Source organism: Papio anubis, chromosome 1, assembly GCF_008728515.1.
Source record: "Papio anubis isolate 15944 chromosome 1, Panubis1.0, whole genome shotgun sequence".
Taxonomy (NCBI): Eukaryota; Metazoa; Chordata; class Mammalia; order Primates; family Cercopithecidae; genus Papio; species Papio anubis.
Genome location: NC_044976.1, coordinates 119,740,949 through 119,813,037, shown reverse-complemented (window position 1 = coordinate 119,813,037; position 72,089 = coordinate 119,740,949). Strand labels below are relative to the sequence as shown.

The 72,089-nt window shown below is 45.3% G+C and overlaps 4 non-coding genes and 1 pseudogene across 4 annotated transcripts; 3 read left to right on the top strand and 2 right to left on the bottom strand.

The window, feature by feature from the left end:
• The first annotated feature begins 19,556 nt into the window (after nt 1-19,556).
• On the top strand, nt 19,557-19,720 carry LOC116272599. The gene has a single exon (XR_004181247.1). It is a non-coding gene; the product is annotated as a U1 spliceosomal RNA (small nuclear RNA).
• A 7,745-nt stretch (nt 19,721-27,465) lies between these two features.
• On the bottom strand, nt 27,466-27,537 carry TRNAQ-CUG. Its single transcript has one exon. It is a non-coding gene; the product is annotated as a tRNA-Gln (tRNA).
• A 13,849-nt stretch (nt 27,538-41,386) lies between these two features.
• LOC110743187 lies at nt 41,387-42,460 on the bottom strand (annotated as a pseudogene).
• Nucleotides 42,461-48,060: 5,600 nt separating this feature from the next.
• On the top strand, nt 48,061-48,132 carry TRNAE-UUC. Its single transcript has one exon. It is a non-coding gene; the product is annotated as a tRNA-Glu (tRNA).
• Nucleotides 48,133-54,305: 6,173 nt separating this feature from the next.
• TRNAH-GUG lies at nt 54,306-54,377 on the top strand. The gene has a single exon. It is a non-coding gene; the product is annotated as a tRNA-His (tRNA).
• Nucleotides 54,378-72,089: the final 17,712 nt, after the last annotated feature.

Sequence of the window (72,089 nt, the reverse complement as noted above, 5' to 3'; positions counted from 1 at the left end):
GCCTAGGATGGACCAGGACCCAAAGAACCGCTTTCTACCAATCCATTCCTCCAGAATCTCCTGGGGTAAGTGCCCTTTGTCTTTCTTTCCCACTCCTTGGCCAATAAGTCCTGCGCAGGCCCGAGGCCACCCTTAAGGTCACCAGGTGACCCACAGGAAATCTTCTGAGACAGAGACGTCTGCTCAGAAGTCTCTCCATCCACTTATGGCTCCACCAGCCGCCGGTCTCTAGTGATTCCAAAGGACGCTTTGGAGTCAGCCAGAGCCCAGTTTCCATTAGCCAAAGAAAGGCAATGGGTAATCCCCAGTCCAAAATTCTGCGAGACACCCCTTTAGGGTGTTTATTAGGCAACCTAAAAACCCTTCAATTAGAGCAGGATCTAAAGCGAAAGCGACTAATTTTCCTCTCCACTGTGGCGTGGCCGCAATATAAACTAGACAATCAGTCCCTATGGCCGCCTGAAGGCACCCTAGATCGTAATATTTTAATCGACCTCAGCAATTTTTGCCAGCGCCTAGGCAAGTGGTGTGAAATAAATTATATACAAGGATTTTGGGATTTATGCTCTCGACCAGATTTATGTAGCCAATGCTCCTTGGCCCAAGTCATGTTGGCCAGGGCTGGGGTCCCCGTGGGGTCGGACAAAGAGGAGTCATCCTTCCTGTCCCACCTGCTCGAGGATCTCGGAAACTCCCATTTCAGACCTCCAGCAGCCGCCTCCCCTTCCCTTCCACCCTACACTCCGTCCCCTTCCAATTCCACCTCTACCTTGGCTCCACCTGCCGCCCCTTCCCCCGCCCCCTCGGCACCTCCCTCTTGCCACCTTGATTCACCCATATCCTCTCACACCCGTTCCAAAGATTTTTCAAGCCCTGCTCCTACCCCCACTCCTACCCCTCATCCCCCTACAGTTCTGGCCCCACTACGCGAGGTGGCCGGTGCAGAAGGTATAGTCAGGGTCCATGTCCCTTTCTCACTAGCAGATCTTTCCGAGATTGAAAAACGCTTAGGAGACTTCTCTGCCAACCCTGCGGTTTATACCAAAGAATTCAGGTACCTGTGCCAGGCCGATGATCTAACCTGGCACGACCTCCATGTCATTCTTACCTCTACTCTAAACCCTGAGGAGCAAGAGCACATCCTAGTGGCAGCCAGGCAGCATGCAGATCAGTTACACTTAACGGATGCTGCTGTTCCAGTAGGGGAACAAGCAGTCCCATCTATTGACCCAGAATGGGACTACCAAGTAGGCCAGCCGGGTCGCCGAAGGTGAGACATCATGACCCAATGCCTCCTGGCAGGTATGCAGGCGGCCTCAAACAAAATAGTTAATTTTAATAAATTAAAAGAAATTATTCAAGGTCCAGATGAAAATCCAGCCACATTCTTAAATAGGCTAACAGAGGCTTTAACCCAGTATACCCGATTAGACCCAGCCTCCCCAGCCGGGGCCATTATCTTGGCATCTTATTTTATTTCACAATTGGTCCCAGATATTAGGAAAATACTCCAAAAAGCCGAAGATAGTCCTCAGACCCCCATCCAAGATTTAGTCAAGCTAGCTTTTAAAGTTTTTAATTCGCAAGAAGAGACAGCTGAGGCCCAGAGACAAAATAAGGCCAAACAGAAGGCAGCCCTCAATGCCCAAGCACTAGTGGCAGCCCTGCAACCTAATCTCAATCCCAGGCCAGGAGGTAAGCCTACTAAGGCAACAAAGGGGGCCTGTTATAAGTGCGGCACCCCAGGTCATTGGGCTGACAAATGCCCACAGGCCCAACCTTCAGGTCCAACACAACCGTGTTTTAAGTGTGGCAAACGCGGACATTGGGCAAGTCATTGTCCCAATCCTCGCCCGCCATCCACTACCTGCCCGGCTTGCCAAGAAGAAGGGCATTGGAAGTCAGATTGCCCCACCCTGAAAACGGGCATAGCGTGTCAACGTGATGTCCCTTCTCAGGACCCTGGGAGCTCCTTCCAGCTCTTAAACCTAGATGACGACTGAAGGCGCCTGGACTCGGGGACCCCCATCACCCTCGCCGAGCCTCGGGTAACTCTTCAGGTAGCGGGTAAGCCAGTTTCTTTTCTTGTGGATATGGAGGCTACCTACTCTGTTTTGCCATCATTTAGTGGACCTAGTCACCCGTCTCACATTTCAGTTATAGGAGTTGGAGGCACTCCGTCTAGTCCTCTTAGAACACCACCTCTTAATTGCTGCCTGGCCAATAACTATTTTGCACACTCATTCCTCATTATCCCCTCATGCCCACTCCTCTACTAGGCTGAGATATCCTAAGCCAACTGAAAGCCTGTATCTCCCTTCCTACTAGGTCCCCCCACCCCGCCTGCCATCTACTTCTAGTATTAACTAACTCAAATGACTCCAACAACCCTACTAACCCTTTCCCTAATTTCCCCATTCCTATAGACCCCGAAGTGTGGGACACCTCCACTCCTGTCGTGGCGGACCATCATTCACCAATACTCATAAAACTTAAAAACCCGGGTTTCCAACCCGCCCACAGTTCTCTCTCTCTCCACAACACTTATGAGGACTAAAACCAATCATTACTAGGTTACTCAGCCAACACATCCTCATCCCCACTCACTCCCCCTGTAACACCCCATCCTACCTGTAAAGAAGGCAGATGGGACTTTTCAGTTAGTGCAAGATCTTCGTCTTATCAATGAGGCTGTTTGCCCCACCCATCCAGTAGTTCCCAATCCCTATACCCTTCTCTCTCTTATCCCATCTAACACAACACACTTTACTGTGCTAGATCTAAAAGATGCATTTTTCTCTATTCCCTTACACCCAGATTGTCAGTTTCTCTTTGCCTTTACATGGGAAGACCCAGACACCCATGCCTCCACTCAATTGACATGGACAGTGCTTCCCCAAGGGTTCCGAGATAGCCCCCATTTCTTTGGGCAAGCCCTTGCAAAAGACTTGGCCTCCTGTCCTCTTACAAATAGTAAAATTCTCCAATATGTAGATGACCTTTTACTCTGTAGTCCCATGAGACAGGACTCTCTTTTGGACACTGCAATCCTCCTTAATCATCTAGGATCCAAAGGTTACCGAGTATCCAAATACTAAGCTCAACTCTCACAACAATGTGTCCTACATTTAGGCATTGAAATCACTCCCACAACGCGCTCGCTCACCACAGACCGTTTAACTCTAATACAAAATCTTTCTCCTCCCCAAGACGCTAAAGAAATCCAATCCTTCCTAGGCCTAGTAGAGTTTTTCAGACACTGGATTCCTAATTTCGGAATCTTGGCAAAACCTCTATATGCAGCTGTCAAGGAGACTCCCCAAGGACCTTTGTCTAACCCAAAGTTAATCTATAAACATTCACTCACCTAAAAAACTGCCTTCTCTCACATCCTACTCTCTCACTCCCAGACTTCCAACGCCCCATCCAGCTTTTCACAGATGAAAGACAAAAAGTTGCTATTGGCCTTTTAGCCAACCTATAGGCACCACATACCATCCTGTGGCATATCTATCCAAACAATTAGATCCCACTGTACAAGGGTGGCAGCCCTGCCTTCGGGCCCTAGCAGCAGCAGCCTGTCTAACCCAGGAAGCAAAGAAACTCATCAGAGGCTGCAGCCTGACAGTCTTCTCTACCCACCGCCTTCAAGACCTTATTGCCCACAAAAGTATCAGCCACCTAACCCCGTCCAGGCTCCAACTTTTCCACCTCTTGTTCATAGAAGACTCTACCATTGTCCTAGGAGTCTGCTCCTCTCTAAACCCAGCAACCTTACTCCTCAACCCTCTCAAACAACCCCATACTGAACACTCCTGTCCAGAACTTTTAGAGGCCCAACCACCTAGTCACTTGCATTTACATGACCAACCCTTGGAAAGCCCACAGTTAACCCTATTTGTGGATGGCAGTTCCTTTATAAATTCTCAAGGAAACAGGCAGGCAGGATACGCGGTAGTTACATCATCCACTGTCCTAGAAGCTAAGCCTTTACCACAAGGAACAACATCACAGCAGGCGGAGCTTATCGCACTAACTAGGGCTCTCCTCCTATCTAGAGGAAAAACAGTAAACATATACACAGATTCTAAGTATGTCTTCTTAATTGCACACACCCATTCTGTCATCTGGAAAGAAAGAGGGTTCCTAACCACCTGTGGTACCCCCATAATCAACAAAAAGCAAATACTTAAACTGCTAGACGCTTTATCAGCACCTTCCAAAGCAGCCATCATACACTGTAAAGGTCATCAGACTCCATCTAACCCGGTGGCAGCTGGCAACAATTCTGCTGACACCACTGCCAAATCGGCTGCCGGATTCTCCACCCCTACACTTCCTTCTGTTTGTTTTCTTTCTCCCCAATATACCCCTAATTACACCCAGGAAGAAAAAACCAAAGTATTACAAGACTCAACAGCCAGACTAGCCACAGACTATTGGATTTACACCAATAATAAATTAGTTATTCCTAAAACACAACTCCACACCGTCTTAAGAGACATACATAATTCCTTACACATAGGACCCAGAGCTCTATATAACCTTCTAAGCCCCCTTATCCACTGCCCTACACTCATGAAACACCTAATTATAATCAACCAACAGTGCTTCACATGCCCCAAGTCAAATCCTCAAGGCGCATTACGCAACTCCCACCCAAGTCACCAACTCAGAGGACACCAACCAGGTGAAGATTGGCAAATTGATTTTACCCACATGCCAAAACATAAAAAATTCAAATATCTCTTAACCCTCATTGATACCTTTTCAGGATGGATAGAGGTCTATCCTACCACAGGAGAGACTGCCAATATAGTTGCCTCCATACTCACTGAACACATTATTCCTAGGTTCGGCCTCCCACTCACCCTCCAGTCTGACAATGGCCCAGCCTTCATCTCCAAGGTAGTCCAACAGGTGGCAGCCCTCCTACACATCACCTGGAAACTCCACATCCCTTATAGACCCCAATCCTCTGGTAAAAGTAGAAAAAGCCAACGGACTAATCAAACAACAACTCACCAAACTCTCACTTGAGACTCAACAGTCTTGGGTAACCCTCCTGCCTCTAGCCTTAACCCGGCTGCGGGCCGCCCCTCGAAGTCCAACAGGCCTCAGTCCATTCAAACTAGTTTATGGCCGACCCCTCACCTTAGAACAGCTGCCTACCCTTTCCTCTCCGCTGGCAAATTACCTTCCATACTTAACTCTTTTGAGACAACTACTAAGACAGCATGCAGAACTAGCACACCCGCCTCCGACAGGCACTTATAATCTACACACCTTTCTCAGCCCAGGTGATCAAGTATACTTAAAGAACATCCAGGCCAAAGACCTCCAGCCCAGGTGGAAAGGCCCGTATACTGTCCTCCTATCCACACACACAGCAGCCAAGTTATTAGGCCTCACACACTGGGTCCACATATCACAACTAAAGAGGGCCCCCGCAGAAGGCGACAAGTGGGAATCAACTAAACTCACCCCCACCCGCCTCAAGCTCACCAAACTTCCCTAATTAACATATGTTTCCAGGCCTTTTATGACTGTCCCGATTTCTCACCATACTGTACACAAATCTGGCAGAGTTTCAACACATCACCCCAGATCTCTATTTGCCCCCAGACCCCGGCCCAACACAGTGGTTCTCTCGCCTACTCACCTTTGTAGAACACCTCCAGTGGCAAGGCGCATTCTACGCTTACTTAGAAGATGAAGTTTTCTTACTCACTTTTATTACTATCCTTCTTCTACATTCCAACAGCAATTACTAACCCAACCTTTATATGGAGATTCTCCATAACTGAAACTTGGTCCTCCAACAACAAGCAACATACAGTTCTGCAAGGCACTGCAGACTGCTCACCTCAAGGCTGTCAATCTGCTCTTTCCATAAATTTCTCCCTAACTTCCGTCGCTGATAGATGGGCTCAACCATCCATCTGTTTCCTACATGACCAGACAGAATACAATTGTAAAAACTATTGGCAGCAAACCAATCTGGGTTGCCCATACAAATGTTGTAAAATACACCATTCAATGCTAGATAATACACATGACAGAAAGTTAAGCAGCAAATATCTCTTCACTTACGATGGAAGAAGTGACCCCCTTAAATATCATCTAAACATAAAAGACCCCTGGGACTCCCGATGGGCGGACGGAGTAAAAGGGGGACTTTACAGAGACGGCGTTTGGGACTCATATCCCACTGCCACCCTCCTAATAAAAAGGACACTTGTCCAGCAAAAATCCCTCCCCAAAAATATACAAGTCCTACAAAATTTAACCTCAGTCATAAAGTCACAGGAACAAAACCTACAAGAGCAGTTAAATCCCCCTAATAAAAAAGACCCATTCTCATGGTTAAAACTTGTCCGTCAAGGGCTAAACCTAACACAAACAGCTAACATAACAAATCTTTCCCGCTGCTTCCTCTGTGTGGCTCTTGAAAGAGCCCCCTTAGTGGCAGTTCCCTTACCCACTGCTTTCAAGGCTACAACTGACTCTACCGGCACCCCCCAAAAACCGTCCCTACTCCAAGTCCCACTATACCAAAACCCAGAAAATCTAATCCTTCCTTTCTGCTACTCTGCCCCAAACTCCTCCTGGTGTAATTACACCCAATCGCCCAATAGGACCCAGACAGCTCCCGTTGGAGGTTACTTTTGGTGCAATCAAACCCTCTCTAAAATTCTTAACCATATCCATCAGCCAATTCCTTTGCATCCCGGCGTCTTTATTTCCTAGCCTAACCCTATATACCAAAGGAGAAGTATTCGAACTGACTTCACAACTTACCACCTCCAACAATAAAATCCAAAAGCGGGCTATTTTTCTTCCCATGGTCATTGGGGTTTCTTTAGCATCCTCCTCAGTAGCCTCCGGACTAGGGACAGGGGCCCTTGCCCACTCAGTCCAGTCCAGGCGGACCCTCTCTACCCAGGTCCAGGAAGCCATAGAGGCTTCAGCCGAAAGCCTGGCCTCCTTGCAGTGCCAAATGACATCAACAGCTCAGGTAGCAGCACAAAATAGGTGGGCATTAGATCTTCTTACAGCTGAAAAAGGAGGAACATGCCTCTTCCTAGGGGAGGAGTGTTGCTACTACATAAATGAATCAGGTCTAGTTGACACCAATGTCCAAACATTAAACAAAATCGAAAAGGAGCTCCAGAAATTTAACGCCCCCTTAACCCCCGGACCACCAGTATGGCTGCTACCTGTAGTACAGCAGATGCTTCCATTCCTAATCCCCATACTAATCCTCTGTCTTATGTTATGTCTTGCTCCTATTCTAATAAAATTTCTCTGAGCCAGGATCCAAGAAATCACCCCAGTCACCTTCAGTCAAATGCTCCTGCATCCCTACACCCAACTGCCAACCTCAGACCCTAACTACGCCCCTTAACAGCAGGAAGCAGCCAGACAGACAAGGGTGCCCCAAATTCTTATAATCAATAAGAGGTTGGACTGTCTGGGTGAAGGGGAAAAGGACAAGATGGAGGAAGATGAACAGAAAAGACGCAGCCCTTACTACTTCCGGGTTCTTCATCATCCAACTTACCCGCGGGCCTGAAAATGCAGCCCGCAGGGAACAAAGCAGACCAACTGAGCAGGCGCCATGTGACGTCAATTTGAGGAAACGGAAACTTACTACGCAGACGCCCCTGGCACGCCCTTATCCCACCCACTGCCCTCCCATTTCCAAGCCCAGGACATAAAAGTCGCCACAGGCAGGCGCCAGCACGAACTTCCCTGGCCCCATTGCTTGTGGACTTCGCCCAAGAGCCCTGACCCGTTGGTCAATAAAGTTCTTTCTTTCCTACCACTTGCCTCCAGCGCCTAACTCTTTCCTGACTAAAAGAAATTAAATCAAGTACCCTGGCAAATTCCTTAATACCCCTTCTCAAATGGCACTGTAAATTCATCTCTTTTTAACTCCCAGAAGTATCTAATTGGTTTTGTCCCTGTACTACGTGAATACTAGTATCCACTACAGAAGAAAACCCCAGGCCTAGTGATGGCGGTTCTGGGCATTGTGCCAGCCTCTCCCAGGGTATGTTTTCTGACCTCACCTACTTCTGATCAACTGAGGTCAGGAGTTCGAGACCAGACTGACCAACATGGCTAAAGTCCCTCTCTACTAAAAATACAAAAAAAAAAAAAAAAAAGCCCGGCGTGGTGGTGTGTGTGAACCCAGGAGGCGGAGGTTGCAGTGAGCCAAGATCGTGCCGTTGCACCCCAGCCTGGGCGACAGAGCGAGACTCTGTCTCAAAAAAAAAAGAAAAAATTAGTCCATCTGAGACATATTATTGGAGACAGTAGAATCCTGCATCCAACAGGCACTTGGTGCAGATCTGAACCCATTAAGCTATTGGCTCATGTTCCCTCTGTTCTATTAAGTTTCATGAGCAGAAATTGAGCATCATTATTTTTTTGCCACTCAGTGTGGGTTTTTGGTTTTGATGTTATGAAGTGAATTTCTGGGGACAATCTCTGTTGTGTCGTGTTGATAAGGATTCAGTCCCTGTCTGGACAGCTAATCTGATCTGCGAGTCTTTTTTTATTGTCTATTCATTGTCCTGAGAATAATGGTATTTCCTGGTATTTGAGACTGCAGCAATGAGAATTTGTTCATATCTTGTCTTTCCAATGTTTGGTAAAAATGTTATGGGCCCAATAGTAGTCAATATCGGCAAGAGTGGCATCACTCTTTCAAGAGTGATCTTACTACTCAATGTCCCCCCTCCCACCCAACTTCATTCCATAGGAGTTCTTGGCTTTAACAAATTTACTATATCTAAAAGACATCTTAGTCCAGGGAGAAAACTAAATCTGTAGCATGTAAGGAGAAGTTTTCTGTGATTGGTATATTCAGGTTTCTAACCAGCTGAAAAATTCAAATACATGTCCTTTAAAGGTTAAGTTTAAACCACACTACAGAAAGGAGAGAAAAGATTTATATGATCACATATAAGCAATGGAATCAGCAATATGAGCACTTTTCACATCTATACAAATCAAACGTAGTAATCTCCAGAACATTAAGGAAATTCAGCGATTAATGAAAATGAATGAAAAGAAGTTATTCGCCCACTGTTCTATGCCCTGGAAAGAGAATATCCTGCCGGACTCAAAAGGGTATCACAAAATCACTCAGATTTTCAGCGATGAAGGCCCTCCAAGGATCTAATGATGTTAATATTTTCAGTTTGCTTCCTTCACTGATGAACATTGTTAATAGATACCATTGCCTCTGTTTTCACCTTAAGTGATGATACTTAGCACAATTTGTTTCTTAAGAATGACCCTTAGTTTGGTGGAAGGAATTTTCCTTCTTTATAAATATAGGATATTTTCTCATGAAACAAACTGTCATACTCTTTCAGTGAAGTGAATAGACAAATTAGGTCTCTAAAATTTTAAAGGAGTCACTGCCCCAATTATCTTAGGAACAATGATAATCACTAATATAAAATTAAAATAAGAAAATTAAGCCAGGTATGGTGGCTCATATCTGCAATCCCAGCACTTTAGGAGGCTGAGGAGGGAGGATCAGTTGAGGTTAGGAGTTGGAGACCAGCCTGGGCAACATAGTGAAACCCCTGTCTCTACAAATGTTTAAGTATTAGCTAATATTTTAAAGTTGGCCAGGCATGATAATGCATGACTGTAATCTCAGTTACTAGGGAGACTGAGGCAGGCTGCAGTGAACTATGATTCCACCACTGCCCTCCAGCCTGGGTGACAGAGTAAGACTGCCAACTCAAAAAAAATAAAGAAAGAAATAAAGAAAAAGAAAGAAAGAAAGAAAATTAAGAATTTGTTGAAAATTGTTTTACTACAATGCTAGACTGCATGTCTTGTGCCTGTACTCCCAGAAACTCAACAGGCTGGGGCGGAAGCATTGCTTTATGCCAGCAGTTGGAGACCAGCCTGGGCAACAGGGCAAGACCTCGTCTCTAAAAAAATACAAGGCAAGCTGAGCCAGGAATATTGCCTCAGCCCAGAAGTTCCAAGTTGGTCAGCTATGATAGCCCCGCTGCACTCTAGCATGGATAACAGAGCAAGACACTGTGCCTTATTTTTTATTTTATTTTATTTTATTTTTACTACTTAATGCCTATTTATTTATTTATTTATTTATTTATTTATTTATTTATTTTTGAGACAGAGTCTTGCTCTGTAGCCCAGGCTGGAGTGCAGTGGTGCGATCTCAGCTCACTGCAAGCTCCGCCTCCCAGGTTGAAGCTATTTCCCTTCCTCAGCCTCCAGAGTAACTGGGATTACAGGTGCACGCCATCATGCCCAGCTAAATTTTATAGTTTTAGTAGAGACGGGGTTTCACCATGTTTGCCAGGCTGGGCTCAAACTCCTGACCTCAAGTGATGCACCTGTCTCAGCCTCCTGAAGTGCTGGGATTACAGGTGTGAGCCACCTCGCCCAGCCTACTTATGCTTGAAATTTGAGGTTTCATTAGGGAAAAATTTTCTTGTTGAATTTCTAACATGAAAAAATAATAGATTTAGCTGTAGATTAAATTAATGGTCTTGATAGTTTGGTACAATGAAATAAATGAAATGAAGTTGATAACTGAGAAGAATCTTTGATGCTTTTGAACAATTTAAATAATGTAAATATTTAATATATAAAGACATGAAAACGTTCATTACGTTATTATTTATTTATTTATTTATTTGAGACACAGTCTCACTCTGTTACCTAGGCTGAAGTGCAGTGGTGCAATCTCAGCTCACTGCAACCTCTGCCTCCTGGGTTCAAGCAATTCTCCTGCCTCAGCCTCCTGAGTAGCTGGGATTACAGGCTCACACCACTACACCCGGCTAATTTTTGTATCTTTAGTAGACACAGGGTTTTACACCATGTTGTCTCAAAAAAAAAAAAAAAACTATAAAAAATTAAAATTATATGTTCAAGTAAATTAAATATATAATAATGAAAAAGGAGGCCTAGCATGACTAACTGCATTTTATCCTAACCCTTCCTACCCTGTGGTGATATCTTTCAGGCTAACTGCTTTTTCTCATTTCTGCACATAGGCCAAGCTACCATGGGAGGGATTTAGCTTACAGTTTACCTTTAAAGCACAGATGACAATAATTCCTTCCCCAAACTGACTCCTGAGAAGATAAAGAGGTTGTATGCACAAGTAACAGTGTTATGCTGAAGATTTATAAAAGCATTGTGATCTGACAAAGGACAAAGAATTTTCACCATCCCCTTGGGCTCTCACTGCAGCCCATAAGTCTGTCATTGTCAGACCTCTTCACCTCAACCACCTCCTTCCTCCTTTCCCTAATGTACAAGGAGCCTGAAAATTGTATTAATTTAAGATGGTTCTTTAGGATATTAGTTCACCATCTTCAGTTTGGTGGCTCTCTGGATTAAAGTCACCTTCCCTGCCCCTATACCTTGTCCCTGGACTTACTGGCTGTCATGCAGCAAGGGGTGAGTGCAATGAGCCGAGATCACACCACTGCACTCCAGTCTGGGTGACATAGTGAGACCCTGTCTAAAAAAAAAAGAGAGAGAGAGAGAAATTTGGTTTAAGAACCAGACAAATTAAATGGGAGACTTACTTCCAATGAGATCTAGAAATTTCTAAATTTCTAAAATTTCTGAAAGAACAGAGAAAATTGCCTCCATTGAGGAAGTAAGCTGAGGGAGGTAAACTGACACGTTTTCTGAATTGAGAAATATTGAGGAGGCTTTATCTCTTTCGCCTCCAACTTCTCCTTCTCCTCCTGCCCCTGCACCTGCATAGTCTTTCTTACCTGAGCCTTCCTGTCCTGCCTTGCCTCTTCTTCCATCACCATCACCCGAGGAAAGTCCCCAGGGCTCTGGTCCCTTCCCTGAAACTTCCGTTCTGACAGCCCCTTTCAAGGTAAAACCCAAACCCACAGGAAGAGGGGAGCCTATCATTGTGTATACCGCTTCACCGAAACGTGAATTAAGAATATTATAAAGGACTTCCCTGATCTAAATTTAAATACATTTCACTCTTCTGTTTCTAAAGCAGGCTCCAAGATTCTACAGGGTTTGACAGAAAATTCGACTTAACTGTTGAAACCTTTGAGCCCAAATATTCTGACCTTTATCAATTAATTCACATGCTGGTGAAGAAGGCAAGGTCAGTAACTGGTTGCAAAAGGCAAATTGGAAGGATTTTCAAAAAGAGACTGAAGCAGAACATGAAAGGTTCACATTTTAGCCAAATATCTCCATGTTGCCATTCCCCAGGTCCTTCCTGAAAACATAGATTGGAGAATAATTCAGCAATGTACTAAAAAGCCAGACAAATCTGTCTTTGCTTACTTAAAATGGTTTGAGAGCCAGGTATGGTAGCTCATGCCTGTAATCCCAGCACTTTGGGAGGCCGAGGTGGGTGGATCACTTGAGGTCAGGAGTTCGAGACCAGCCTGCCAACATAGTGAAACCCTGTCTCTACTAAAATACAAAAATTAGCCAGGTGGCTACTCAGGAGGCTGAAGCAAAAGAATCGCTTGAACCCGGGAGGCGGAGATTGCAGTGAGCTGAGATCCTGCCACTGCAATACAGCCTGGGTGACAGAGCAAGACTCCATCTCCAAAAGAAAAAAAAAAAAAGAAAAAGAAAATTAGTAAGGTAGTAGAAATATAATGCACACGAGAATGATAATCATGAAGACAATCTCTATTCCAGAATAGTAAGGAAACCTATTCCATTAGGGAGCCAACTGAAAACATCAAATCCCAGTTCACACCCCAGGGTGTGGTGTCACCTGCCTGTAGTCCCAGCTACTTGGGAGGATTAGTAAGGAGGTTTGTTTGACTTCGTGAGGCCAAGGCAGAAGTAAACCCTGATCATGCCACCGCACTCCAGCCTGGGCGACAGTGAGACCTTGTCTCAAAAACAAACAAACAGCCCCACAAAACCAAACAACAACAACAACAAATTGTCACATCACTCTGAAATGACAGTGGCAAACATAACTTTGTTATTGGAAAATTAAAAGAAAAATACTCCCTCTTGCTATCAACCTGCCCTCTTGCTCTAACATGTCTGACCCATGGTTTAAAATGCCCAAAACTTGATGTACTCAAATTATAGTACACTTACCTGTTCTGCACCAGCATTTATCTTTCTCTGGAGGACATCACCATCCATGGTCCTATAATGTCTAACAGCATGGAATGATGAAGGGCAGTGTCTTTTAGGATATTTGGATGGGGACACACACACACACACACACACACACACACACACACCCCTCTCTGAAGAAATCCAGCATTGGGCGAGTTCCCTCAAACTTTTCACTAGGCATGACCACTGCTCTATTTTAGACAGAGATTCTACGGGGCAAAACCTGAGAATTATCTGCCTGGCTATCAAGAAGATAGCTCCTTTCATTTTTGGGGGAGAACACTTTTGCTTCAAGGGACTGTTTCCTCCCAGGATTATAAATATTTCTGTAACCTCAGAAAACATTGCTGATGAAAACCAGGCATGGTGGCTCTGGCCTGTAATCCCAGTGACTCCGCGGCTGAGGCAGGAGGATCACTTAAGCCCAGGAGTTCCAGGTTGCAGTGAGCTATGATAGCACCACTGCTCTCCAGCCTGGGCCACAGAGCCAGACACTGTCTCTGAAAGAAAAAGAAAAAGAAAGAAAAACATTGCTGATGAAACTGTGGCCTCTTTTGCAACTCAATAAAAAGCTATTTATTCACTGGCTAAGGTTGTAGTAGATAATCACATCACTTTAGATGATATATTTAGCTGAGCAGGGAAATGTATGTGTGGTGGCAAATACCTTTTGTTATATATACATAAATATTTCCCATGCCGTAGAACCTTCTCTAGAAGAAATCAGAAAAGAAGCCACTTGGCTACAAGAAATCATTAAAGAAGAAATGGGATTTGAAGTTTTCCCTGATGTTTTCAGTTGGCTGCCTAATGGAATAGTTTTCCTTACTGTTCCAGGATACAGATTCTCTTTGTGATTATCATTCTTGTGTGCATTATATTTCTACTACTCAAATCAATGTTACGTATTTTTCATTGTTTTACTTCTTTTGAGAAACTGAATTCATGGTACTCTAAAGACTAGAGATGATTCAACAAGTGACAGCAACTATCGAATTGGCCGAGATGGTTCTCTCTCTCTCTCTCTCTCTCTCTCTCTCTCTCTCTCCTTTTCCGCCACCTCACTCCCGCTTTTGGGCACCATTAAAAATTCCTCAGTAAGAGGGCTCCTTTCCTCCCCTGCCCCCAGTGTGGGACAGGACTATCTGGGAATGAGCCTTTCTGGCAAGGAGGGACACAACTTTTGATCGACAATGCTTTCAAGAAAACCTTTTTATCTAAAGGGAGAATGAGAAAAGAAGACAATTTTTTTTTTTTTTTTTTTTGAGACGGAGTCTCGCTCTGTTGCCCAGGCTGGAGTGCAGAGGTACAATCTCGGCTCACTGCAACCTCTGCCTCCCAGGTTCAAGTGATTCTCCAGTCTCAGCCTCCGAAGTAGCTGGGATTATTGGTGCCCACCACTACACCCGGCTAATTTTTTTATATTTTTCGTAGAGACGGGGTTTCACCATGTTAGTCAGGCCTTGAAATCCTGACCTCAGGGGATCCAACCGCCTCAGCCTCCCAAAGTGCTGGGATTACAGGCGTGAGCCACCGCGCCCAGCGAAGAAGAGAACTTTTATGAGAAGTGTGAGCCTTTTCAAATTCTCAGGCCCAGAGAGGCATTACATTGAGACAGCAACCACATTCCGCTTCCTTTTTGTACAATACTGTATTTGAAAAACAAAAAACCAAAACGGCAAGATTCATGAAATTGGACAACTTTCTTTAAAACACTACTGGTAAAACCAATAAGGATGACTGGTTTCCAGTCATCTAAGCAGCCTCTCTAGTTTCATAGATATGATTTCTCCCTGAGATTGAAGGGCTTCCAATTTTAAGTGGAATGCTACTTCACAAAGATAACCAGGTTTGAAAGGAACAGGTTTTCCTTGTAATCCTAAACGTTGCAGTCCGCGAATTAAAAGCCATTTTTTGAAGACGGGAGCACAGGCTTCCAGCTCTCCTCCAGAAGCGTCCACCGCAGGACACAGGTTAAGTAGTCCCTTCTCTGGGAGAGACTAGATGCCGGGTCTCGGCGCACCTCTGCAAAGGACAAGGCGGGAAGGAAAGGAGGGACAGGCAGACGTCACTTCCCTCGCCGGCTCCAGCAGCGGGTTGGTCGGCTGAGTGGCGGAGGGTGGGGCGGAAGAGCAGAAGGGGACTGGGAAAGGCACTGTTGGTGACATCACCGATAGGGCGTTCCTATGTAGATGAGGCAGCGCAGGGTTGCTGCTTCGCCACGGAGGAGTTCCCGTGCTGTAGGAGCAAGTCCAGGAGCTGGCTGGACGTGAGAGTCCCAGCTGTGTGTTAGGGCTAGGAGGGCTCGGAATGGTTGGGGATTGGCGGGGGTGGCTCTCGGGGCAAGTGACCGTGTAAAGGGTAAGGCGTATGGAGCTGTGGCGGGCGGAGGTACGTAAAAGCCCTTTGCCCGGCAGGGGAAATGCCATGGTCAGCCAAGTGGTTCATCTTTAAGAGTGAGGCTCATCCATTGCACCCCAGATATGCTGTTCTCTGTTATTTCTCCTAATGTGTAAAGCTCAGCTGCGTAACTTGCAGTAATGAAGCAGAAGTTAAGGGGAAAAATAGGTTTTACCATACTTGACTGACTCCAAGGCCAGCAATAGATAGAGCCCTAGCAGATCCTTGGTAACACCGTCTGAAAAGCCAGAGCCCCAAGGAATGAGTTCCAGAGACGGTCTCTACACAGTCCGCCCCTAGCAAGGATAAGAAGAAATAACAACAAATGCCTTTACTACCTTCTCTTTCCCCCTTACCACTTCTCATTACTCAAGTTGTGTAAGTTCCTGATTTTCCTTCAGTGCAGCTGCAAGGTCACCAGCTATGCTTGCGTTGCAAGACCTGTCACAGTTGAATTAACTGCGTTCTTTCTGCTTCTGTAAGCCCTCTTGCCTGCCCCGCGAATTTCGCACCATCCCGCGGCGCCATCCAAACTAGCCAACCCCATTGGGAAGAGTGTATAAAAGTCAAGCCCTGTCTTTGTTCCAGGCTCAAACTTTGGATGTTAGTCTGCTGGGCCTGAGTGCACTCAAAATCCTCCTGTTCCACCCGTTGGCCTCTCCGGTCTCCTGATTTGTGCAACAATAGCGGGGGGACTGCGTTCGCACTTTCCCCTGGTCTTTCATGGTATGAATGATAGACAACATTTTTATTCTCCTACAGTCGCAGACTCGGTCTCAGTGATTCTATGGTGTGGTCAGCTGTTTTTGTTTTCGTGAGACCTTGTTTTTTTGTTTACTGTCCTGGGACAGATGTCTGTAGTCACTTGTTTCCTCAGGAGGCAAATTTCAGTCTCTGTGGGGGAGGCCTCTCATGTTAGCTGCGGGGGTACTTGGCAGGTGGAGCTCAGGGATCTAGGCTTCCCTGCTTTGTAGACTGCTCAATGGTTCCCAGGGCCTACTGGCTTTCAACACCACTTGAAAACCTCAGGGTTTTTCTGCTGTCCCCAGAATCACCTCTTTCACAGCCTCAAGCAATCCACCCACCTTGGCCTCCTGAAATTCTGGGATTACAGGTGTGAGCCACCGTGTCTGGTTATAATGCCCTTTCAACTGGACTTTTGAGTGTTCTTAAAAATTCCTCAGTGAGGTGGCTCCTTTTCTCCCTGTCCCCTGCCTGAGATAGGACTATCTGGGAATGAGCCTTTCTGGCAAAGAGGGACACCTTGACTGAGCTTTTGATCATCAATGCTTTCAAGAAGAAAGATTTTTTTTTTTTTTTTTTTTTGAGACAGAGTCTCGCTCTGCCGCCCAGGCTGGAGTGCAGTGGCCGGATCTCAGCTCACTGCAAGCTCCGCCTCCTGGGTTTAGGCCATTCTCCTGCCTCAGCCTCCCGAGTAGCTGGGACTACAGGCGCCCGCCACCTCGCCCAGCTAGTTTTTTGTATTTTTTAGTAGAGACGGGGTTTCACCGTGTTAGCTAGGATGGTCTCGATCTCCTGACCTCGTGATCCGCCCGTCTCGGCCTCCCAAAGTGCTGGGATTACAGGCTTGAGCCACCGCGCCCGGCCTCAAGAAGAAAGATTTTTAAAAAAAATTTTATCTGAGGAATATGAGCCCTTTCAAATGATCAGGCCCAGAGAGATGTTAAATCGAGACAGCAACCCCTTTCTGTTCCTTCCTTTTGAGCTATGTATTCATCTGTTGGAACTGCTTGCTATCACCTCAAGTAGCTATAAATTATCCTAATAATCCCACACCAAACACTGTACCCCATACCCTATAACTTAACAACGTATAGCCAATCACCAATCAATGTAATTTCTGTAAACCAATGAGAATTCCTGACAGGCACCTTTCTATCAGCCCACTGTCTGTCCCCGCTTTTGACCTTTAAAAACCTGTTTGTGACAAAGGCCAAAGGGAGCTCAGATCCAAGGTTCTTTGGGTGTGAGTCTTCCAGGCAGCTGTCTTCATGTTGGCTCAAGTAAACTCTAAATTATATTTTGGGCCTCAGCCTCTTTCTTTTAGGTCAACATGTTCAACAACAGTCGAATGAATAAATAAGTTAATGTATATTCATACAAAGTAATACACACAGAAACACCCAATGAATAAGGTGAAAACTTCATAGACATAAGACTGAGTGAAAGAAGTCAAACCTATGCCTCTGCTTCTGAAACTGCCTTTGCAAAAATTATAACTGGGACAATTTTCATGGTGAAAGAGATCTGACCTGATTCCATCTTATTTCTAATGTCCAAGTTGTCCTTGCTCATTCCGGGGTTCAGACCGAAATAACTTTGGGAGGAACTCAGTTTACGGTTTATCTGTAAAACAAAGATGATAATATCCCCCTTCCTGCCTGGGAACTAGACTGCCTTTGCAGGACTAACAAATTAGCCATGAGATTAGAAATTATGGTTTAGGAGTCATGCAGCCTCTGGCTGCAAGACTCTAAACCTCCCCAAATTGTTCCTGGAGATCACGTCATTATTGGAAAACCTCAGATCAGTGCTTGAGGTATTTTGCTGACCCTGCACTCAGTGGATCAGCTGGCACCAGCTAGACTGATAACCTGGCTCATCTGGTCTTGTGGCCCCCACGCGGGAAATAACCCAGCAGAAGACAACAACTTCAGCTCCCTCTGATTTCATCTCCAACCTGACCAATCACAACTCCCAATTCACTGGCCCCCATCCACCAAATTATCCTTAAAAACTGGTCCCAGAATTCTTGAGGAGACTGATTTGAGTAAAAATAAAAGTCTGGTCTCCCACACAGTCAGCTCTGTTTAAATAAATCTTTATTGCAATTCCCCTGTGTCGAAAAATTGGCTCTGTCTAGGCAGCAGGCAAAGTGAACCTGTTGGGCAGTAACACTCCTGCCGCCAAAACCCACTACACACTGTATGACTCAGTTTATATGAAAGTAAAGGGCAGGAAAAACTTGCCTGATAAATTTGCAGAGACGGGGGTGGAAACCATTAATAAGTCTGTGGAGTATTGTCAGAGTTTGGTGTTGTAGTCTACATATTAAAAGTAATCAGTTAAACACTTGAAATAAAATTTCCCCCAAATATGTTTGCCAAATTTGGATGACTTTGTTCCTGTCTTTGCAGAATATAAAGTGTTAACATGAGGTAAGCGCTAAGGTCTAGAGAAGGCAGTGGAAGAGATGACAAAACGACTCCAGCACCATGCCTGAGTCCAGTGTGCTCTGCTGGGGCTGCACATTTTTGTACATTGCTGTATTTGAAAAACCCTACAAGATTCATGAAACTGGACAACCGTCTTTGTAACACTCCTAGTGATAAAACAAGTAAGGATGGCTGGTTTGCAGTCATCTGAGCAGCATCTCTAGTTTCACAGATACGGTTTCTCTCTGATATTGAACGACTTCTAATTTCAAGCAGAAAGCTACATCACAAGGATAACCGTATGTGAAAAGAACCGGTTTTCTGTGTAATCCTAAACTTTCTAGTTTGCGCATTAAAAGCCATTATTTGAAGAAGAGCGCACAGGTTCCAGCTGGCCACCAAAGGGGTCCTTGGCATCACAGGCTAAGAACCTACTTCTTTGGGAGAGACCAGGGGCGGGGAAAGGAGGAAAAGGAGATAGAGGCAGGCGTCATTTCCTCCGCCGGCTGCCGTAGCGGGTTGGTCGGCTGAGTGGCGGAGGGTGGGGCGGAAGAGCAAAGGGGGACCGGGAAAGGCGCTGTCGGTGACATCACGGATAGGGCGATTCCTATGTAGATGAGGCAGCTCAGGGGCCGCTGCTTCGCCACGAAGGATTTCTCCTGCTTTGGGAACAAGTCCAGGACCTCCGGTTGGACATGAGAGTCCCAGCTGTGTGTCAGGGCTAGGAGAGCTGGGAGTGGCATGGGGGGTGTGAGGGTTGGGGTGCGGGGGGCAAGTGACCGTGTGTGTAAAGGTTGAGGCGTATGGAGCTGTGGCAGGGCGGAGGTGGGTGAACTCATACTTACCTGGCAGGGGAGATACCATGATCACGAAGGTGGTTTTCCCAGGGCGAGGCTTATCCATTGCACTCCGGATGTGCTGACCCCTGCGATTTCCCCAAATGTGGGAAACTCGACTGCATAATTTGTGGTAGTGGGGGACTGCGTTCGCGCTTTCCCCTGAATTTTGTAGTGCTAAGAGCAGGTTGCAAATACGGATCTATTTCTTGTTTTCATTGGCGTGTAATTTCCGTGGTGTTGTGTTATTTTTGTATCCGGATGGCAGGGAAACAAGAAGTAACATGTCGCCGCTGTTCCAGTCGACCGCACGGCTTCTTCCTTTCTACTTGAGGCTAATTGTTGGTCCATGGTCTCCAGTTTCTTGGGGTCTCACGCTCTGCAAAAATCTTAGTATTTCTCCCTAGCTCCCAGTCACCTTTTACACAGCCTCCGCTTCTAACCGCAGCCCCTACAGGAGTTTGTAGGATTTCTGTGCTAGCGGGAAATGTGTTCTCATAACACTCTTACTTTGTGGAGGGGAACAGGTCTCCCGGCGCCCAGGTGTCCTAACTCAATTCATCCCGAGGCTCGCTGGTCAGAACCGCAGTCTCACCTGTCTTGGCAAAATGCGCTGCGATCCTCCCTGAAATATAAGGCGGAAAATTTTATGCGGAGCCGTGTCCGCTGTCTCCTGCGGTTTACATATCTAGTCTTTTTTCAGACCTCATTTAAGCCACAGCTTCTTATTTGATGTCTCGCTTCCACATCCAATATCCATTGCCAGGCAACTTTCTAGATAGCATCCCGACCCATCCTTCCCACCTCCAAGCAGCCCTTTCCTATCTCTGGCGCCAGTGTCCTTCCCCGTCCCTCTTTTCTTCAGGCCCTCGCTTATCTCCTTCATGGGTAGAGAATACTTAGCTCTCTCTCAACCTGCGTTTTGCGCTTGACATGCATCAGTACCCTGGCAAATTCGGACGTTTCCTTAATACTCCTTCTCAAATGGCATTGTAAATTCATCTAACTCCCAGTCCCTGCACTACATGAGCACGAGAATTGCACTACAGAAGAAAACCGCAGGCCTAGTGAAAAAAACCCAGGCTGGCGGTTCTGGGCATTTTGCCAGCCTCTCCCAGGTTGTGTTTTCTGACCCCACCCACTTCTGATCTGTAATGTCCTGGTCAATAGAAACTACCTGGCCCAAACGGAAAAGGCAAGGAGGACCACGGCAGGAAGGCCTATGGTGTCCTCTGTTGGCTACCCTGGGGACGGCACGCATAGATCCGCTTGTCCCGAGAAGCCTCTGCCATCCCGACCCGGGTGCGGTACAGAAATCCGCCGCTCCTAAGAAAACCGGCAAGAACGCACAGGACACCCGGCAAGTGTTCTGGACACTGCGAGTGGAAGCCGTACGTCCTACGGACTGATCTAGTTTGAGGAAGACGAGCCATTTACTTCTAACCCCAGCAGCGACATTGCCTTGCTCAAATATAAAATATATGAACCAAGACTGAAAACAACTTTCATTACGTTACTGATGAGCAAATGGGTTCTTAGAATGTTTAAGAAATGTCCTTTGTTTCGGGACCGTCATCAATAATGTATGCTTGGGATTCCTGATCGAGGAGTTTCTGAGCAAAAGCAGCCCACCAATCCAGTGGCTGAGAACTGCTTGGATATTGGCTTCCAGGCGCATCAGAAATACCGAGGTTCTGACAAAGACGTGAGCTTCTGTCTGCCTTTGGAAAGGCCTTCTTCCTGTCCTGGCGCTGCCACTTGCCTTCTGTTTGACCTTGGGCCAGGTCCTTCAATTTGCTAGGCCTCCAGTTGTAAAGTGTTACATGAAAATAATAATAATGTGCTATTAGAGTTATTGCACAGTTACAGAAGACAGTGTAATAGTACAGCTAGCATCGTGTGTGGCTTACATTAAGGGTTTGCTGATAGGAAACAATATCCCAGATAAGGTTTTTCCCCCTTAATTATGAAATATAGTAAAGAAAATTGTGTGGACTTCTGCTTCAGGCCTCAACATTTTTCAAAACACATTTGAATGAATTTTGCACTTGTGAAGGTGACATCCTTCTACAAAATCAGTTAAAACTAAAGAATGACAAATGGAATTTACAGAACATATATTCACAACAAGAACTTGTTCCTAGCAGCTTTGTTTACAATAGTCCCCAAACTGGAAACGGTTCATATGCATCAAGAGGTGAATGGACCTATTGTGATATATTCATCCAACGGAAGATGGGACAAATCATGGAAACATGAAATAGCATGGGTGAATCTCAAAAACCTCATGCTGAGTGATGAAAAGAGTGCATTCTGTATGGCACCATCAGGCTGAATTTCTAGAACAGGTGAAACTAACCCATATAGTGACAGAAACTACATCATTGATTGCTGGAGTCAGAGAGTAGAGGGGACTGACTGCAAAGGGCACAGGAGGACCTTTTGGAGTAATAGACATGTCATCAAATTTGAAATGAATGCATTGTATCATATTCAACCAATGCCTTAATCAATTTGATTATAAAAAGTAATAAGAAAACCACTGCAGGTTGGGAGTGGTGGCTCACGCCTTTATCCTAGTACTCTGGGAGACTGAGGCAGGCAGATCACCTGAGGTCAGGAGTTTGAAACCAGCGGGGTCAACATGGTGAAACCTTATGTCTACTAAAAATACAAAAAATAAAAATAAAAAATTAGCTGGGCGTGGTTGCAGGCGCCTGTAATCCCAGCTACTCGGGAGGCTGAGGCAGGAGAATCTCTTGAACCTGGGAGGTGGAAGTTGCAGTGAGCCTAGCTCACACCACTACACTCCAGTCTGGGTGACAGAGTGAGCGATGACACGCAAAAAAAAAAAAAAAAAAAGATAAAAAAAAAGGCCAGGTGCAGTGGCTCATGCCTGTAATCCCAGCACATTGGGAGGCCTAGGCGGACGGATCACGAGGTCAAGACATCGAAACCATCCTGGCCAGCATAGTGAAACCCCATCTCTACTAAAAATACAAAAATTAGCTGGGTGTGGTGGCGAGAACCTGTAGTCCCAGCTACTTGGGAGGCCGAGGCAGAAGAATCGCTTGAACCTGGGAGGTGGAGGTTGCAGTGAGCCAAGATCACGCCATTGCACTTCAGCCTGGGTGACAGAGCAAGACTCCATCTCAAAAAACAAACAAACAAACACACAACAATAACAACAACAAAAACAAAACCACTGCAAACCATAATGCATTCTACTTAATTTCATGTGCGTTTAGCTTTAGAAGATTCCTTTAGAAAACTGTCTCTTGAAATGTGATTGAGAGTTCAGGAATTCCTTCATTTGTATTTCTGCCTCTTTGTCTTCAGCTAAATTCATGCACTATTAAATGGAATATTTGTAAAATGAAAATACAGTCTAAGCTCAATTTTACAAAAACATATATATATTAAAAATACATATAACTCATATATATATATATAGTTTTCTTTATTCTATTTTTTCTTTTGTGGGGGCGTGGGGAGGGACAGTCTAGCTAAAATATACATTCTTCTCTCTGTAGATATACCAGAAGAACATGACTCGATCAGTGTTGCCCTAATGTTAACAAAAGTTATTTTGAACTTAAGGTGATCAGAAATTTTACGTATCTGCACTTTTTCTGTATTGGTGGTATGGTCTATACTAAGCATGTATAATTTTGTTTATAAAAAATGAGAGTAACTTTAAAATTGTTTGGAAGAAAAATATGTACATATGTGAACAGTACTTAATTCCAGGTGATGGGAATATGGATGACTGGTTATCTTTTTCTGTCTGAATCTTTTATATTTTTAAATGGAAAAACTCAATGGCCTAGAAGTGAAAGAACAGATTAGATATGGAAGGGGTGTGGGGCAGGTGAGAGGAAAATGTAAAGGGAAGGACAAACCCAGTTCTGGCAGGATCATGTTTAAATTGAAGGTTTCTGGGGATCAGTTGTTGGGATAAGAAGGATATGGGGGAGGCAGGAAAATCATGAAAATATTTAGGACAGTGTATTGCCTGTCTCATCATTTCTCCTCCTTTTGTGTTTCTTCAAAAGAAATACACAGACCTACATTTCTTTTCAAGCTTGCTTACCATTTGTGTTTCTCTTTTATTAGTGTAACTGGCCTGTAGATTTATCTTGCTGGTTGCCCAGAAAAGCCAATGGAGCTGAGAACAGCAGGCTTTCTACAATAGAGAAAGAATTTAATAAAAGCAGAGGCAGCTGAGGGACCAGGACAGGGGTTTATTATTACTCCAATCTGCCTCCCCCCAAATTCAGAGACTAGGGTTTTGTTGTTGTTGTTGTTTTGTTTTTCGGATAGTCTGGCAGGCAGGGGGCTAGGGAATGGGCAAAGCTGATTGGTTGGTTTGGGGAATGAAATCACAGTGTCAGAGCTTGTTTACTGCACTGAGTCAGTCCCTGGGTGAGGGCCACAGGACCAGATGAGCCAGTTTACCGGTCTGGGTGTGCCAGCTAGTCCATCATAAGGCAGGGTCTGAAAAATACCTTGAACACCCTGTCAAATCTTAGGTTTGATACTAATAATGTTATATATAGGCACAGTTGGGGAGCTTAGGAATCGTGTGGCTTCTGGCTGCATGGCTCCTGAGCCATAATTTCCAATCTCGTGCCTAATTTGTTAGCTTTGCTAAGGAGGTCTGATCCCCAAGATAGGAAGGAGTTTGTCTCAGGAAGGGGCAATCACCTTTGCTTCAGACTTAGACTTGGAACTAAACTCCTCTCATAGTTAGCCTGGCCTATGCCCAGGAATGGACAAGGGCAGCTCAGAGGTTAGAAGTAAGATGCGGTCAGTCAGGTCAGATTTCTTTCACAGTCATAGTTTTCCTATGCCAGGTTTTTCTCACTGTCATAATTTTTGCAAGAGTGGTTTTGTTAGGAGCAGTAAAAACGCAGTGGTTCTGAGAATGTCCTCTGGAGCCAGGCTGCCTTCACTTCAAATTCCTGCTTTCAAATCCTCCTTTGCTGGCTGAGTGACTCTGGGCAGGTCACTTGACGTCTTTGTGCATCTCAGTTTTCTCATACGGAATATGAAGGTGATGGTGTGACCTCTGCCTGAGGTAAGGACTAAATGAGTAAACATAAGCACTCATCAACTGTGTGTGACATGTGGCACTTTGTGTTTCAGGCACAGTTGATGATGTGCATATGTTACTCATGTGCATGTTAGCTCTTGTATTTTGCTTGCAACACTGCACAAAGAGCATATGTGATGAAAACCGGTTGCACAGAAGTTATAGCCGTGATACTTTCCAGTGACCCTGCACCCTCCCAGGGAGATTGCAGCAATCCTCTCACCAGCAGTAACCTCCTGGGCTGGGAGATCCCAGGAAGGCCCCTCAATCTCCAGCAGGTTTGATCCTCAAGGAGCTTCAGGGAAGGAGCTAGAGAAGTATTTCTATCTGGGAGGAGCTGGGAGTTTATTAGCTCATCCAAAGGGGAATAATGATTCAAATTCTTGCTTCAAATCTGCCCCAATAAAATGTTTATAGTTTTACAGTGGAAGACATTTGTACATGTAGGGGAGGAAATATGACTCTTCCTCACCCAGCCTAGCTTCACTGCTGAGACCCTTACAGCAAAACACAGACCAACAAGAGAAGAGCATATGTATTTATTGAATGTAAGTTTTACATGACAGGAGTGCCTTCCAAAGGAAACGAAGGCCCATGGAAACAGCTAAACCTCAGGGGGCTTTTTTGTTGTTGTTTGTTTGTTTGTTTTTGGTTTGTTTTTTAACAGTAGTTTTATTGAAGAATGGATAGTCACGGAGAAGTATGATAAGACAACAAAAGTATGATCTAACAGTAACAAACTGAGGAAAACATAGCCAGGTCTCTGTGTTCAGGCTCTTTGTGTCCCTGGGTCTTCACACTCCAGGATGCACCTTTCCTCTGGGTACAGAGAGGGCACCTCTCACATAAGGGTCTTACAATTGACTTCAGGGACGAAGGGCAGGGGGAGGGTGACAGTGACCTTCCTGCTTCTGTTGTTTACTCAAATTTCTTTAGCATAAAATATTCAATACCCTAAGATGTTATATTTTGGAGTAGCATGTCCTGAACCCCATCATGCTCATGCAACAAAACCCAGTCATTGAAGAGCGATGACTACAAAATATTTAAATTCAAAATACAAATGATGGCCAAGTGGGGTGGCTCATGCCTGTAATCCCAGCAGGGAGGTGCAGGGAGGCCCAGGCAGGAGGATCACTTGAGTTCTGGAGTTCCAGACCCGCCTGGCCAAAATGGCGAAACCTCTCTGTACTAAAAATACAAAAATTAGTCCAGCACGTGGTGCACACCTGTTGTTCCAACTACTTTCAGGGGGTGGGGAACCAGTGGGCTGAGGATCAACGGAAATAATATCATATTTACAAGTTTTTTTTTTTCCTATAAGGCTAGTTAATGAAGCAGTGGAAATGGAGATGGAACAAAGAAACCTGTAACTGGTTGTGATCAATTCTTTGTAAACAGGAATGAATTTTTTATGCATTATGCTCTGTTATCAAAGTTACATATGCTGCAAAGCTGGAGGTGAACAGCAGTGCCCGGGTCCCTTCCTACACTTATCTCTAGGGATAACAATTTTTAATGTGTGCAACCAACCTGTACATAAATATTGTTACTCTTCGACTGTCCAATTTTCCATCCCAGGCCCTGCAGTCCAGCCTGCAAGAGGAAACAGAGTTTGTGTGTTTCCTTACCTGCCAGTCCACTCTAAGGAGCCAAGAAGGCGTCATCTCACCCCCCACTCCCGGCTTGTCCTCCAAACTCGTCCTCAAAGACTGCGGTGTTTTTCAGTCCTTCGTAAGCGCTCTCAGCCGCAAAATATGAAAATCAGAGCTATGTTCTTGAGTGCCTGGAGTGACATCTTAGTTCCCAAGACCGACCCATCAGGAACCTCATCCCAAGTGCTCTGAAGAGCAGGAGAGAACATTTTTAACTCTGGTAGCGTCCTAAGGCGTCTTCTCCTTGGGGCAGGGTTCTGATGGGACGAGGGGGAGCCCCACCGTCAGGGACTCGCCCCTCAGAGCTGCTCAGGCTCCTCTTCCCCGTGGTGCCGCGGGAGCTCGGCTGGGGCGGAGGAGGATCAGAACCCGCGCTCCCAGGCCGTGTGCTTGAAGAGGCCGCCGTGCGAATTTCTCTTTCCGGCTGAGATCTTGGGACGGAAGAATGAAATTTCCCGGAGTCAGGTCCCAAAGCTTAAGTGAAACAGCGACTTTTAGGGCCCGCAATGGAGACGTAGGAGCTAGAAATTCGGCATAAAAATCTGAATATGAAGAACAGAGTAAATTAACATTCAGAATCAGATGGACCATGTGAATAAAGCAGTGCTACTCCCAAGTTAGGTCTCCAACCATCGATCCTAAGCTGAGACACAATCTCCAATGACTGAGCTAACCCCATCAAAATTTCTCACGCCACCGTTTACTTACCAAAATGACAATGGGTGCCATTACGAGATTTCCTGGGTGAAAGGAATCTCCGGGTCTAGGATTGAGGGGCGGCAGCCTTTTTAGTGGAGGAGACCTCTCACTCCGAGGCCCAGGGTCGCCCTGAGACGGGTGAGCACTTGCTGGGTCGCTGGATCCCTGGCGGGGGTGTCCGGGCCAACGGTTGCTGGGTGCCAGGAGGCTGGCCCTGGAAGGGGACCCTCCAGGCTCGGTGACCCCGACTGGATGATTCGCCGATTTCCCTGTGGTCCGGGTCACTGTTAGAACCCGGTTTCTGGGATCCCGAATGCGGAAGAGGGAGACGAAGGGAGGACAAGGCGCCGGGTACACAGCGAGGCTCAGACAGCGGGAGCAGAAGGGACACGGAGGCCCGCAGCTCGGAGTTTCTGAACGTCAGCAGTAAAACACGGCGTTACGGTCCTAATTAAACAGAAAGGTTCCACCGAGACTCGAACTCGGATCGCTGGATTCAGAGTCCAGAGTGCTCACCATTACACCATGGAACCTCACCGTGCAGAGTGGCCGGAGGTGTCTGAATTCCTAATAAATAGCAATAGTTCCCACCCACCCATGTCAAGGCATTTCTATTATGCCACAAGCAACACTCAAGGAGGAGCAGGAAGGAGCCATCCTTCTTGCTTTCTCTCTGCTCTCTCCTTTGATCGACTTCTATCATTTCATTTGCACCTCGGAAAATGAGGCAAAAATCCGCTGTGGGTTTGGGGCCAGAGAAGAGACCCTGAAGCCTTGTTCACAGAGTTTCCTGTGCCGAGGTGAAATTTCTTTCTTCCTTTCTTCGTTTCTTTCTCTTTCTTTCATTCTCTCTCACTTTTCTTTCTTTCTTTCTTTCTTTCTTTCTTTCTTTCTTTCTTTCTTTCTTTCTTTCTTTCTTTCTTTTTCTTTCTTTCCTTCCTTCCTTCTTTCTTTCTTTTCTTTCTTTCTTTCTCTCTTCTTTCCCTTCCTCCTTTCCTTTCCTTCTTTCCTTGCTTCCTTCCTTCCGCTTTCCTTCTCCCTCCCTTCCTCCCTTCTTTCTTTCTTCTTTCTTTCTTTCTTTTTCTTTTCTTTTCTTTTCTTTCTTTCCATTGAGACAGCGTCTCCTTCTGTTGTTCAGGCTGGAGTGCAGTGCAGTGGCAGTGGGCCATCTCCCCTCACTGCAACCTCCGTCTGCGGGGTTCAAGTGATTGTAATCCCCAGTAGCTGGGATTATAAGTGTGGGCCATCATGCCTGGTTAAAGGTTGTATATTTAGTAGAGATGAGGTTTTGCCATGTTGGCCAGGCTAGTCTTGAACTCTTGACTTCAAGTGATTTGCCCACCTTGGCCTCCCAAAGTGCTGGGATTACAGGTGTGAGCCACCACACCCAGACAGGAGATGAAATTTCTGCAAAATTTCTGTCCTTTTCTTTTTGCTTTCCCTCTTTTCTGTTTGCCCAAGGAGGCCAGATGGTTGTCAAAACAGGACATGGGACGTCCTGGGCGCCTTGCCTCCTTCCTCCCTGTAGTATATAACAGAAGACAGCAATCAAATGAGATTGGGAAGCAGGGAATCCTTCACTGTCTTGTTCATATACTTCTATGTTTGTTTGGTTGGTTGGTTTTAATAAAATTTTCTCACCAGAAATGGAAACTTTTTGGATTTAAAATAAATGCAGTCAGCCACATTTTACATTTCTATAAAACACTCAAACCAGGCCATACTCACCTGCTATGACTCAAAATCAACCATATACTGTCAAGGTCAGGAGGCAGGGCCCTGACATTTAAGCACAGTGTGTTTTCTCAGAATTGGCCAAGTTGATGCCATTCCAATTTCTCAATATCTCATGACCCATTAATTGTGGTCTTTAAAAGTGTACGTGTGTTGTTACTGAAAGGCCAAGCGTTTGGTCTAGGCCCTGCTGCTCAGCTCACAGAAAGCCAATCATTCAGACGTTGAGTATTGCCAAGGAAGAAGGCTTTAATTGGGTGCTGCAGCTGAGGAGATGGGAGATCAGTCTCAAATCAATCTTCCTGATCAACTAAAGTGAGGGGTTTATGTATCAGGGAAGAAACATAACTGTGTGTGGGAAAAGAGGAACTAGGGAAGGGTGAGGAAGCATTCATGATGAGTGAGGGGGCTGACATCTTATTGTCTGGAGGCTGTGATCTGCTGAGGTTCGGGTCTATGATGCTTTTTGAGAGGCCTGAGGGTCCTTTCCTGAGGCAGGAACTCAGATAAAACAGTGTAACTTTCAAGCTACAAGACTTGCAGGGTGCATTTCTACGTCTATCCAAAAACACTGTCTGTGGGACTATTGAAAATAGTGGGACTATTGAAAACTGAATTCTATTCAGTACCCATTTTCTATTTGTCAATTCCTCAATCATGGGGAATCTGGTCGTCCATCTTTCAGGCTGCATCATGTGGAGAAAGGGCATCCTGAGCAACTCCACACCATGGGTGACTGCATGGCCACCAAGGAATCAAACGTTCATCTAATACTGTAGTTTCTCCTGAAACACAATATTCCTCTCTCCAGTTCCCCATTTCCACTAAAGACAAAACACAGCAGGACCAACCTACCTACAAAAGAAGCTTCAGTCCCATATACTTGGCCTGATTACCCACAGAAAGTGCAGCAAGAATGTTCATATAGGCGCTCCTAAAGAGGCTTTGCTGGAACATTTCACAATGCCATTTCAGGTAAAGCCCTGGGAAAATTACCAATTCATCCACCTGTGTCAGATTATAAAAGAAAACAGAATCATATTGAACTTATGCAAACAAACACATTGTCATGAGTTAAGAATATTCAATTTACAAATTCTGGAGAAATTCAGCAGAGAGAGAAAAATATGCCTCAAATTCTGTTTAGAAGACTAATGTACTCAATTGTTGCAGGCTATAAATAGCTCAAAAGAAAAAAAAGTTCTCCAGACTCTGAAGAATAAACAACGTTTCAAACAAACAAACAAACAAACAAAGGCCGTAAAAACTTATTTCAGTCCTCTATTAGTTTAATCCATGCAATCAACTCCTGCTCTGCTTCATACTGGGCTAGCAATCTCTATGAACACATCAGCCTTTCTATTAGTGCCTTGGAAATCTTCTCTTTAGTTCAATGGCACGATCTCCAAAGTTATCAGAAGCCTGCATCCAAGAGTCTTTTTCATGGACTTCCCCCAAAAAACAAGGCCTGGACTGTAACTGATTATAAGTCACTTTTTGAGAAGAATCAAAGCAAAACAACAATTGTGGATGACAAAAGCCTTAAGACAGCCATAGTCATAGAAACAGTTGACAAGGGAATTCGGTTGCTTCTGTGGCACACAATATAACATAATAATCATAATTATTACTGACAGCATATCAGAACTCTAGGAATCTCACACAATCCTGGAACACACATTAACAACACATCTGTGTCAACAGAATCCAAAGGAAGTGAAACACCACTTCAGATTTGACAATGCTTCTTGCATAATTCTAGCATAACAAATAAGCCTAAGAAGCCTAATATATCTATCTTGGACTTCAAGAACCTAATATCCAAAAAGTTAATTTGAGGTCCAAAAGGCTTAATATGGAAATTTTACTCTTAGAAAGTTTGCCAAATATCCAAGTTTTGAGAGACTTGATATCACAAAATAGGACCACAGGTCACCTTAAAATAGTCAATCATTTAGCCAAAAGGTAAGCAAAAATTTTACATCTATTATTAATATTACAGAAACATTTTGACCAAAAGAGAAAACTAAATTTTACCTTTGTGTGGTATATTAAAATGTTAAAGATAATTTTAATAAAACCTTATACACAAATTTAACTATAATCAGTTTAACCATAAGTTAAGTGTTTCATAAACTTCTCATGACCTTTTATACTTTTCTATGAAAAAGCAGATGAATGCTCTAGAAAATCCTGTTATTCCAATACATGGGCGCAGTTGCTGGCCTTGCATCAGTGTGCTTCTGAGTGTAACATCTAATTTGTAGAAAATCTCTGAATTTGAGAGGCCAGGGTGGGTGGATCGCTTGAACTCAGGAATTTGAGACTAGCCTGGGCAATATGGTGAAACATTGTGTCTACCAAAAATGTAAAAAAGAAAAAACAAAAGAAATAGAGAAAGAAAAAAGGAAGGAAGGAAAAGAAAAGAGAAAAGAAAAGAAAAGAGAAAAGAGAATGACAAGAAAGTCTCTAAACTAAACTAATCCCTTAAACTCTGGCCTTAAAATTCTCATGTGCCCACCTCTTCTGTCTAGAAGAAGAGGGGGCATGAGGTAGAAAAGGGGGCAGGTGGGATTGTTGGGCCTAGAGGGATTAAATGGTTTCAATTTCTGGTTCCGTTTCTCATGAAAGCAGTTCATTTTGATTGTCATCTTCCCCAGGGTCTGAAGATGAGGCATTCATTGGTGTCAATATTCAAGATTTAGCAGGAGTAGGTGTCTTTTTCAGACCCAAGAGTCAAAGCCCTGTAAGCTAATAGCACAAGGATTAGTTAATAGGACATTTGTACTGCAGAAACTTCTATTTCTCTCTAACATGTCACCAATAAAAACACTGTGATTTGGTGTCCAGTAGTTACTGCCTGCAGAACTTCGAACCACTGTATTAAAGTGGTTAGGATACTCCTTGCATGTAACTAGTTGCCAGCATTCTAATGACAGAACTGTGATTGAAAGCATCAAAAATGTGACAGAACCTATGCCAAACTTTTCAAAGTAAGACAATTAAATTTTCTCTCCATCATTTAACAAAATGTTAACTGCAAATGTCACTTTTGGAAATTCCGTATGAGGATAAATAATCTTTTGTTTAAATACTATACAACAAAACAAAAACAAAGTGAGAATAAACAAACAGTCATTTCTTTTCAGCTATTTTATGTATTTATTTATTTTGAGACAGAATTTCCCTGTGTCACCCAGGTTGGGGTACAGTCACAGGATCTCAGCTGACTGCAACCTTCACTTTCGTGTCCCATGTTTAAGGGATTCTCCTGCCTCAGCCTCCTGAGTAACTGGAATCATTTAGCCAAAAGGTAAGCAAAAATTTTATATCTATTAACATTACACAAACATTTTGACCAAAAGAGAAAACTAAATTTTACCTTTGTGTGGTGCATTAAAATGTTAAAGATAATTTTAATAAAACCTTATCCTCAAATTTAATTATAATCAGTTTTGGAATTACAGTTTTGGAATCAGTTCTGGAATAACAGGTGTGCACCACCACGCCCAGCTGATTTTTGTGTTTTTAGTAAAGACAGGGTTTCATCATGTTGGCCAGGCTTCTGGCCTTGAACTCCTGGCCTTCACTGATCTGCCCACCTCGGCCTCTCAAAGTGTTGGTATTATAGGAATGAGCCAGAACACCTAGCCTTCTTTTCAGCTATTTTAAAAGAGCATAATCACATATTTCCAAGACTGGTTTCTAGGTAGAGTACTGATTACTGATTAGGTTGCTTTCACCATTAAAATCTTCAAACCAGTGCAACAATTGTACGTGTTTTGTTTTCAAGTATACATACATGAAGTTCCAACAGTGATACAAAGTTTGGGATCAAAAATCACTAGAAATTCTCACAACCTGTTTTTATTACCACGTCATCCAAGTGAAAGTCACTTAATTTTAATAATGGTAAACATAACTAAAGGAGGTTGAGAGAAATCCAATCAATATAATATCCTTAAGGTCAAGGCCAATTTTTCCTGAACAGGGGAAATTTGTACCCACGTCACAGTTTTTCCTCATTAAAGGAAAGGGTCTGCAATCAACTCAAATTGAAACCAACTCATATTACTGATTGCATTGAAAGTGTACCAAGTCTCAGGCCATGGATGCCTGAGTCCTAGTGTTCCTGTGACATCCCCTTGGGGTAGTGGAACTCTACCTTTCAATGATGGGGAGTCTTGGGCAAGAGCAAGTCTCCTCCCCTTGTCTAATATAGACAGCTTTTGTGTCTAACTCTACCTCAGCAGTTGGCTTATCACTGGGGCCAATGGTTGGACAGGTTCCTAGCTCCAACATCAGTGGTAGATGCCTTTTGGTTTATGTGAGAGAAGCAACCAGGTTTTGTGCCTGTACTCTGGTGGTGGTCGATCATACGATCATGACTTATATGCCTACGCCACTGTGGCAAGCTCAAGAAATTCCCTTTCCCTGCTACATATGTCTTATCAGCACTAAGGATGTGGGAGGAAAGACCTAGCAAATGGGCAAAAACATGCTATGTGTCTGGGACTCTCAGAGATTCTAAGTTGTCACAATAGTTCACACTTGGCCTTTAAGAAATGATGAAAACTTCAGTGATTTTTCTCCAACCAACATTTATGGCTGCTATCTTTTTCTTCTATTATCTGTCAAAGATGAACTGCTTCATGTATTTGTCCTTCTATAGGGGGGTGTCTCATGCTTTGGACTTCAGCTGACTCAGGGGCCTTGCAACTTCAGCTCTCTGGTGGGATCAAAACACATATGACTTTGCAGACCATACAGCTTTTTCTTGTCATTAGAGTGGGAACAACTGTCTCTTGCAGCTTTCTACATCTTAAACAACTGTTGATTCACATGGCCGTTTTATAAAATTCTTATCTTTTCCTCTATTTCTGGACTAATTTCCCTTCAGGATACCACACAAATTCTTTTAGTCAATCACTTCTTTTGAGGCTATGAGGTAGACATAGTGAGCACCTTGACGATCCCTGCAAATGAGCCTTTCTTTAGGTGCTCGTGGGAAACCTGGGCCCAGACCAGTACTGAAACACGCAACTCTCACTCACAGCTCTAGCTGAATTTTTGTCATGAGGCTCTTTCTCCTCAATCAGTATACTAGTCTTAGAACAAATTTGAGATTGGGACTATCTTAAAATACGCTTCCTGAGTGGTTACTAAGATTTGCTGGAATTTCTCAGAGTAGTAGGTCTTTTGTATGGAACTCTTATGAGGAAAACAGGGAATAAACAGCCTGAGGGGTGGAAAGGGAAGGCTGTACCAGGAATCCTAGGAAAGCTGAGCCTGGGCTCTCAATGCAGAGAACATTCACCACCCGAGAAGTTCTACTCAGTTGCTATTGTTAGTTTAGAATCTCATCAATGAAAATGGTATAGAAGTTTGTTTTCTTCCTGGTTATATGTGCACCTACACAATATCCTTAACTGTGCCTCTTGGCTCACAAGCCTACAATACTTCCTATCTCCCTGGCCCTTTACAGAAAACGTTTGCTGAACTCTATAGACAACAATGCCCCACGCTTTACAGCAAAAGACACCCAGGAGTCTCTTTTACTAATTTTCATTTGTTGGACATTTTTCCTGGTCACCATAAGTTTCCTTTCTTGACTTGTAATGACTAGTCTCTGGTTGACTGTCATTTGCAATGACACAATATATACCGGGACCTCAAAGCAGAAAAAACGTAGAAGAAAATCTAGGAAATATTCTCAACATCAGAATGTTGGCAAAGAATTTATGGCCAAGTCCACAAAACCAATTGTAGCAAAAACAAAAATTCACAAGTAGGACCTAATTCAATGAAAGAACTTCTGCACAGCAAAAGAAACCATCAACGGAGTCAATAAACCAGCTACAGAATGGGAGAAAATACTCACAAACTGTGAATCTGACAAAGGTCTAATGTCCAAAATCTATAAGGAACTTAAAAGAAATCAACAAGAAAAAAAATCCCATTAAAAAGTGGGCAAAAAGACATGAACAGACACTTCTTAAAAGAAGACATACAAGCAGTCAGCAAACACAGGAATAAATGCTCGTCACCACTAATAATCAGAGAAATGCAAATCAAAGCTACAATGAGATACCATCTCACATCACTCAGAATAGTCATTATTAAAAAGTCAGAAACCAACAGATGCTGATAAGGCTGTGGAGAGAAAGCTTATAAACCCTTGGAGTGAGAGTAAATTAGTTCAGTCACTGTGGAAAGCAGTTTAGAGATTTCTCAAAGAACCTACAACAGAGCTGCTATTCAACCAGTAATCTGATTACTGGGTGTATACCCAAAGAAATGTAAATCTTTAAAAGAAAAAGACACGTGCACTCCTATGACTATCACCAGGCTATTCACAATAGCGAAGACATGGAATCAAACTAGGTGCCCATCAGTGGTGGATTAAATAAAGAAAATGTGATACATACACAACATGGAATACTACACACCCATAAAAAAGAATGAAATTATGTCTTTTGCAATAACATGGATAGAGGAGGAGGCTATAATCTGGAGGAAACTAATACAGAATCAGAAAACGAAATACCGAATGTTCTCACTTAGGAGCAGGACCTAAATATTGAGCACACAAAGACATAAACATGGGAACCTTAGACACTGTGGACTACCATGAGGTAAGGAGGGAGGGAGAGTGGGTTGAAAAACTGGCTATTGGGTACCATGCAAAGTACCTGGGTCCAATATACCCATGTAACAATCCTATACATGTACACTTGGTACATAATATAAAACTGAAATTTTAACAAGAACAAAATTATATTACACTAAAAAAGTTACTGCACAGAAAGTAAAATAATAATGGATTCAATAAAATTAAATATTATAAATAAAGATCTAAAATCAATAATCGAAACTTACACTTTAGGAAACTCAAAGAAAACAAGAGCAAATCAAGTCCAAAGTGAGTGGAAGACAAGAAACAATAAACACTAGGGCAGAAATCAAGGAAATTGAAAACCAGAAATCAATAGAGAAAAAAGTCAACAAAACCTAAAGAGTGTTCTTTGAAAGGACCAATAAAATTGAAAAACCTTTAGCTGGTGAACCAAGAAACAATGAGAAAAGATACACATTACTAATATGAAAAAGAAAACAATGACCCTCACTACTGATTGCGTGGACATTAAAAGGATAGTAGAGGACCATTATGCACAATTCTCTGCTCACAAATTTGATAACTTCGATGAATTGGACCAAGTCCTTGAAAGATAGTTGACCAAAACTCATACAAGGAGAAATAGATAACCTAGATAGGTCTCTATGTATTAATGACATTGAAGCAACAATTAACAACTTTCCAGGACAAAGCACCAGGTCTAGATGGTTTCACTACCAAACATTTAAGGAAGAAACTGTACCAATTCTCTTCAGAAATAGAAGCCCAGGGAACACGTCTTAACTCCGGTCTAGGAGGCCAGCTTCACCCTAGTAGCAAAACCAGACAAATGGTTTTGAACCAGGATGTTGAACTAGTCTGGACTGCTGACCAGCTCCTGAAACTCAACCCTAGAAGAACTGTAGAAGCGAGAAGAAAACATGGCTTATGGGAACTGTAAAAATTGGTAAACCTCCTGTAGAGACCGAGGCAGTATTGAACTGGTGTGTGTGGAAGGTTGATATTCACCGATAGCAGAGAGAGAACAAGAGGGAGGAAAGTATTTTCGGTTCTGCTCTTGCGTCTCTTTCCATGGTTCTGGGCCAATTGCGCTTTTACCCCTTCGCGAAAGAGATTTTCAGCGGCTCTTAATCCACCAATGCAGCAGCTGTGATGTGACATCGGGACCCATACAAGCTTCGCTGAGGAAAAGAGTAGATGAAAACGGGGTGAAACTGGATAATCGCGGGGCTTTCCTCTTCAGAGTGTCCTCCCCAGGCCTCCAGAGCTAACGACTGCCATGGCCTCCCCACCACGCTGCTTCAAGAGAAGCATTAAAAAGAAACCCTTGGACAGAAGACTTGCCTGGTGGAGTGTAAAACAAACAGGGGTGATAGAAATGAGTTTTGGGGGCATGCTGTTCTCCACTCGGGGCCCATCCTTCATTTTGCCGAGACCACCAAAGACTGGGCCTTCCTCGACAGGAAGGTCCGAGACCCCTCTCCGCAGCTCCCCTCATCTGCACTCGGGTTCCTCCCTACACGCCTCCCCTTTCCCTGGGTTCCAGTTCCCCATCACTGCGTGTGTCCGCCCAACCCCACTGCTTCTCTCCTTTCGGGAATGTCATTTCTCGAGCCGCACTCCATCGCGAGATGTGCTCCAATGGTCTATCGAAGGTACAGGCAGAGAATCAGTGACCAGCTGACTCTTTGTACTGCAGGGATCCAGCAGCAGAGACGATAAAAGTCAGTTTTAGGGCCAAATATGTAGAAACGCAGAGACCAACCAGACTCACTTGCAGCTTCAAAGAGAGTCTCTGCAAAGTCTCTGCTTAGATAAATTCCGCTCTGGGGCCAGCTCACGCCTGTAATCCCAGCACTTTGGGAGGCCAAGACTGGTGGATCATGTGAGGTCAGTAGTTCAACATCAGCCTAGCCAACATGGTGAAACCCCGTTTCTACTGAAAATACGAAAATTAGCAGGAAATGATGGCACGTGCCTCTAATCCCAGCTACTTGGGAGGCTGAGGTGTGAGAATCACTTGAGCTGGGAAGGTGGAGGTTGCAGTGAGCCTGGATCGTGCACTCCAATCTGGGTGACAGACTGAGGCTGTCTCTAACAAACAAACAAAAATAAATAAATAAAAGAAAAATAAATTCTGCTACGGAAAGAACCGGAGGACTATACAGTGGTTCCCCCATCAACCCTCCCCTCCTTTTTTTTTTCCTTTATTAGCGGGGCACAGTAAGTAAATGTAAAAACCACAGGGCACATAGACAGGACACTGCATTTGCCGGAAATGGAATCTAGGACTCCCATGTGGGAGGCGAGAATTCTACCACTGAACTGCCAATGCCTCCTGACCCCGAACTCTGCAGCCTTGGAAACAGTTAAGATACAGACTTGGGGAAAGGAGTCAAGATTTTCACCATATTCTCTTTGGAAGATGTGACTAACAAAAAAGACACCCAGAGCAAAGGCTCACAGTGGAGATTTGCATCGGGCAACACCACAAGGTTATGGCTTCACATTAAAAGAGTTGACTTGAAAAAGCCTTATTCTGAGTAGACTCTGTGCAACTGGGTAACAAACCTCTGTAGGAAAACATCAGAAATTCACCCAGCTTTTTGTCTCTGGTCCTGTATCCAGTGTGAGCCTGTGGAAAGTTCTTGCCTTGCTTGTTGATGTCTTCTCTTTGCCTCCCCATTGCTTGGTGCCTCTCAAGCCTCCCAACCTTGACATAAACATCAGTACTTTCCTCAAAAAAGACAGTCAGAACCCAGGAACTCGAGTTTGAAAAGCTGAACTCTTGGGACTCTGCCTGGGATACTCCAGAAGACCAGGGTGATAACTGAACTTCCCTCCTCCTCCACCTCTTTTGAGTTCCTGGAAAACGCCATGGATCAGATCTTGCTTTTAACTTCTTATGCCTTACAGAGACCTAAACAAGAGGGAAGAACTGGACATTTCATGCCAAGATTTCTTCCCTTCACCTCGCCCTGGTCAGTCACCCAAGTAGGCCAGTTCAGGGAAAAACAGTTCCATTTGATTCTAGGTAGATGCTAGGATATTATTCCTCTAGCTAGCATAAAGTGTTTTTTTGCTGTTTTCTTTTGTCAGATATTCATGTTTTCACTCTCATTCTTTTGTTTATAATGAGCGTGGTACAGATTTGCACCACTCTTTTTGTTGTTGTTGTTGTTGTTGTTGTTTTTCTTGTCTTTAAAAATTTTTTTATTTCCAACTTTTACTAAGTTCAGGGGTACATATGCAAGAGGTGCAGGTTTGTCTCATAGGTAAACCTGTGCCATGGTGGTTTGCTGCACAGATCATCCCATCACCCAGGTACTAAGCCCAACATCCATTAGCTACTCTTTCTGATGCTCTCCCTCCTTTCAACCCCCACCCTCCAACAGGCTCCCGTGTGTGTTGTCCTTGCCTCCCAACCCCATGTATCCACGCGTGCTAATTTTCAGCCCACTTATAAGTGAGAACACATGGTGTTTGGTTTTCTGTTTCTGCGTTAGCTTGCTAAAGATAATGTGCACTGCTTTTGACCTGGTGTGGTGGTTCACATCTGTAATCTCAGCACTTTGGGAGGTTGAGGCGGGTGGGTCACGAGGTCAGGAGTTCAAGACCAACCTAGCTCATATGAAACCCCGTCTCTACTAAAAATAGAAAAATTAACTGGGCATGGTGGCACGTAACCTATAGTCCCAGCTACTTGGGAGGCTGAGGCAGAAGAATCCCTTGAACCTGGGAGGTAGAGGTTGCAGTGAGCCGAGATCGAGCCACTGCACTCCAGCCTGGCGACAGAGCAAGACTCCATCTCAAGATAATAATAATAATAATAATAATAATAATAATAATATGCACTACTTTGAATATTTAACCCTTTTCTGCCATTAAACCATGAAAGCCGGCATTTCCTTTTCTATCCAATCTGAGAGACTTGAATGCATTATAATGAGCAGTAATTAGTGTTATGTTGGAGATGATGGGCATAGTTAGTCTCATTCCCACCACCTCATTGTATGATTTCTGTGTTTTTGCTTTATTTATAAAATCTTTTCCTGCCTTTCTTAACTAGGCTGTTCTGTTTGGGTAAGTTTTTTGTTTTCCTGTAGTGTTTTTGAAATTCCATATCCCGGATTAGTCAATATATTCTGTTAGATCTCAGGTGCACAGGAAGAAGGTAATCATGCGCCTTAGCTCAGGGCACATTATGGTAGCTGCTCTCAGCAAGGCCCTTACTGTCTTTCCTTCTTTTCTCTGTTCATCCCACTCCCATTCCCCTGTCCACTTCCAGACACACGTTCTGAGAAGTTTAGTATATGCCCTTTTATCCCACACTTTCTCTGCATATTTTAATAAAGGGATATCTTTGGAGAATATACATTTTTCTTTGGGGGTTAGGGGTGTTAAAATAACTTTAAAGTGTGAATTGGTTACTGAAAACCCATTCCATCCTCTTTACTCCATTCTGTGTACTATCTTTTCAACTTTTCTATTCTAATACAAAAGTTTGTGTATAGGCCAGGTGCGATGGCTCATGTCTGTAATCCCAGCACTTTGGTAGGCTGAGGTGGGCAGATCATGAGGGCAGGAGTTCAAGACCAGCCTAGCCAACATGGTGAAACCCTGTCTGTACCAAAAATACAAAAATTAGCCAGGCATGGTGGCGCATTCCTGTAATCCCAAATACTAAGGAGGCCGAGGCAGGAGAATTGCTTGAACCCAGAAGGCGAAGGTTGTAGTGAGTGGAGAGCCTGCAATTGCACTCCAGCCTGGGTGACAAAGTGAGACTCTGTCTCAAGAAAAGAAAAAAAATAAAATAAAAAGAGAGAGAGAGACAGAGAGAAAGAATAGTGCCACCATTCTAAAATACTGTCTGATAGTTTCTAATACAGTTAAAAATACACCTACTTCATGACCCAGCCATTACATTACTATGTTTATACTCAACAGAAATGAAGGCACAGGTCCATAAAAAGGCCCATATTACAATATTTGTAAACACCTTATTCACAATAGCCAAAACTAGAAATATCCCAATTGTCCATCAACTGTAGTATATTCACATGTTGAAATAACACTCATCAATAACACCAAAGAACTGAGATACATGCCATAAAATGGAAGCATCTCATACCATTGTTGCATTAAAAAAAAAAAAAAAAAAAAAAAAAAACAGTTAAAATCAGTATGGTCCTTTATGTGATTTCTACAAGAAGCACAAGTAAGTCACGGAGACAGAAGTCAGAATGGTGGTTGCCTAAATGGGGATTGGGTGAGGATTGACTGGAAAGGGACTCTAATGACTTCTTGGTTTGTTGAAAATGTCCCATAACTTGACCTAGGTGATGGTTTCTTTTGTCAAAATGCACTGGGCTGCACACTTAAGATTGGTGCACTTTGGCCTCTGTAGATTATACTTCAGTCTTTTACTGATAGCAAAAATAAATAAATAAATAAAAACAAAATTAAAAATTGGGGTTGGAGAATGTCATTAACTTTAGATTTTATTGTATTCTTTAGGTTTTACTTAAAATACCCAGTTGGAGTGTGAACTTGTCTTCTCTTGTCCATTTCTGATTCGGCCTGAAAAGGCCCCACGGATTTTTGAAATATCTGAGCCAGAAAAATGGGTAAGGCCACATCATGTCAACAGTAGAAGATTCCAGTAAGGCTGACTGAGGGGCGGCACCTCTCCTTTTGGGTGTTGTACTTGCTCAGAGAGGGGGCAAAAATCTTTCAAGATAACCGGACCCTTAGGCGTGCAGGGTAGGAGTTCCTTCTATTCGCAACACTAGGGAGAGTTCCAAAGTCACAGGGAAGTTGTGACCTCTCTAGCCGCAGGTCAAGGCGCAGCCTAGGCTCAGGTTGGAGGCGAAAGGGAAAGAAGAGCGCTACACCCTAGAATGGACGTTGCCATGACTCACATTGGAGCCTGGGCTGCTGCGGCCACAGCATAGAGCACTAACCACAATATGATCACGGCGAGCCACAGGAGCTGCTTCCGTTTTGGAGACCTAAGGGTCCGCGTAGATTTCGTTCTTTCTTGGTGTCTCTCCGTTTTTCCTCCCTTTCTTCCCCATTCTGCTACAATAAAAACAAACAAACAAAAAACAGCAAACAAACAACAACAACAACAAAAACACTTCTCATCTTTCCCCTGTGCAGTCCTTACCGCTGCATAAAGCTACTGGGAAGTTTCCTCTCCCTGGTCCAGGCCTCTACTGACTTCTTGCCCTCCTCCTCCCCATTCCCTGTTGGATTCACCCCTTGCTTGCCTCCGGCCTCCTGCCCCAGACACGCACCCAAAACAACACAACTGAGTCCTCGCAGCTCACTGGCTCAGAGTGGCAAGAGAGGCCACGGGAGGCCTAGCCCCTTGCGTGCCCCACAGAATGCCGAGAAACCAATCGGAATAAATGCTTTTTAAAAAGAACTTACTTCCCCTTCGTGACGAGCCTCGGTAACATGTCGAAATTTTGTCTCTACAAGAAATACAAAAATTAGCCGGGCGTGCTGGTGAGCCCCTGTCGTCTCAGCTACTTGGGGGCTCAGGCAAGATCATCAATTGGCCCCGGGAGGTCGAGGCTGCAGTGAGCCTTGTTTGCACCACGGCACTCCAGCCTGGGCGACCAAGTGAGACCCTGTCGCAAACAAACAAACAAACAAACAAAAACTTCCCCATAGAAAAATAGTTCATGATTTACATTCTCAGGACTCTTCAAAGGACTAAAAGCTAAAGGCGACCATGCATTCACTAGACAAGCCCTAGTCGTGAGTCTTGGTGAGTGGCAGACCCTGCTCCCCGCGAGGGGACCACGAAAGACTCTCACCACCATCCCTGCCCTGGTGGAGCCCCGCTAGGGACACAGGATCCGAAGACGGCAGCGGAAGCTCGCAGCGGCCCCCGAAAGTGACTGGGCAGGATGGGCACAGGCTCCCTCACTGGGTGAAGGCGGCGCAAAGAACGGGAAGAGCCATCCTGGGAGCCCACCTGGCGTTCAGCTTCCCTTGGGCCCCCAGGCGGCTCGGGCCCTGGGCGTTTCCGGGGGCTTCTGTAACAGGGGAGGGGCAGGGCAGACGAAGGCCATTCAGCTGTCCTTCCCGCTTCAGAATCTCCAAACCCGCGGGTGTGCAACGTGATCAGCGCGACTCACCGCTCTAATCTCTCCGGTTTTCCGTCCTGCCGGGCAGGCCCTCAGGACAGAAGGGATGGGGAGAGTTTGGTGAGTGTGCCCTGCATATAGTGCCAGGCAGAATCAGTAGTAGCGGTCTCTGTGGCACAATCAATTAGCGCGTTTGGCTGTTAACAGAAAGGCTGGTGGTCTGAGCCCAACCAGGGACTCCTGGCTTTGTTGTTGTTGTTTCTGTTGATGCACAATCAACTCCAGCCTAATCCGGAGACACACATGTCCTCTTCCCCACCTTCTTAGGTCTGAGGCTTGGCAAGGGCCATGGTGCCTTGTACCTGTCAAACTCAGGAATCCCAGAGACTTCAGACAGGAACTCACTTCTAGTGCGATAAAAATGTTCTTTGCTCCCATGGAAGACTTGGAGGAGTAAAATGTCTCGAGATTTTCTTGTTTAATAATAGGAGACCTATTACAGTAGTATCCTATCCCCAGGATGTGCCTGGGTTTGCTGATTGCTCTATCGATAATGTGACCAGTAGAATCAGTAGAATCTGCCTCACGGTGATCCTCACCACTGTTTGTGAAAACAGCGTTTCTTCTGTTTGTGCATGATTTAACCCTTTTCGAGATGTTTTTGAAATGAGGTGGGTTTCATGACTTTCATGCTGCAGTCTCCACTATTCTTGTACAAATATCTTTGGTCACTTGTGCAGATATTTCTATAGTGTAGAGAAGAGGATGTGCCAGTTTTACATTACAGCATTTATTTAATGCTTCTAATTTGAGTACATTCTGCAAATTTATCTTCCATAGGAGCAGTAGCAAATCATATTCCAATGTGTTTCCCAATTCTATCAATGTCCCTTTTGTCATTACTTGCCGGCACAACAAACTTTCTACACATCGATGTATGATATTCCACTGAGGGAAGAGGTGTCCTCCTGGTCAACTGAGGGGGTGAACAACTGAAGGACATGGTGGACATTACACACAGATATTCTGTGGCATAGGATGAGCTGCTAAACTTCTAGGATGTTTTAAAGTCTTCCAACATCTGTAATTCTTTTCTGTGACCAAGTAACGTGGGTCTGGAGAAGATGGGCCACAGTGACCTCTTTGACAGCTTTCTGTCAAGTCGTTTATCCAAGGGGAGCAAAATCACAAAGCTCCCAGATGATTTTTTTCTTCTCCCCTTTCCTCTTTTCTTCATAAATCTTCGTTTTGCTTTTATTTGACCAAACCAATCTAATGCCTGTTCTCCCTCCTATACAATGGTAAATGAACATGCAAATCGCTATCCCTTTATTTTTCTTCGATAGATTTCTGCAGCGGTTATGTCCATAAAAATTAGCCCATTTGAGATACATCATTGGAGTCAACAGAACCCTGCACCTTGTGCAGACCTGGACCCTTAGGGCTATTGGCTCATGTTCCTTTGGTTCTTCTATCAAATATCATTAGTAGAAACTGAACTCTTTGGCTTTTACCCACTATTATGGCTATAGTACATTTTCTGTCTCTCATCTCTCTCATTTTTATATCACGATTTTTTGCCATCAGTGGCACCAGTGTGGGTTCCTGGTTTTGATGTTATCGCGTGAACTTCTGGGATCGTTTTATGACTATATAGCAGTCAGTATTATATTCTTCTATTGGTGAAGATTTGTGTTGTTCCCAGTTTTTCCTTAGTATAAATATGAGATTAATAAGAACATTTTTGATAGAAGCCTTGTTGGATGCATTGTTCATTTAATGTGAGTAATCAGTACAAGTAAGTGTGCTTCCTTTTCAGGTAGGCTTAACTTAGTGAGAAACTGCCAATTATTAGAAAACGTGTTGTGCTAAATTGCAGTCCAACTAACATCACACAGCAATATCACACAAACTCTGTATGAGGAAGTGATAGAGGCAATATCTTTCAAAATCAGTTTTTCTATGTTTCCTTTCATTTTCTTGTGAACCCTTAATGGCATCTTTGAAGGTGGCTGTGGTCACACCAAATGTCACCACCAGCCTATTCAAGTCCCGCCGCAGAGCCATGGAGTGATATACCAGGGCAGACCAGCCCCGTCTCAGGCTCATAAACACCAAGCAGGAATAGATGCCTATGAAATGAGAAGGGTCAGATGATTCCTCGCTCTCTTGCCATGTTTGTGCCTCTCTTTGCAGGTGCCGTGTCGCTAAAATCAATTGCTTGCATTTATTTTGTCAAAGATAAAGTCAGACATTAGTCAAAGCTGTGAAAACAGATTTTATTCTGTAACTACTGACCAAAGCAGAAGGGGCTGAGCTCCATCGCATTTGGGCAGAGGTGATGGCATTCTAATCGGAGTGAGGCAGGGGATAGGGCAGGGGTCAGGGCACAAGTGAAACATTACAAAATATTGGTCATTGTAAGCTTCTGCCTCATCCCGACAGCTGTATCTGCCGGTTGGCAATATTAGACGTTAGAATTCTAACCTCCCACAGAGACCGGGAGACAGAGATTCAGTCCTTCCTGAGGACAACACCTCAAAGGAATGTCTTTCAAATCCTGTGGAAAGACACACTGGAGTCCCTAGGAGATACACACATACCTCAAAGGGATGGAGGAAGGATTCCCTTCTTAGTAAGTGTTATAAGAAAGAACCTACCATCATCAGCAGGTACTGGCTAAAATTAAAGTAAGTTCCCCTGGCAGTCTTGAGCTTTTCTAGGTAGGCTTTGTCATGGGAGCCTAGGGTCATCCACGGGACATGGTCATATGCTATTAGAAGCCATGATAGAGTCTGATCATCTCTTAGCGCAGAGGTTTAAACTGAGTGTTTGTTTGCTGAGTTTGGTGGTTCTCACTTTCCATCCCCCCATTCCATGGCCAGGATTTTACTGGACTCTGACAAATGGACACGGCTATGGGCCATTTTCAGTGACGTTCAAGCAGCCTGTGCATTTCTATTGTGATCTGAATGAAAATAAAGAAAACCATGAGATTGAGAGTGGGCCCCACAATAGGTATGTGTTACCAATATTCGGGAGATAAACAAAAATATTTCTAGGCTTTGTCAAAATGGAAAGTGACTTACGCAGCCAGGATGAAATTCAAACCTACATTAGCAAAGTATACAGCTTATTAATATTATGTATAAGAAAGCCATGGCAAAATGACAATCCACAAGTGGCAATGGTAGGTACGGGTAGGGAGAGACTCCATAGGTCAAAATTATCCTCACGTTAAATGAAACTCCTACGTGTTGCTACAGTAAGGGAACGGAAGCCAATGTAATGCTGGAATATATTAATTGTCATGGGATAAACAGGCAGGACATGATGCTACATTTATTAGTCACTTCTATTGAGAGTATTTGTGAAGGTTAATTTTTGTGTCAATTTGACTGGGCCACGGGGTGCCCAGATATTTGGTTAGACATGATTTCTCACTGTGTCTCTGAGGGTGTTTCTGGAGGAGACTGACATTTGAATCAGTAAACCAAGTGAAGCAGATTGCCTTCCTGAGTGTGAGTGGGCCTCATCCAACCCATGGACGGCTTGAATAGGATGAAGGGTTAAGAAAGATGTTTTTCTGCTCCACTGTCTTTGAGCTGGGAAGTCAGTCTTCTGCCTTTAGCCTTGGACTTGGTCTATTTTCATTCAGAATAAAATTTTCCTGGTTCTTGGTGTAATGAATGATTTTCAATTGAAACTTGGACTTTTGGATATTATGTTATCAGACTCTCGATTTTATTGAAACCTTCTGTTTTAACTACCTTTTTCTGAGTCTGCTTCTGTAGGGGAAGGGGAGTGGCGCCATCTCATTGTAGCCAGGTGTGTGTAGAAATCCAGGTTTCTCACCTGACCTACCTCTGTTGATACCCTGAGTGGGAGGCCCGCGAGAACTGAGCGCGGGGATGAGGCCCCTTGGCTCGGTTGAACGGTTGGCAGGGAGGGTCCTACGGCTCCTGGGAGGACCAGAAAGGTCGGTACCCCGTCAAAGCCAAGAGCCCTGAAGGCCGGCGCCAGGGATGAGGCCCCGAGGCGGGGTCCACACTCCTGCGCGCCCGGGACTCGGAAGATCAAACTGCTGCAGCTTCTGGGACCCGGAGAGGGTCAGCCTGGCGAATCCCGCATACCGGCGCTTAGTTCTGGAACTGGACACCCCGCGGAAAGAATCGGGATCCCAGAGCCTGGATATAGGTCTCCAGGGTCTTCATTTCTGGAGCAGGCGGGGGACCCTCAGCCCGGCGCTATCGCAATCTGCAGTCTTCTTGCCTGAGGGATCGCAAGTGCTTCCCTTTTGCCAGTAATTTGCTGGAGGCGCGGAAATGTGGAGATGCAGTCGAATTTCATTTGTCATAGGCAGCAATATGCAGATGCCCGAAGCGGCGCCCAAGATTTTCGTGGATGTGTCCTCAAGGGGCGGTGCTCGGCTCGTTTAGCTAGAGTAGGGTCAGCAGGTTCGCCTCGCACACGAAAGGTGGCTTTCATAATGATTCTTTTCTTTCTTTTCTTTTCTTTTCTTTTCTTTTCTTTTCTTTTCTTTTCTTTTCTTTTCTTTCTTTCTTTCTTTCTTTCTTTCTCTTTCTTTCTTTCTTTCTTTTTCTCTTTCTTTCTTCTTTCTTTCTTTTCCTTCTTTCCTTTCTTTCTTTCTTTCTTTCTTTCTTTCTTTCTTTTTTTTCTCTCTCTCTCTCTCTCTTTCTTTTCTTTTCTTTTCTTTCGGAGGGGAGGGGAACGGAGGGTTGGGATGGGGGAACTTGGCTGCATCTTTGACCAGAAGCAGCACGGGAGGAGTTCCATTACTACCTGAAACCCTGCCGAGTACTAGGAACCAGGCCCGGTTTGCCCGCCGTGAGCTGGATCGGAGACGAGGGCGCCGAATCAGGTGGACGTCATGTTGGCTTTAGATCCAGAAAATTCCCGTCTTCTCATCTATCGCCGAAATCTTCTTTCTGAAGATTTCAAGGTGACAGCTACAATGTCTCTGAAACCAAGGAGGTCTTTCCTGTGAAGCCCACTTGGCTTCCTTGCGCCCTGACCTCAGTTGCGGAACCGGTTGAATTGCGTGGCGGAACAAAAGAAAACGAACCTAAATCTGCACCTGGAGCTCGAGCCAAAGACCGCTCAATTCAGAGTTTCATGCTCTACTAATAGAGCTAGTTGGGGGCAAAAGGGGACCCCTACACATGTCTTTATGGGTAGAGCCCCTTGAGCCAGCTCAGAGATCAGGAACCAGAAGGACTCGGCTCATCACTCACTGAGAGCCAAGTCTGCACTCTGGTGGCAAGGAAACTGAGGCTCGGAAAGAGAGCAAGTGCTTGGCTCTGCCTCACACCGTGCTACAGCTAGGCTAGAATGGAACACCGCTCAGTGTCCTTGTGGCCTGGCCTCAATACAGCCCAAAGCAGCGGCCAGGCTGGCAGAGGTGAGAGGTGTTGAGCAGCTGCGCAGTGACTGCTTGGAGCCCTGCAGTCCTGCAGCCCCGCTTGGTTCACAGACACTTTCAGTTGGGCTCTCCTCCTCTTAGAAAGTTAATCTTTACCTTCTCTTTTAATCCTCTGACAGGGAGATTCAGGTGGCTGTCTTCTTCCCTGGTGGTTTAGTGGCTAGGATTCGGCGCTTTCACCAGCGCGGCCCGGGTTCAATTCCCGGTCAGGGAACACGTTTTGCAACATCCCCAAATTGTGTGGGAAGATTTGATAGAGGAATCACACAGGTGATGATTAAAATGCAGAAATATGTTCCCAGCAGCAATATTTGTAACAATAAATGTTCACCACTTACAAAACATTGTATGTTGCAATCCCTCCATATCCTAAAAGAATATGCAATTATTTCAAAGATGGATGTAGATAATGATAATAGCCACGATGAGGCCACCAGTGATGATGATAGTAATAATGGCTAATGCTCTTGGAGTGTTTACTATGCATCAGGGCAGGGGTTCAATGTTTTACTGCCGTGTCTTATTTAAACTTGGAACAACCCATTCAGAAACCCATTCCTATTGGGACCATTTTACAATGCGGAAATGGAGGCATAGTAAACCTGAGTGACTTCAGAGTCACACCGCCACGGAATGAGGCTATCTGCTCGCGTCTACTTCTTCATGGAGAGAAGAGTCTAAGGTTCTCTTGTTCTTCTGCTAGGGATTGTCATCTTCTCAGAGATGTGCAGCCTGAAGAATCAGCTGAGGCAGGTGTGAGGAGGAGGGAGGGAGAGGAAGGAGGTGTGTATTGGGCTTGGTATAGGCAGGTTCTGGAGCTCCAGAACTGAGCTTTTGCCTAAAATGCACCTTTTGTAAACAGCATTTATTTTTCTAACAAATCCTTAAGCCTTCAGGCAGGATTTTCCTCATCTCACTTGAAGCAGATGGGCAACAAAGACCCCATATATCTGGACATGGAAGAATGAAGGTCCGAAAAGAATAGTTACAAGGTTAACTAGGCCTCTGCATGGAACAGGATGAGTCTTTAGTTTTTTGCCGATGACTGCCCTGATTGCTCCACAAAGAGGTATGTAGCACCTGGAAATCTGAGGACATCTGCCTCAGACACCTGTCCATTATTAAATGCCCTCATCCCCAGGGTGCGCACCCTCACTTCTTTTTTTTTTTTGAGACGGAGTCTCGCCTGTCGCCTAGGGCTGGAGTGCAGTGGCTGGGATCTCTCAGCTCTCTCACTTAAGCTCACCCGGTTCATGCCATATTCTCCTGCCTCAGCCCTCACAAGTAGCTGGGACTACAGGTGCCCGCCACCACGCCCGGCTAGTTTTTTGTATTTTTTAGTAGAGATGGGGTTGCACCGTGTTAGCCAGGATGGTCTCGATCTCCTGACCTCGTGATCCACCCGTCTCGGCCTCCCAAAGTGTTGGGATTACAGGCTTGAGCCACCGCGCCCGGCCGCACCCTCACTTCTTTGTGCCATTGCACAGGTTCTAGATGCCTGAGGGCGTGATGACATGGAGGCCAGAAGTCGTGTGGTTGGGCACATTTCTGAGTTGACACCAGGCTGCGAGAGTGGGGGCAAGATGCAGGAATGCCAGATTCTCAACATTCTCCCAGGCCCACACCTCCTTTTGCACTTCCCCTATCAGAAACGGCCCCACTGCACGTGACCACCATAGCCTCCTGGTCTGAAGTCACCCACTTCCCCATTCTTCGCTATGCTTAATTTGTCATGCTCACCGCTTGCATTCCCTGTGCCCGAATGAGGAAACGCTCGTGAGGAGGACACGAGCCGGTTGTGTTCCCACTGCCCAGTCCCTTCTTGATGCCTCCAGATGTGGGCTCAGTGGGGCAGGACTTGCTAACCATGCAGCTACTCACCTAGAGCAAGGCTTCACACCTCGTGAGCACCCAATGCTTGGTGAATGAAGGCGTTCCAATGCAGGTTTCTGAGAGACATCAAGAATTCTACTGGACTTCCCACTTTTAGTCCTTTGAATAATTCGGGTAATGGGAAGAGAGAAAAAGCTTTTCAAACCTGGGTGTTCTTTGTAAGGTTTATTCCAAGTCTAGAGGCACCTTCTGGAATGGGCTCCCCTCTCTGTAAGGGGACACTCCCCCAGCCTGTGGGACTCTGTAGGCAGAGAGGAAGGTAAACCCTGAACATTGAAAAGGAGGAGAAGAAATTGGGTAATACTAGGGGCAGCCTGGAGTATGAGAGACAGACAGACAGACACAGGCACACAGACACAGATGGACAGGTTGGAACAGCTGGGCTGGGTCGAGGAGGAGTCAGGAAGCAAAAGCACCTATATGTCCAAGAGCCAGATTTAGGATGTAGAAGTCAGAGTTCAGTTTTGCTGAAGAGAGTCAACAAAAGAACCAAGGCAAAGGGAGCCAATAACTCCAAGGATCCAGGTCTGCATAAGAAGCATGGTCAGGTGCAGGATCCTATGGCTCCAGAGATTTGTCTCCAGTGAGATCTGAGTTTTATAGAAAAACAAAACAAACACCATCAAGGAAGGAATAACACAGAGGTAGTTATTAGTGTGCTAATGCACCCTTGTCTAGGAGGGAGAACAGTCTGTAGATCGTTTGCATTTAACAAAAGCAGAATGCAATTCATAAAGAAAAGAGAAGAGGAACAAATGTCTAGAAGGAGCCATTCTTTCCTCTCCTATTTGATTAGCCTCTTGACAAGAAGCAGTTCAGGGTCCCTCCAGCCAGCTTTCTCTGGATTCAGTTAGGTAAATCACCAGAGAAAACAATTACAATTTTTGGAAGACTTTCTAAACATCTTGGAGGTTTAGCTGTGGAACATGTGCCAGAGATCATCTCTGGGCAGTGTCCACCATGTCTTTCTGCTGCGTCTCCTGCTTAGGTAAGTCAGGCGGGCACCACCCCCTCACTGGTACATCAGACTGATGTATGGAAACTTTGCTGTGCTGGCAAGAGCACAAAGGAAAAGGCTCTCTCACTGAGTTGGAAAAATGTATTGGAAGATAAATTGGCACACCTGTTGGAGTCAAACTAAGAACGTGTAAAGTGATGCCTTTGGCTCCCGGCAAAATTGAGTAACAGATGCCTGAATTACTCTCCTGCATGAAGTCTGCCCACTACTCCTCTCTGCAAACAAATGTGCCTGTAATCCCAGCAGTTTGGGAGGTCTAGATGGGTTGATCTCTTGAGCTCAGGAGTTTCAGACAAGACTGGGCAACATGACGAAACCTCATCTTTACCAAAAAAATTCAAATTATTATCCAGGCATGGTGGTGTGTGCCTGTAGTCCCAGCTACTCAGGAGGTTGCAGTGGGAAGATCGTTTGAACCTGGGAGGCAGAGATTGCAGTGAGCCAAGATTACACCACTGAAGTCCAGCTTGGGCTACAGGATGAGACCCTGTCTCATGAAAGGAAGGAAGGAAGGAAGGAAGGAAGGAAGGAAGGAAGGAAGGAAGGACGGACGGACGGAAGGAAGGAAGGAAGGAGTCCGGTGCGGTGGCTCACGACTGTAATCCCAGCAATTTGGGACCCTGAGTCAGGTGGATCACAAAATCAGGAGATGAAGACGATCCTGGGTAACACAGTGAAACCCCCGTCTCTACTCAAAATACAAAAAATTAGCCGGGTATCATGGCACATGCCTGTAGTCCTAGGTACTTGGGAGGCTGAAGCAGGAGAATCACTTAAACCTGGGAGGCAGAGGTTGCAGTGAGCTGATGTCATGCCAAAACCACGATATCAGAGATGATAAATTCGCTGGATAGGATTAACAGCAGATTAGACATTGCAGAAGAAATGATCAGGGCACATGGAACCATGAATAATTGAAAATATGCAAAATGAAACTCACAGACAAAAGAGATTTTTTTTTTTTAATGAAATGATTATCAGTGAACTGTAGGGCAGACTTTAGAGGTCTAAATTATGAGTAATGGGAGTCCCTGAGAAGGAGCAGGGAGGAAAGGAAACATTTATTTTCTTTCTTTGTTATTTTTATTAGGGATGGGGTCTCAATATGTTGACCAGGCTGGTCTTGAATTTCATTCCTCACTCAACACTTCCCGACTTGGTCTCCCAAAGGTGTGAGCCACTGTGCCCGGCCAATGTCCGAAGAAACAATAGCTGAAAACTTCTCAATCATAACAAAAATTACAAATCCAGTGACCCAAGGAGCTGAGGAAACCGAAGCACAAGAAACATGAAGAAAACCACTCCTGGATCCATCAAAATAACATTGCTCAAATCCGGCCAGAAAAAAAGACATTGTACATACACAGGAACAAAGACGAGGATTGCGTCAGTTTCCTTTCTGCTCTTGCCGGCCTCTACCAGGAGCAGCAATGCAGGCGAGCAGAGAAGCAACATCTTTAAGGTACTGAGGGCAGGGGAAGTTAGCCTACAATACTATGCCAGAAAAAATAAATTCCCAAAACTGGAAGTGAAATAAGGACATTTAGAGATGTACAAAAGCTGACCAAATTCACTACCAGCCCGCCCACACTACAAGAAACGTCAAAGGAGTCCTCCAGGCAGAAGGAATCCAATACCAGATGAAAATCCAGATCTACACGAGGAAATGAAGAACACCAGAAATGGGTAACTGTCCTAGGTATTCTTTTATTTTGTAAATTTCTTTTGTAAAAATTTGACCATTTAAACAAAAGCGATAACAATGTGTTGTGGGGTTTATAACATGCATAAAAGCAAAGTGCATGGCAGCAATAGCGTCAAGGCCAGCAGGCGAGGTTTAATATCACTTGAAGGTTGACTGTGATCAGTTAAAAAGGTTTGCTCTAAGCCCTAAGGCAATTACTAAAATAACAAAAGAAAGAGTTATAGCTAATAAGCCAACAGACGAGAGAGAATGGAATTATATAAAAACCATGTGAACACTATGATAGAGCAATTGCTCTTCCTATAGTAATTGCACCTCTTTCTATAGAAATACTTACACCAGTGACTGAAAATGCCTGTACAAGAATGACTAGAACATTATATGTAATAGTAAAATCACAGAACCAATTTAACCTCAAAAGCGTATGGAAAGGGCTAAATAAATGACAGTGAGAGAGAGGGAGAGGGAGAGGGGGAGACAGAGAGAGAGAGAGAAAGCGAGCGCGAGCGCCAGGCGCAGTGGTTCACGCCTGTAATTACAGCATTTTGGGAGGCTGAGGCGGGCGAATCACGAGGTCAGGAGATGGAGACCACCCTGGCCAACATGGTGAAACCCGTCTCTACTTAAAACAGAAAAATTAGCTGGGCGTGGTGGCGCGTGCCTATAAGCCCAGCTACTTCGGAGGCTGAGGCAGGAGAATTGCTTGAACAAGAGAGTCAGAGCCAACATCTGACATCTGGCAACTGCACTCCAGCCTGGAAACAGAGCGAGACTCCGTCCAGAGAGAGAGAGAGAGAGAGAGAGAGAGAGAGAGAGAGAGAGAGATCCCAGAATCCTAGCGGACCTTGATTTACGTCCTCATGTCGTACTCGAGACACGGAGGAGAGGAGGGTAAAGTTGGTCTCGCTCTGCCTTTCCATGAGATCATGTGCTGGATAGAAGAAAGTTGCCAGCGGTTTAAGCATTTTTAAAATGCAGGAAACGTTCCACAGAACAGGCTCGAACCACCCACCTCCAGACTTGGAAGCAAGTGCACCACCCAACTGCGACACAGGAACAGTTGGCTGTCGCTCTGGTATCACCACGCAGAGCAAGCGCCCATCCAATGTCAGGTGGAGCCATCGCCTTTTGTAGAACAATTGTGCAGGCTCCAAAGCCTCGGAAAACCGGAGAGGCGCATCTTGCCGGCTACGGCTGAAACCCGTACATTGGGTGATTCTGAAACTGGAAGGGCAGCGGAATGGCCTTCGCCCCGCCCTGCCCCTTGCAGGCGTCAGACCCGGCATCCCAACAAACGCCCAGCTCGGCGACTCCCTGGGCCTGAGCGCGTCGGTCCCAAGGGAAGCAAGCAGAACGCCCCATGGGCTCTAGTGATGGCTCTTCCCGTTCTTGGCTCCGCCTTCACCTGACTCTCTACGCTGCTTGCGCTCCCCTCTCTCACCTTGGCTTCCGTCGGTGGGGCGGGAGAGAGGAAGGGTGAAAAGTAGAAATACGGAGAGGCGGGAGAGAAGCAGAGGAGGTGCGGACGAGGACAGGGAGACACCCCGAGAGAGGCTGGTGCAGGGAGGCCCAGGTTGGAGTGGAAGAGATGACAATTGTTCTCATCACGTATGAGGATTGGGAGGAAGGGAGAGAAAAGCAGAGCGGCAAGAAAGAAAGAAAAGCGCGAGCCCCCTGTGGCTGTCTGGGAAGAAATCTACCTAATAATCAAAATCTATTGACTTCAAAGACACTAGAGCAAGATCAGACATCACCACTTGGCCTGTGGCTCGCCGTGATCGTATAGTGGTTAGTACTCTGCGTTGTGGCCGCAGCAACCTCGGTTCGAATCCGAGTCACGGCAGTGTCCTTTGGCCAGGTAGTCAGCTGTACCCTTTTGCTGGAAGCCCTGGACATGCTCTGTCCTGTTTCTGAGACTCACGCAGCAAATAACACACTCAGCCCTGTTGGTGGCTTACAAGGAGGCAATGGTGTGCTCAGAACCGTTTTTCCGGTTACTGGGAGCAGGTCAGGGGAAGGAAAAGAGACCTCACCTGACAGCTTCATCAACCTGGGGAGGAGTCCAAGGGAAACCCTGGACTTGCACCGTCCTGTCTCTGAGCCTCACAGAGCAAATAACCCAGTCAGCCTTGTTGGTGGTGGCTTACATGAAGGTAATGGTGTGATCAGAACCTGTTTTCCAGTCACTGGGGCTGTTACACATGAAATGACAAGCTTTTAATGACTTTAAACTCGAAACTGTTTGTTGTGGCCTACAGTGGCTTGTCTCCGAGCCCATGGCCAAGTTTGTATGCCAACAGAAAAGTGTGGGGAAAGACAATCTCATGCCAGGAGTCTTTCCACCTCCACTCTGCCTGGTGGAAATGGGCCTTGGGCCTGGAGCACTTCCTTCCCAAGAGACAAGGAGTCTTCACAGCCTGTGCTGGACTCACCTCCTTGTGTGGGAGTATCTTTCCTGGATCAGACTTAGTGTGTACCCCTTTGTTCCACTTAAACATGTGCATCAACTGGCACCTGGTCAGCTGTTGTATCTGCTCCCACCCCCCCCGCCCCCCGCTGAGGGAAGGGGGCAGGACCCTTTCTTCTGCTTCTCAAGAGGCTGTGTGTGCAGGCCAAATGGAGGGACCTGCTGGCCATGGGGAACCAACGCCCACAACTGAAGCGGAGCCCATACCTGCTCTGTCTCCTCTCTGTGTGAATAATGCGTTGTTCTTCCGTCAAGTGCTTGATTACATTGTATTTTCCTTGGTGACTCTGATACCAAAAGACTGTGACCAGAAGTGTTCCAACTTCTACTCCTGCTAAGAAACACATTCCACTTGCTGGACAAGATGAACGAAGATTCTTCTTGCATGAGTCTTTTTGTGGACACGTGCGTTCATTTCCCTTGAGGAATACCAAGTACTGGAATTGTTGGGTCATAGGGTAGGTGTAATGTTTACTTTATTAGAAATGGCCAAATGGTTTCTTCCAGAATGGTTTCTCACCAGCTAGGAGAGTTCCACTGGCTGCACACCCTTGACAGCATGTGGTGTTTACTGTCTTTTAAATACACCCGTTCTGGTGGATGTAAAATGGTACCACGTCGTGGCTTCAGTTTGTGTTTCCTTTAATGAGTAACGCTGTTGAGCATATTTACTAATGTCTTTCACCATTTAGCAATCCTTCTTTGCAAAGAGAGGCTATCGAAGCAATTTCCCTAATTCAATTGGGTTGGCTTTTTATTACTGATTTCTAAAAAGTACTCTCTACATTCAAGATTTGAGGTTTTTTGTTTTGTTTTGTTTTGTTTTTCAGGTAAACATAGTGCAATTATCTTCTCCCAGTCTCTGGCTCACCTTCTCACTTTCTCATGGTGATTCTTGATGAGCAGAGGTTGATAACTTTGGTGAAATTCTACTTTGCTTTATTTTTTCCTGTTGTCTCTTAAGGCAGAAATGTATTCTGCTACATTCTCTTCCAATAACTTTCTGGTTTTGTTTTAATTTCTAAATCTATGGCATATCAAATTCATCTCCTGACCACAGCAAGCTTAGCATCTGCTAATGTCCTGATCACCAGAAAACTTCTTAATATTGTAAATACACTATTTCCTTTGCCCCATTGAATGGCTTGTATTGAAAACCAGTGACCAGTCATGGTGGCTCATGTCTATAATCCCAGCACTGTGAGAGACTGAGGCCAGTGGATCTCTTGAGTCCAGGAGTTGAAGACCAGTCTGGGCAACATGGGAAAACCTCATGAGTACTTAAATGCACCTGTAGTATGAGCTACTTAGGAGGCTGAGGCAGGAGGATCACTTTAGTGTGGGAAGCAGAGCTTGCAGTGAGCTGAGATCTGGCCACTGCACTCCAGCCTGGATGACAGAGTGAGATCCTTTCTCAGAAAACAAAAAGAAATTTAAAAACAAATGAAAAACCTATGAACCTTATAGCTGTGGGTCAGTTTCAGGTCTCCCAAGTCAGTCTGTTGAAGTATTTGTGTCTCCCAATGCCGCTTGCACACTGCCTTGTTTATAACAGCTTAGAGTGAGTCTGAATGTCAGGTTGTGCAAGTCCTCTGGTTTTGTTCTTTTTCACACAGCATAATAAGCTTTGAAATAGGTCATAACTCATGTAACCATCACATAGATCAAGATATGCTGTCACTTCATCCCTTTCATTTCAGTGTGGGATGCAAGTCTTCACTCATCTATGCTGATTGCTCCCTTGGGGCCAAGGATCCTTGTTACCAGAACTCAGGGACCCGAAACAGAGGGACTGGCTGGAGCTGCAGCAGAGGAACATAAGTTGTGAAGATTTTATCTTAATATGGACATTTATCAGTTCTCAAATAATACTTTTATAATTTCTTGTGCCTGTCTTTAATCTCTTAATCCTGTTATCTTCATAAGCTTAGGATGTGCGTCACCTCAGGACCACTGTGATAACTGTGTTAATTGTACAAATTGATTGTAAGATGTGTGTGTTTGAACACTATGAAATCAATGCATCTTGAAAAAGAACAGAATAATAGTGATTTTTGTGGAACAAGGGAAGACAACCATAAGGTCTGACTGCCTGTGGGATCGGGCAAAAAGAGCCATATTTTCCTTCTTGCAGTGGGCCTATAAACGGACATGCAAGTAGGCAACTTATCGCTAAATTCTTTTCCTAACAAGGAGTATTAACATTAATACCCTGGGAAAAGGATGCGTCCCTGGGGGGAGGTCTTTGAATGGCCACTCTGGGAATGTCTGTCTTGTGCAGTTGAGATAAGGACTGAGATAAGCCCTGGTCTCCTGCAGAACCCTCAGGCTTACTAGGGTGGGGGAAAACTCAGCCCTGGTAAATTTGTGGTCAGACCGATTCTCTGCTCTGGAACCCTTTTTTCTGTTGGTTAAGATGTTTATCAAGACAATACATGCACCACTGAACATAGACCCCTATCAGTGGTTCTGCTTTTGCCCTTTGCCCTGTGATCTTTGTTGGACCCTTATCAGTGGTTCTGCTTTTGCCCTTTGCCCTGTTCCCTCAGAAGCATGTGAACTTTGTTATACCCTTATCAGTGGTTCTGCTCTTTGCCCTTTGAAGCATGTGATCTTTGTAGCTACTCTCCATTCTTATACCCCCTCCCCTTTTGAAACCCTTGATTAAAAACTTGCTGGTCTGAGACTCAGGCAGGGATCACGGTCCTACCAATATGTGATGTCACTCCTGGTGGCCCAGCTGTAAAATTCCTCTCTTCATACTGTCTCTCTTTATTTCTTAGTCAGCTGACACTTATGGAAAATAGAAAGAACCTACATTGAAATATTGGGGGTGGGTTCTCCCAATAGATCTTCTCTTCTACCCTCTGGAGAGAATAAATCTTCAGTTGCCTGCAGGGAGGATGAACACACAAAAAGTCCACAACACTCAGCACAGAGTCCAGATTTTAGTGATTGGGTGGGTTGGGAGGAAGCTCATGTTTCAGGCCTTTCAAAATCTTAGAAAAAGTTTTCTTTATTTTGAAGCTTTGGGTCAGTTTTAATTTATTCTTCTTCTAGAAAGATCACAGGAGACCTAATGTTTGTGTCCCCCCAAAATGCCTTGGTTGAAACCCTGACCTTCCCCCACCCACTCCAGGAAATGTGTTAAAATTAGTACGAGGGGCCTTTGGGAGATAATTTGATACAGAGGGTGGAGTCCTCCTGAGTGGGATTAGTGCCCCTATAAAAGGGACACTAGAGAGCTCTCTCCCCCTCTTTCAGCCACCTGAAGATACAGTGGGAAGATGGCAGTCTACGACCAGGAAGAGGTTCCTCACCCTAACCCTACCATGCTGGCACCTTGATCTTAGACTTCCAAACTCCAGAACTGTGAGAAATGTCTGTTGTGGATGAGCCACCTAATTTATGGTACATTGTTATAGAAGCTCCAACTAAGACAGAGAAGGAGTCCCATGGAGGGTGTCTAATTTTTGATGCTGGTCATTGCATTCTTTGAGTGGGATATTGCAAATTAGAAAGTGAGGGAGAGCTCACCTTTCCTGCATATGAAAGAAGAGAGTGGAGGGGCAGCGAGACAGAATGGGGAAGAACAAGCTGGAACCAGAAAACTGATTTCAGGGTCTGGCACTTGAATGTCTGATTTGGAGAAAGAGAAGACACTGGTAGGTGTATCCAGAGAAGAAGACCTTCAGTGGAAACAGCAGATATTTAAAAGCCATTCGATTACAGCTTTCACTTGTTTGTATGTAGTCCTTCTTTTCCCATCTTTGTAAGTCTGGCACAGGTGAACTGGATGTGTTTGTCCAATGTGTTTTTGGAATGCACGTGTGAATAAACATGACTGTGTTATACTTCAAATATTCATCCCAGAGACTCCTAGAATTCCCTTAGGTTCTGCCAACTGTGCATTGAAAGCACAACCGGCCCATCGTGGGGATTAATTTTCATTGCACATTTCTAGGAAGAGGGAGGAGGAGGAGGGGGAATGTGACAGTCTCAGCAACAGTTGCTATACTGTTACTGAAATGGTTTTCCTATGTGCTTCTCAACAGATCGGCCCTTTCTTCAAATAAGAGCAGATGGAACAACAAAAGCTGTTTAGTGGTACCCTAGAAATCCCTTGAAATCCTGGATAGGGAAGCTCCAGTACCACCAACTGGTAAGACTGGGGATGCCTAGTAGCTGGTACTGGCCATTGTCGTTGGCTTTGTCCACTTTGACAAACTGAAGATAGGGACTGGACTCACCACGCCAGCCTCCAGAGGAGGTTATGTCGACTTCATGTTAATTTTAGATCCTGAAACCTCACAGGATTTTTCTTCTCTTCCCTTTGATCTCTCTTCCACTTACTCAACAGGACAGAACTCGCCGCCTTTCTTTCTCATCAGAAAGGGATCCCTTCTGGACAGGACCAAAGTGAGTAGCTGGTTTCCCCTACCTGTCCTGCCAGGCCTGGGTGTCTGGGGACACCGGAAGGCCCCTCCCTCACCCCACAGTAGCCATTCCACGGTGGAGAATCTCGCCTATAGATCAATGCCCACGCACTTGGCCGACGGGAAATCACGAACTGGCGCCCAGTTGGATCTTGGATCTGAGGAAAAAACTCCAGCGTCAGAGGGAACTCTGTTTCTCCACCTGCTGCCGCTTCGCAAAGGCACATCTCTAGGTCAGTGGTCAGGTGCAGCCGGGATGCTGCAACTCGCTCCAGGACTCGGGATTCGTGGCCTTGGCGGGCCTCGCGGAGTGCTGGGTGCGTCGCCTGCGGGCTTCTCTTTTGGAGAAAGGAAGGAGGGAAAAGCCTTGTGAGACGACTGCAGGAGCGACCAACGACCCCCACAAATCCCAAGTCCTCCCAGCGCACAGGGAAACAATCACTAATATGGCAAGAAGTTTGAGAAAGTCCCTTCCGTGCGCCCCTGCTTGTCTAGTGGTTAGGATTCAGCTCTTCCACCACCGCACCCCCGGTGCGATTACTGGTCAGGGAATTGTTTTGCACTGACCACCCACCCACAGGAATCTTTCTTTACTCCGCTGTCAGCCGGCTTGCTCCAAGGGCCAGAGGCAGAACAGTCTGGCTGCGAGGTGCAAACCCTGGTGAAGGAGGGCAAGTCCTGGTGGACGGCCTCTCATGACACACCGCTCTTATTTATCTCCGTGTCCGTCATCCGCAGAAGGGGCTTTAGAGAGCGTCTCCCTCGGGTGTACACCGCCGTGCAGGGATGCCTGCCCTCCTGGAGCTGCACCCAAGAAGCCCACCGTCTTTGCCGCCTCCGCCGTCCTGGAGGCGCCGATTGGGCTGAGCTGCAAATAACTAAGAGAGAGGCTAAGCCAAGCTGTGGCGTTTTTGCGTGCCACACATTGTCAGCTGACACAATCGGTCAGCTGAGCCTCCTCACCTCCGTTAGTAGTTGTGCTTCTTAGGCCTTAGGAAGAGGCGACCGGAGATGTCCGCGAGGTTGGGAGGGGCGTGAGCGGCGGGTGAGGTCCTCCAGGACCGCCAGTTTGTTGATTTAGCTGTAGAGGGGAGCGATGTTCCAACAAAGACAGCAGGTGGAGTCGACACAAATGGAAAAGTGTGGCTGGTGCCCTAAGCAGAAGGCAGGTGTAAAAATCACTACGACGTCAAAGCGATGGTACCACAGTCAAATCCCGCAGTGTCTGTCACACTCTACCAAGCAACTGAGCACGCTCCCCCTTTTCCATTCAGTACTCCCAAGAAGGGTTGGGACGAACCCCGTGTTCACTGTAAGCTCAGAGGAGAGCGGGAGCCAGGGAGGTGCAGAGGCCGCCCGCAGAACCGCGGGGGTGAGAGGGCGCGGTGGCTGCGAGTCCGAGTCGGGAGCCGCTGCTGAAAGGAGGCCTGGGTTGTCCTGTGGGTGACTGCCGGTGGAATCTTTGGCAGAGAGGGGTTTGGAAGAATGGTGACGGGCAAGCAGAGGGGAAGGTGGTGACTCTGAGCGTCCGGCTAGGGGAGAGGAGGCTGTGCTGTCTCTCCTCTCCCCTTACCTGGTGGGGGACCGACCATAATCAGGAAGGGGGTTCTCCCTGAACAAGGCTAGTCCACCGCACTCCGGCTGCGCTGACCCCTGCAATTTCCCCACACGCCGAGCCCTAGTCTGCGGTGGTGTTCATGCTACCCGGGGGCTGGGTTCACACTCTCTTCTGACATGCCTTGGCTCACCGCCAACGCGGATGTCGCAGCCAGAGACCCTTCGCTGCCCTCCTAGGGATCTGGAGGGCCGTCCTTGTTGTTCTCACTGAAGCTCACGAACAGTCAGATGTGAGCTCTCTGTGTTTTACACCCTGAATTTGGCTATTGGCAAAAAAAAAAAAAAAAAAAAAAAAGCCTGACCCAGAGCTTGGGTCTCCTTCAGGCCTGCACACGACTTCCCGACTCCGGCCTCCCAGCGCGGCTCTTGGCTTGCGAGCAGGCAGCCTCCACCTAGTGTGGAACTGCTGCAACCCCAGGGTCCCTCAGGCTGGCGGTCAGACACTTGCAGGAAAAGGGACACAAGGCATCCGCGGTAGGAAAGCATGGGAGACGTGTCTTTCCCACCGGGTAAGAAGGTCTCCCTACAGTCTTTGGAGACAAGATGGAGGGAGGCACCCCTTCCAGGAATAAGGCGGCTGCTCCTGAGGCCTGGCTCCGCATGGAGGCTCCTGGGTCCCGCGCTCCCTCTCCCTACCGCTGTGGCCAAGAGCTGCTTCACACATCTCAGCTGGCTTCCTCTTCCGCCTCTGCCTTCTCTTCCTCCCCAGTCTTCCGTGGGACAGCAAGGCCCCCAGCCCGTGGGAAAGACCTAGCCTCCTCTCCAGCACTTGTAGAGAGAGTCGGATGCACCTCTCTTAACCCCAGGAGGACAGAGACCCTGAGGCAGGAGGGGACCCCTTCCCTTGCCAGGAGAGGGTAAGGACATAATTTTCTTCAGCAAACAGTATAAGGGGAAATCTGGGGACGCTAAGAATTTTTAAAACCTTTGCGCCATCACGGAAGTAATGTATGATTTTCCGTTCCACAAATCAGCACTCCTACTCCTTCCTCCTTCCCCACCCCCAATCCTGATTCCTGTTTACAAAGAATGCTCAAAAACACAGAATTATGTATAACAGTTCCCAGTTTACTCAGGAAATTCTGAGATTACAAAGAGACTTTACATATAAACAAGTGAAGAGAAGAACCTTGGTGGGTCCAACATAGTATGACCATGAATTTATACTCAAAATATAGAAAGACAACCTCAGAATAAGGAAATTTTTGGAATTGAATAAGTCAAGTTTATCTTTAGAACGCAGAGAAAAACAACTCTTCAAATGTTGATCTTCTGTTTTAAACTACTGTTGGACTGGGGAGTGGGAGAGCAAGGGAATCCGCCAAAGATTTTTGGATGAGAATTAACCACCCCTTGTCTACCATAGTCACACCCCAGTGTTCCTCAGATCGGAATCCTTTGGAAGGAGCATCCCAGAGGTATAAAGCAAAACCAGAAAAAAAGCAAAACGCACCAATTCTGTAGTTTGTTTTCTCTCATTAAAAATACAAATATCAGGCTAACACCTGTTGACACACAATATCAGGAACACAGAATCCCTCCCGGAAGACCGATGGACCCACGGAAGGCACTGATGACAAGGTGGTTGATGAGGTTAAGTAGGTGTTTGGGCACACCTCTGCCTGAGACTGTCTCCGCCGCGCCCTTCAACTCTACATGGATACCCCTCCACAGGCTTCCCTTTTCCTTGGTTTGCATAGGAAATTCACCCAGGCCTTTGTCTCTGGTCCCAGATCTGGCGAAAATTTCTGGAAATTTCATTTCCTCACTGATGAGGTAATCTTCTTGCCAACTCCTGCCTTGGTGCTTTCCAAACCCTTTCTTCCCAACCTTGAGACAAACTGGCTTTTCAAGGACCCAGGAGCTGGAGATTCAGGGATGTGTCCAGGTTACTCCAGATCTGTGGGATGAGCGAGCTTCTCTTCATCTACACCTCTTTTGAGTCATTTAAAAAAGCCAAGTATCTTGTTTCTAAACTCATGTTTTTAAGAAAACTACAAAAGTGGGAGTGAGTGAAAGTTCACTCCAATATTTCTTTTCTTAACCACACTCTCTTTGGCCACTCCAGGAGTGGCACAGTCATCCCAGGGACCCAGAGCTTTTCTCCTCAGATGCGTCTTTGGAGTATCTAGTAAAGTCCAAGAATCAAAATGACTGTCATCCAAACTTTTGTGCCTTACAGAGATCTACACAAGAGAGAAAGTGAAAATTTCACTCCAAAATTTATTCCCTTGGCACACAGTGGAAGGTTTAGGGCAGGCCTTTGCTTCAAGTGCCTGTTGCTTTGTTAGCTCTGTTTTCCAAGACATCTGTGTAAGCCTATTACAGAACTTTCCCACCTCCACCCTCCCTGTCCCCTCATGCCTGCCTATAGCACTAGAGATTCTCTTTAAAACAAAACAAAACAAAACAAACAAACAAACAAAAATGAGAGGTTATACCACATGGAACATTGCTGGTTCAGTAATAGAATTGTCAACTCCCACACTGGAGACCAGGGTTCACCTCATAGGGTGAATGCATCTCATGTCTGAATCTCCGCTTGCTCCCTTCTTTCTTTCCTCCCTCCCAAGCTTACATATCTTTGTTACTGGCTGGTGTTGTGAAGTCCCAGGTTCTTGGTGTCTGGAACAAAGAATTGGACGTGACACGCACACACATAGCAAAGCGGCAAGAGACTTATTGAGCACAGTAACAGTCTCAGAGAGGGGAGAACGGGATAACTTCTGCAAAATGAGATCAGCGTCAGTTTGGTGAACTTTGGGCTTTGGGTATTTTATATGGTTTTTTTTGTTTGTTTGTTTGTTTTGTTTTGTTTTTCTCCTCTTCCTGGAGCTGCCTAATCTCTACCCAGCATGTGCCTTCTGATTGATAGGTGGGTTGCTTAGTTATTTGGCCCCTGTGTGCTTCCGGGTCACCTCCATCCCATAATTTTAGGTACACCCGTGATATGTGGTCCATATGCATTAGCTTTAATGAGCTGATTATCATATGGGGTCATTTTAAGGCTACTTTTTCTCTCATACCCATGCCTGTCTCTGAGGAGCTGCCCCTTACTGGTTTGCTCTGGATCCTGCCAGCCATAAGCTGTTACTCACTACTCCATCTCACTTTGTTTTCACTGCTCAACTTCTGCTTATCTTGCTTCTTGCTCACTCATCTCTTTTTTATTTTATACTTTAAGTTCTAGGGTACATGTGCACGACGTGCAGGCTTGTTACATATGTATACATGTGCCATGCTGATGTGCGGCACCCATTAACTCGTCATTTACATTAGGTATATCTCCTAATGCTATCCCTCCCCCCTCCCCCCACCCCACGACAGGCCCCAGTGTGTGATGTTCCCCTTCCTGTGTCCAAGTGTTCTCATTGTTCAATTCCCACCTATGAATGAGAACATGCAATGTTTGGTTTTTTGTCCTTGTGATAGTTTGCTGAGAATGATGGTTTCCAGCTTCATCTGTGTCGCTACAAAGGACATGAACTCATCCTTTTTTATGACTGCATAGTATTCCATGGTGTGTATGTGCCACATTTTCTTAATCCAGTCTATCATTGATGGACATTTGGGTTGGTTCCAAGTCTTTGCTATTGTGAATAGTGCCACAATAAACATACATGTGCGTGTGTCTTTATAGCAGCATGATTTATAATCCTTTGGGTATCTACCCAGTAATGGGATGGCTGGGTCAAATGGTATTTCTAGTTCTAGATCGTTGAGGAATTGTCACACTGTCTTCCACAATGGTTGAACTAGTTTACAGTCCCACCAACAGTGTAAAAGTGTTCCTATTTCTCCACATCCTCTCCAGCACCTGTTGTTTCCTGACTTTTTAATGATTGCCATTCTAACTGGTGTGAGATGGTATCTCATTGTGGTTTTGATTTGCATTGCTCTGATGGCCAGTGATGATGAGGATTTTTTTCTTGTGTCTGTTGGCTGCACAAATGTCTTCTTTTGAGAAGTGTCTGTTTATATCCTTTGCCAACTTTTTGATGGGGTTGTTTGTTTTTTTCTTGTAAGTTTGTTTGAGTTCTTTGTAGTTTCTGGATATTAGCCCTTTGTCAGATGAGAAGATTGCAAAAATTTTCTCCCATTGTGTAGGTTGCCTGTTCACTCTAATGGTAGTTTCTTTTCCTGTGCAGAAGTCCTTTAGTTTAATTAGATCCCATTTGTCAGTTTCGGTTTTTGTTGCCATTGCTTTTGGTGTTTTAGACATGAAGTCCTTGCCCATGCCTATGTCCTGAATGGTATTGCCTAGGTTTTCTTCTAGGCTCATCCACCTCTTTATCCTGCTTCTGCTCCTACTCAGTTCACCCTTTATCCAACTTCCACTTCCCTCTGCTGTTCTCCTGCCTCACCTTGACTCCTCGTTGCTTTGCCTGTTGCACACTGAATTTACTGCAAATAAAACTCTCTATGAGGAAGATGCTTCTGCGCACTGCACCCTGCATCCTCCATCTTGTACTCCACCTGTGGAGTTCCGCAGTATGAGCAGTAGAGTAGCAGGAGCTGGAGCAGAGGTGGTGTTGGGTGAAACTCACACAGTGAAATTTCCCTTCTGCAAATGTTCAAGCACTTGTGAGAGGTTAGAATTAGCTCTTTCTTTGGAATGAGCTATTTCAGTGAGATGTTAAAGTGGAAACTCTTTCACCAAATAAATTGATGTGCTCAGGGTGAGTGAAAGAAAGGGGTAAATCAGGATTAGTGATGCAGGGTCAGTGCTAATGACACAAGCTTCTTTCCTCAGGCCTATTCATTTGCAATACATCTCAGGCACTTAAGCACAGCAATGCTAAGTTGGTGCCAATTATATATACACACATATATAAATATATAAAAAGCATATAATATAAATATTACATATGTAAATATAAATAGTAGCAATAAAATCAACACCAAGCTTGTTTTAAATCATTCACTCAAAATACATTGAACAGCTACTGTGCAGTGTTGGGACTGCTTAGAAACCTGAGACAAAATTAGGCCGGGCACGGTGGCTCAAGCCTGTAATCCCAGCACTTTGGGAGGCCGAGGTGGGCGGATCATGAAGTCAGGAGATCGAGACCATCCTGGCTAACACAGTGAAACCCCGTCTCTACTAAAAAATACAAAAAACTAGCCGGGCGAGGTGGCGGCGCCTGTAGTCCCAGCTACTCGGGAGGCTGAGGCAGGAGAATGGCGTAAACCCAGGAGGCAGAGCTTGCAGTGAGCTGAGATCCGGCCACTGCACTCCAGCCCGGGTGACAGAGCGAGACTCCGTCTCAAAAAAAAAAAAAAAAAAAAACAGAAACCTAAGACAAAATTATTGGGCATGATAGTGTGTGCCTGTAGTCCCAGCTACTCAAAACGCTTAGGCAGGAGGATGGCTTGAATTCAAGAGTCCAAGTGCAGCCTGGGCAACATACTGAGATGCAGTCTTTTCTTTTCTTTTTTTTTTTTTTTTTTCTGAAATGGAGTCTGACTCTGTGGCCCAGGCTGGAGTGCAGTGGCACAGTTTTGGCTTACTGCAACCTCCACCTCCCAGATTCAAGCGATTCTCTTGCCTTGACCTTCCAAGTAACTGGGATTACAGGTGTGCTCCACCATGCCTGGCTAATTTCATATTTGTAGGAGAGATGGGTTTCACCATGTTGGCCAGACTGGTCTCGAACTCCTGACCTCAAGTGATCCACCCACCTTGGCCTCCAGAAGTGCTGGTATTACAGGCATGAGCCACCATACCTGGCCGAGACTCAGTCTTTAAAATAATGAAATAAAATAAAAACATAAACCTCAAACAAACAAAAAGACAAACTATGATTTCAATCATTGTGAAGCTCTTGATCTAGTAGATGAGATATATACACACACACCAAAAATATCATAATTTCAGAGAAGTGCTGTGGGGTCTAATGTTTAACAACTTCTGGCATTTGACTGATGGTGTTTAAAGCTCTTCCACCATTTCCCAGGGGTATAAATTGAGGCAAGTTATTTGGTATTTACTACATTTTGGCTTCTTCATATGCAAGGGGGTTATGACAATAATACCTACCCCATGAGGACGGTATGAGGACTAAACGAAATCGTGTATGTATAGCCTGGGCCAATACCCATAGACATTGAGTACTCAATTAGGTGTTAGCTAGTAGATTTTAAATGTGTATTTATTCTTATAGTTTTTAAGGTAAAATTTATATTCATTGAAATGTTAACTGTACTTTTTTGGCAAATGAATACACTTATATAACTCATATCCCTATCAAGACAGAGACCATTTTTACCACCCAGAAATTTCTCTCATGTGCCTTCCCAGTCAATCCCCTGCCAGCTGGAACCAGTTATGATTTTTTCATCACAGATTAATTTTCCCCTTTCTAGAATTTCAAATAAATGGGAAGGCATGCACTCCTTTGTGTTATTTATCTTCACAGACTTTAAAATAAAAAAGTTACAATTTTAAACCTTTTGGGCATTTAGTAAAAATCTCCTTCCCACCAGTCACCAGTCTTCATTTCTCTCTCTCTCTCTCTCTCTCTTTTTTTCTTGAGATAGGATCTTACTCTATCGTCCAGGCTGGAGTGCAGTGACATAATCATGGCTGACTGCAGCCTCAGTCTTCTGGGCTCAAGCAATCCTCCCACCTCAGCCTCCCAAATAGCTGGGACTACAGGTGCCTGCCACCACGCCTGGCTAATTTTGCTTGTATTTTGTGTAGAGACAAGGTCTCACCAAGTTGCCCAGGCTAGTCTCAAACTCCTGAGCTCAAATGATCTGTGGGCCTTGGCCTCCCAAAGTGCTTGGATTACGGGCATGAGCCCCTGTGCCTGGCTCGGTCTTCCTCTCTTGAAGCAACCAATGTTATCAGTTTTATGTGGACCATCCCATGGCTTATCATTATTAATTCAGGTGTTTATACAAGGCTCTTTGAGAACTCAGTTTAAAAGGTTACCCAAAGCATCCTGTGACAACCCAGTCTAAAATGATATAAAATCAGTTTTAGTATAACTGAAGTTTCTACATTCTGACTCCAAATGTCAGATTGTGACATTTTACCTTTCTCTGACTTTATGCCAAATTTACTTCAACTTCTACCATCTGTCTTTCTCATTTATGAACAAATATATATTTAACAAATGTGGAAATACAAACCATGAGCCAAACAAAACCAAATCCTGGGCTTAGGTAGCTGATAGTAAAAAATTCCCCAGAATAACCACCCGATTGTAGTTTCATGCAGTGTGATGGGAGTAAGGGACCATTGTAGGGAGGTCAGAAGTGCTTTACAGAGGTGGAGACTACAGCTGTTCTCATAAGGATAGGGGTTAAGAGAACCTTCCAGGCACAGAGTAAAGCATGAGCAAAAGCCTGTGGAGGCCAGGAAGCTGGTAAATAGGGACTAAAATAGGCCAGTTTGATTGGAGCAGAGAGAACAGAATGGAACTGGTCTGAGTAGTGAGAAGAGATGGAGAAGTGGGCAAGGCGCCTGGCCATTCAGGGCTTGGTTAGTTAGGAGGTTTTGTCTAAGAGAATGGGAAGGTGTTGAAGTGGTTTGGGCTGGGAAGTGACAGGGTCACATTATATTTTGAAAAAGCCACTCTCCCTTTGTGTTGAGATTAGAAAGGCGATAAAGGGGATATGGGTAAACCACAAGGAGACTAGGTCAGTAGTCCCTCCACCCCCACTCGCCAGGTGAAGGTAGCCTAGACTAGGGTGGTGTTGGAGGAGATAGAAGTGGACAGATTCAAGGAAAATTTGGAAGGTAAAAACCAGTAGGATTTGCCGATGGATGGAATATAGGAGGGGTGAGGTAGAGTATCAGGGATGTATCTTAGTTTTCGTATACAAGATGGATTCAGTTGCAATGAAATTATTCATCGAAATTGACTTTAAATAATGGCATGCCCTAAAGTTATGCAAACATTTGCCTTAGATGAAATTTCAAGCTTTCAAAGTTTTTAGCTGCGTGGATAGCGTGGCTTTACTTCCTATTTCTTGGTATTTCCTAATCTTGTTGGAAAAAAAAAGTTTCTATTTTTCTCAAAGGCTTTTTTGATGGGAATCCCATGTGCACAATCTGGTCTAAATTTAAATTAGAAAAATAACTACAAGTGCCACTGACACGATTGTTATTGTTTTTGCAAGTGACCTAAGGCCACCTCTCGGGGGAGCTGGGGGCTGCCTTCTGAAACCTGGGCGTCTGCACCGCATGCCCAGGCCTGGAAGTCAGACTCGGGGGCGGTGAGGCAGCGCCAGGCCTGCAGTTCTAAGCACTAGGTCGCTCCGGGCCCCCCTAGGGGTGTGTCTCCTGCCTCTTTAACCTGGCACTGGCGGTTCAAGTGGCCAGGGAAATCAGCGATTTGCAGGGTGGAGTGCTGGTGCTTTGAAAGAGAGGCAGAGTGGAGAGAGGGATTTCCTGGTCCCCGCTGCACTCGGTGCATCCTCTGGGTTACCCCTTTTCTTGGCCCGCGCGGCCCCTAACCTGCTCCAACCTTTGTGCGGTAGAGGCGACCGGGTCCTTTTAAGGCCCTGCGGCGCCTGCACCTTGGGTTCTCTTGACGCGGCCAAGCGGGACCCTGAGGAGCCAGCGGGCCGCGGGCGAGGGGTTAGGTGGCGGTTGAGGCAGTAGCGGTACTGGGAGGGTAGGTGAGGGTGGCGAGGCTGCCTGAGCTTCTGAGTGAGCGCGGTGCTTTTGGGAACGCTGGACGGGCGACGTGCTGTGCCAGGAGCTGGGCCAAGGCGCGGCCTCTCGGCTGCCGGCTGCAGTCTTGATGGCAAGTTATGGCAAAGTCCACCCAGCATTTCCGAGGTTGAGGGCGCCGCACCAGGCTGGGCGGGCGGTGATCCGAGACCCACAGGTGCACAGCTGGGTCAAGGCAAGGCTGTGGCAAGTTTTGTTGCGTGAGTGGGGGTGGGGGGGTGTGCATCGCGGGGGCCTAAGTTCCCTGCGCTCATTCTTCGCCTGCCGCTGCCGCCCGCAGCCCACCTCTCGTGGGCGCTGGGGAAGAAACTCGCTGGCGGGTGTTCTGTGGCATCCCAGGGGGTGGAGGGACGGAGCAGCTTTGGGGGCACATCCTCGTAAATCCTGTGGAGGACACCGACCCCGCATCCCACTCTCAAGGCGGTTCCTTCTGGGAACCTGAGGGGCAAGAGCGCTCACGCCCATGACTTGCAAAGTTGGGGTCTCTATTGGCCTCTGGCATTCTGCTCCTGGCAGTGTCTCTAGGCTGGTGATTGGCAAGCCAGGTGTGCCAGGTCCAGGATGCACGTGAGGAGCGTTTGTAGCCATCACCGAATCACCTCATGACTAGCGGGGCAAGCCTCAAATTAACCGCAGGATTTCCGGTAGGTTGGATTATGGGGTTCGTGTTTGCACTCCAAAGAGTTGCTGTGATTTCCCTGTGTCTGTCTGTCCGTCTTTCTGGCTCCTTAGATCATCTCATTTGGCGTCCTTTCACCGAAGAGTTAACCAAGACGTTTGGCATGGTTTCCTCGCTTTCCTCCTATCTTTTGCTGCTAGAGCTGCTTTGGAAAAGAAGTCTTTTCTTGCAGTGGTATCTTTTCTTTGGGTTCCAGTGTTGTTCATCCTTTCTTTGCTGAAAGAATGAATCCCAGTGCTTCAGGAAGTTAAAGAAAAGATCTGCTGGTAGTGTTTAATCTTGTTCTGAGCCGATATGCCTTAGTAGCTTTCTTTTTGTATTTAAATTTTATTAGTAAAATTTCACTAGTGAACCAGAAGCTCCTTTTCTCCTAGCTTTAAGATTTCTGAGAACTTTGTGTCAAAGAAATCTTTGAAGAGTTACTGAAGTACATAGAAGAAGTTCACAATTTTAAATGTGCAGGTGGTCCGGGCGCAGTAGATCACATCTGTAATCCCAGCACTTTGGGACGCCAAGGTGGGCAGATCACTTGAGTCCAGATTTCTAGACCAGACTGGGCAACGTGGCAAAACCCTATCTCTACTAAAAACACAAAAGTTAGCTGTGTGTGGTGATGTGTGCCTGTAGTCCCAGCTACCCAGTAGGCTGAGGTGGGAGGACCGCCAGAGCCAGAGCCCCGGAGGTTGAGGTTGCAGTGAGCCGTGATCATGGCAGTGCACTCCGGCCTGGACGGCAGAGTGAGACCTTGTCTCAAAAAAAAAAAAAAAAAAAGTACAGATAATGAATTTTTCCACGTGAACCACCACAAATCAAGAAATAGAACATTACTAGACTGGGGTATATTTGTAGGAGTGGCATTGTTGGTTTTAGAGGTACATGAATGATAAAACTTTAGTATTACATATTGTTGAACATTTTCCCAAAGTGGTTGTACCATTTAGCAGGGATATTCTGGTTACCCCACATCCTTGCTGATGCCTGTCAGTTAAAAATTTTTTTATTCTAGTTGGGGTGCAGTAATATATCAGCGTGGTTTCATTTTGCATTTTCCTGGTATTGAGATTGAGTATCTTCTATTTCCATTTATATGTCCTCTTTTATGAAGTGCCTGTTAAATCTTTTTATCCAGTTTTCATTGATATGCTTGTTTTTCTGTTGATTTGTAATACTTTTCTCTGGATATATGTCCTTTCTAGGATATATATATATATATATTGTATTTCCCTTTTTTCAATCCGCAGCTTGCGTTTTCACTCTATTAATGGTGTTTTTTCATGAATGGAGATTCTCTTTTTTTTTTTCTTTTTGAGACAGGATCTCATGCTGTTGCCCAGGCTGGAGTGCAGTGGCACAATCACAGCTCACTACAACCTTGACCTCCCAAGGCTCAGGTGATCCTCCTGCCTCAGCCCCCAAGTAGCTGGGACCTACAGGGGAGCATGACCACACTCAGCTCTTTTCTGTATTGTTAGTAGAGATGGGGTTTGGCCACATTGCATAGGCTGGTCTATCAGACATTATTAAGCACCCCCACTGCTGTTAAATTTCAAAGTTAAGTTTTTGTTTTGTTTTGTTTTGTTTATTTGAGATGGAGTCTTGCTCTGTGCCCAGGCTGGAGTGCAATGGCTCCATCTAAGCTCTCTGCAGCCTCCACCTTCTGGGTTCAAGCA